The 72,089-nt window shown below is 39.3% G+C and overlaps 3 protein-coding genes and 2 pseudogenes across 3 annotated transcripts; 2 read left to right on the top strand and 3 right to left on the bottom strand.

Moving 5' to 3' along the window:
- Nucleotides 1-14,450: 14,450 nt before the first annotated feature.
- Nucleotides 14,451-48,879, top strand: LOC137404200 (32 kDa beta-galactoside-binding lectin-like; annotated as a pseudogene).
- LOC137404199 (uncharacterized) lies at nucleotides 48,039-69,604 on the top strand (annotated as a pseudogene).
- Nucleotides 50,297-52,495, bottom strand: LOC137404031 (uncharacterized). The gene has a single exon (XM_068090186.1). The coding sequence runs from the start codon at nucleotides 52,493-52,495 to the stop codon at nucleotides 50,297-50,299; it is 2,199 nt and encodes a 732-aa protein (XP_067946287.1).
- LOC137404029 (uncharacterized) lies at nucleotides 52,516-55,320 on the bottom strand. The gene is made up of 2 exons (XM_068090183.1): nucleotides 55,154-55,320; nucleotides 52,516-55,045 (listed from the first exon to the last, which is right to left on the bottom strand). Exons 1-2 carry the CDS (start codon nucleotides 55,318-55,320, stop codon nucleotides 52,516-52,518), a joined length of 2,697 nt encoding a protein of 898 aa, XP_067946284.1.
- LOC137404028 (piggyBac transposable element-derived protein 4-like) lies at nucleotides 63,389-65,238 on the bottom strand. The gene is made up of 2 exons (XM_068090182.1): nucleotides 64,258-65,238; nucleotides 63,389-63,415 (listed from the first exon to the last, which is right to left on the bottom strand). The coding sequence occupies exons 1-2, from the start codon at nucleotides 65,236-65,238 to the stop codon at nucleotides 63,389-63,391; spliced, it is 1,008 nt and encodes a 335-aa protein (XP_067946283.1).
- Nucleotides 69,605-72,089: the final 2,485 nt, after the last annotated feature.

Genomic DNA, 72,089 nt, shown 5'->3' with positions numbered 1-72,089 from the left:
AATACTTAAACAGGTAAGTATTTTTTATTATTTGAAGCTTTTTATAACATTGGCCATGATAAATGTAATATTTAAAGAAACGAATAAATATGGCTTTCAAAAACATCGCGATGCTTCGGAGCCTGTTGATGATAAATATATGTGTGGAGTTATTGGTTTAGTTTTGCATATAGGTATTCTCAAAAAGCATACTCTGTTGTCTTACTGGTCCACAATCCTTCATCATCTATGCGGATTTTTAATAAAATTGAAAATAGAAAGGAAAATAGAAGCAAGTTTACCTTTTACAGACAATTTTGAAGACCCTGCTGGCAATAAATTGTTCAAGTTGAAAAATGTTTTTGCCATGATATGCGACTGGTTATATTCTGTTTTGCTGCCTGATAAATTTCTATCTATAGATGAAAGCTTGCTGGCATGGAAAGGACGGCTCAACTTCAGACAGTGTATTCCATCTAACAGATATGGATCAAAGTTTTTTGCTCTCCGATGCTGTCTCTGGCTATGTGCACAAGTTGTCTGTATACATGGGTGATGAGCAAGTAAAGCTGAAGGTACCGGCAGCAGATTCTCTTGTGGAATATCTCTATGCGAGTCATATTTTGATCCCGACCATGCAAAATAAATTTATTTACAAATTGTATTTTATTTAGTTTCTGCAAATGCTTCCTCGCTTTGTATTGCTAGCTTTTGTACATACGTTCGCTGAAATGTCATTATCTGTTGTATTTGTTGTGTATTGATATGTTGTATTTGATGCCCATTGCCCTTATCACCCACCTTATCAAAAGATTTCAGTTCTCATATTGCTTTGCCATCTAGCAGAATGATTTCTCCATCATTTGCTGTAACTGCTCATAATAAATGTTGCTTCCTGTCTTTTGCTGCTTCACAAAATGTGTGAATACAGGCTCACCACTCAATTCTTGTGCACAACCAGTTAATCCTTGCAGCAGCACACATTGATCTTAACTGCATTACACCTGAATCCGTGCAATGAGTTTATGTGCAAAATTGTTACTTGAATCTATAATTTCAAGAAATGCACATAAATCTGCCAGTAAAAAATCATATCTGTGAATATATTCATCTCAAGTTGCAGTCTCAACAAGCTGCTTGAAGGAAAATGTCTCAGCTTTCAGATGCATATTCATTTGCTGTCTTATGCCAATTTGCACGAGAGTTATAGCAGAGTTTGAGAAGCCATGTCGGGTAACAGTTGCACTGCTTATCGCCATTGCGATATGAGCATTTCGAAGGTCTGCTCCCGCAATGCACAGAACCACCTAACTCAACTTTTGATGCGCTTGAATAATCCAATTTTTTTGCAAACTCTTGTAAACATATGACACCGTGCATATGTTTATCATGAACCAGTTTTGGCAGAGATATTGCTTTTAAAAATATATTTGTAATCGATATTTCATGATAGAGAGGTGACAACTTTGTTAACTCAGAATTTTGACTAAAGTGTGCACAGCCAATTTGCAAGGAATAAATGGCTGCCCGTTGAGAAATTTCTAAGCTTTCAAATGCATATTCATTTATAGCTCCATGCTAATTTGCATGCGAGTTATAGCCAATTTTAGTCGGCCATGTCAAGCCTCGACTTTCGCAGGTCGTTAGGGTCTAGCGGTGAAAATTTGGAAAGGCGCTCCTGCATTGTAACGAAGCTCATATCTACACTTTCAATGCTCTTTGACGTCCAGTTTTTTTGCAAATTGTTGTGAAGATATGAATCTATGCAAGAATTATTTAGACAACACTGTCAATTGCCTTTATCAATTAGAAAAATACAATTAAAAATGACGTACAAAAATAAAAAATCATTGCTTCAGCAAATTGAGACTTCTGTTGGTAAATATTTGCAAGCTATCTACATAGAAGAAGCATCAGCTTGTAGATAAATTTCTCAGCTTTCCTATGCATGTCAATTTATGCAACTGCCACAATTTTGGTGTAAGTTACTGCAGTTTCTATGCGGTCATGTCGAAAGCTCAAATCGCGCCAGTTATTGGCTGGTACGCTAGTGGTTTTCCCATCGTAACCTCGCGGTCGCTAAAGGGTTAAAGCAGTGAATGGAAATGAAGAGAGCACTCAACCAATGTGACCAGCTGGCATTCACCAGATTGTCTGTCACATGATATAGCTTGTAAACAAAATCTCACAGAGCTACTATATAGTAGCTTGCTATATATATATATATATATATATATATATATATATATATATATATATATATATATATATATATATATATATATATATTGCTGACCCTCACCTCTTACTTTTGTGACAATCACCACAGAAATTAGGTTATCTGACACTCCTTGATAAACTAGGTTAAAAAGTGTGTACAGATTTTACCTATGAATTCATTAATTTTGGACACATATCCTTGAGGAGACAACTCCAAGTTCAAAACTACCTCTAACGAATTTAAAAATATATCCTCCATAGGAGGCAAAAATGTTCCGCCTCCTATTATCAATTTGCTATACACATTTTAGATAATTTTTATATATACGAAGGCCTCTTATTAGGGGGCCTCCCATCCTACATATTTTGAGTATATATATATATATATATATATATATATATATATATATATATATATATATATATATATATTGCTGACCCTCACCTCTTCCTTTTGTGACAATCACCACAGAAATTAGGTTATCTGACACTCCTTGATAAACTAGGTTAAAAATCGGCAGTGAAACCTGCGAGTGGTGACAGAAATTTTGGTAATCTATTTAGTAATATATTATAGTACAAATATATTCTTAGATAGCAATATTAATCTTATGTGAACATCCACCCTCTTCCTTTGTGAAACGAACAATAGAAACACTGTAAGCCTCGACAAAAGAGCGTTCCAGCTGGTAAGAAATTTGAGACACGAGATGAATTCTGAGCCAATACATGGCTTGAGATATGAGACAAATTAGAGATACTAGCATACGAGACAGTTTCAATGCTTACGAGAACAGCATCACTCATTCTTTCTCCTCGGATAAAAATGATAAAGAAAGCTAGCTGTGAGTGAAAGTGATAAACTTGTTCCTTCTACTTCTACAAATTAATTCCTTTTTATTAATTACATAAGGAAAATTGTCTTGAGATATAAGAGTTGAAATGGGAGCTAAGTTCCAGAACTCATGAAGCTGGTATGTTGAGGTATGGCTCTATGTCTATTGATGAACCAGAAGATATTAAAAAAGGAGATAAAAATTAGTGAGGTATCATTATGTTAAGCATCAGTCAAAGCATCTCTAGATGCTTTGACTAGCAATACATATAAGTACGTTGATATCCTAAAATAACACTCTCCCTATAACAATTCTAATCTGATATACCGTAAAACCTCTGAACGCTACCTACATTTGAATACCACCTATATTTGACTGTCACTTTGACTTTCTTTGACCTTTATGAACCCATAATATCAAGTGATCAGTAGAAAAAAGGCCAACATAATTCTATTGATAATTAATCGCTAACAACAATAAAAAAATTGTTATTAATGTAAATGATACGATTATGTTTAATAGTCATAATATTTGTTTCGCTTTGCCCGTAATAGGGCTAAATTTATCTTTCGCAAATTCTGACGAGCCATTCAAAAAAATACAATCCCTGCCTCTATTTGAATGCCGCCTCCAATTGACCCCCACTGTAAAAAGGGTAGATAAATAGAGCGCCATGGCGTTCAGTAAGAAGTTTTATAGTAATATACTTTAATACACCAAGTGAAAATTAAAAATAGGAAGAATCTTTAAGGCCGTAAAATCTGGAAGAGTCAGAACATTTCCCACTCTTGTTTTCTATTGGACATGACGCGTACTAAGTCTTCTCTAACGGAAATAATGGGATGCTGAAACTGGAACCAACCACTAACCTATCTGGCACGACACTAGAACTGCCAGAATAAGCGAGTAACTGGTAAGGGAACAGCACACATTGTCACAGGAAGGCTACACAAGAAATACGGTAGCTATATGTAGTTGTGATGATCAGGGTACATGATGAGCTGAGATAAGCAAGTCTTGTGGATGGTGAATAAGGGAATATCTCTTTAAAAATAAATATTAGCAATGACATGAAATCTCTGTAAATAGGTAAGGCTTAAATGCTATGATAATGAAATGCTTGTTGTAGAAGATTCATGGTTGATGAACATGACAAATGCTCTTATTAGAGTTGCTAGTTAATCATTTACCAATCATTAGGGCGATATGCATATGGAGAGTGTAACTCCCAATTTACAGACATGTGCAAGTCTATGTGGTAGATAATCAAATATCCCTAATATATAATAGATATTGCACTATTGTTCTATTCCATCAGTTGGTTAATGAGGCTGAACAATCAGATTATTTGAACATTGAAGAGTACATAACTCCTGAATGTAAAAAAACAACGTATAATAGCAAGACCCTTTTGATGCCAGCTGTCATATTGGAGGTTATAATCAACCAAAGGAACAAATTAGACTTGAACTATGAGAATTTTATAGAAATACACTGTTACAGTGGTAGTCAGCGTAAACTTAGTAATCAGTTCATGGTTGATTCTGATTTTAAAATATGGCTGGCAGCATCAAGCAGCGGCACTGAGAATTTAAACATCGAGTACAGATGTATGTAGATGCTTCAAATGAATGAAAAACTAATAATGAGTGAAGAATGAGACAGCAAAACCACAACTACTAAAGAATATAGAAATACTGTTTGACAAGTGTTTTGACATCGCCCAAAACCTCCAGCTCAACTTGAGGTTTCAACAGAATCATTTTGACATTAAAGCTTGCATACAATTAATGAACATAGCTTGGCTGGTTGTGACTGCGTGTACACTGCAAATAGCTTGAGGAAAGCTTTGGCTCATTGGAATGACGTCATCCCAATAAATAGGGAATAACAAAAGCACTGACTGAAATGGAAACTAGTGTTTGGGTGTTGTGAATGTGTTGGAAACTAACATCACTTACATATTTATAACATATTCAGGAGTATATTAATGAGCTTATAATGGTATATAGAGCTAGGTGAAGGACTTGGATGAAATTTACCTGATCATAGTTCTGTAAGAGTGTATGTCTATATAATATATGTATATGCATATGCATATCTATATCCATATATATAAATCTCAATGTTTGTCGTCAGTCCAGTTATTGCGATTAAAAATTAAGAATCAAAAATCTGCCTCTAATCCTAATCTAATCCACTACATTATGATAGCAAAACTTTCAATGGTTGCTGGCATTTCTATTGCATTGGTTAAAATAATCAAGCTTGAAGCTCATGAGGTCATTAACTAAACAGTTGATTATAGTTACGCAAGACATAACTATTATTTAGCCGTCTGCAAACGCGGTCATTGTTTTAGCAAATATAAGTTTACTTTCGCTAGCTTACCAAGTATGTTACTCAAATTCATTGCGTTGTTGTTTATCCCTCGTACAACTCTGCCAGGTATTTGGCTAAAATACATTAATGTGGGAGTCGGTCTGTCCAGTGATAGAGATCAGATTTTAGTGACAAAAATACACTTCACAGAGGATTGGATCTTGGCACTTCCAGTTCTAGAAGCCACGAGCTTACCCATTAGATTATGCCTTCAACTGAGTACAGCAATCAATAATAGTGAAGATATTCATTACGTTAGTTATATAATATGCATTACGACATTACATCTCATGCTGGGCTCTCAGCCTCACCAGATGAATGCACGGTGTAGCAGGAGTAACAAAGGCAACTTATAAACAGTTGTAGGTAGTATAGTGTAAGGATGGCATTTGTTGTTTGAAAAGGTGTTATTGACTATCATTGGAGTTGTCCCACCGATAGTGATAGTATCGAATTATCAATGAGCAGACAGAGTTCACCGATAGTTATCAAGTGACTTGGCAGCTGGTAAAACTATCGAATTATTGTGCCTGAAGAGATCGAGGACTGTGGGAAGGAATAGGAAAAGGTGATCGAGTTATCAGAGCGTTCAATTTATCAGAACACTGTCACAAGTCCATGTATTTATTGGTCGATAAATGTACAAACTATATATAAATCAAACGCATAGATGGCTTGTTGCAAATTAAAAAGCTTCTAGTGTGAAGTTTAAAAAAAATTTCATCAGAAAGTATCGAGACTTTTCTATCACTTGAGATTGGTTTGTTGTTTGAAGTCTTTTGATTGCCAGGAAGTTTTCAGATGAAAGAAGCCAAACTTGATCGCTGTTGAAATGCTCAGAAAAAAAGACATCTTTTTTTTGAGCGTTTTAACCAATGATATACAGCCCCCAGGAATGATATACAGGGGACTGTATATCACTGTTTTAACCAGGATCAAATTTGCCGATTTTCCTTTACGTTTATTCGAAGGTTAGCTCACTTTTCTTAGCTTTTGGAGGGCCATCGCTAATCAGATGATTGGCAAAATTTGATTTTTGCAAACCTTTAGAAAAGTCGTTATCGAAAATATTTTGCCGATGATGGTAATAACGACGTCTAAGAACTACTAAAAGTTGAGGTTTGTCTCTATGGCTTGAAATAAAGTGATATTCTATAGCGATAACAACCGTCGTAGTGGCCGTTGGGCAAAAAACTGTTCGAGTTAACCAAGTTGAGGTCGAGTTATCTAAAGCAATTTATCATTGCGTGGGAATGGACCAAACAGATCCGTTTGAGTTAATCATGTGTTCGAGCTATACGAGGGCGATAACTATCGAGTTATATTATTTTTTGTTATTCGATAACGAGATATTAGTTTCGGATCTTTCGATAGGCTAAAAATAGGCAACAAATTCATTTCGAGAAAGAAAACAATCGACTATCGAAATCGACTATCGAGCTATCGCGCAACCCTAGTACAGTGTAAAAGTAATGTGTTAGGTAATATAGTGTAGGCATTGCAATTGTAATGTAAGGTAATGGTAATGTAAAGGGCAGTCACTTAGTATTATATGAGTTTAATACGTTACACAAAGGCTACAGTTTAGACACCCAAAAAAGTTCTCACATGTCAGGCAATGTCTCAGCGTCATGCTTTTCCTTTTGGCCATTTTTAAGGAAGACTAAGAACTGACCAAAGTATTGCCTATATGATTAGATCACACTTTTACAAAAAATACCAGGAGTACAATGACCGATGATGAGAGTGGAATGAAAAAGTGAAAGGTCTTGGCAGTTTAGAATATTTTTAATCTTTCATTTATTTTTTATAACTTAAATGTTTGTTGGTTACAATTAGTCTGTTTCTGCCTACAGATACAACATGTGTGACAATTAAAATTGGAACTCGGCCATCGAATTAAGGAACTTTGCATTATTCTATCCTATTATGTCTCCTACATTATTGCAGAAGAGAAAGCACAAAAAACTGTTTTTAAATACCCAATATTTGTAGCTACAGCGGGTTCATGATGGCGGCAATTAACTGTTGGTTTTTGGGCTTTTAAGAGCTTGTAATCACATCTCGACATATTTTGTACCTACAACGCAGCATTGTAAGAAGTGGTGAATCTTTTGATACCAAATAACTGTAATGTAAATTTTGTTGCAAGTATGCCTTTAACACTAACACCTCAATCAGCAGTTCAGGTTTTTGCATTAATTCAGTTTGATTAATCATAATGTTTTTCTGTTTAGTTCACAAAAACAATACAATAATTTTTTATAACTTATTATTGCCTCTAAACTAGTAAAACTGAAATTAAGCTATTAAATTAAGGCACTTTGCTCACATCTTATTGCAGAAGAAAAAGCACAAGGAAGCTGCTATGAAAAAACCCAGTATTTTATAACAGGAGGCAGTGAGAAGAAAGAGAGAAAGGAATATTACAAAAACATCGCACTATCATATTGACGTTTCCAACTGTACACATATTTTTGACAAGTGATAGCGGGTCTAAACTAAAGCCTACTGTAGCCTGTAATATATCAAAATTCGACTTATAGCAGCTACTGTAAAATATTATGTTAAGAAATCTTAACCTCTCTACTGGGCTGGTTACAAACACATAAAGCATCAATGCCTTAATGATTGCAGTTGCCTAAACACATTTGCACCCATACCACAGCAAGGTTAAATGGGTAAAATAATATGTTCATCGTGAACATATTTTTTCAATGCAGCCGCTACATATACATGTATATATTAAATTTTGGTATATGAAGATCTGCTATGGACTTACATTTCTGCCAGACGTCAATTTTTACAAGTTCTGTATGATTGGATGTTTTGAGTGCTAAACCTTCCTGTTTCTAGGTTATGTGATGTCTAATTTCTGTTGAGTGTAATCGAAGAGTAAATGAGATGTTGTGATGTTTGAACTACAGACTTCTCTGTTGCTTCTCACCACCACCGTACACAATGCATGTATTGCTAGCGATATGAGCCCGTTTTTAATTTCTTTTTTCTCATGTACCACCTATGCTCATGAAACGATAGCCAATACTTGTGAAACTACCATATACACTTTCATATTATAAAAACTTGGAAGCACCAAGTAGCCTACTCGTGCAAACAGGTAAAACGTTTGCACTACTTCAACAATTTCAGACGTAGATATTTATGCAAAACATAAGTTATTTAGTGGAACTAGGCTGGCTTTACTCTAAATGTTGTCTTCCTTGCTTATATTGTGCTACGTATTTTTGTCCATGACATCGGCTGTCATTGTTGGCGCAAGTTAACACTAATAAACTTTGAGTGAAACTGCTTATCTTCAAGTATACATTTAGCCACTGAATTGCCAAACGCAATAGAACTACAGTGAAGATATCAAAACAACCTCTTAGTAAAAACAGCTCTTTTTAATTACCAATATAATATGTTCTCCCACACTTACGCGCTGGCCAAGTGGTGGAAAATCCAATTATAATGATGACGATAATAAGAGATCTGACCAACCAATACCGCCAAAATAGTATAAAACAGCAGGTAAAATACATTGTTGAACATTCATAATTATTGAAAATCGGTTACATAATTTATCAAACACATACATGTACAGTCTCACAGACAACATGTGTAGATTCATCTTGAGACATATTTGGCTAGCGCGTAGCCAGAGCGTGAAACGCAATAATAAAACATAATGCGCTCGCGGTAATATAACCTTAGATCGATAGGTTAGCCTAACGCGACGTGTCATACCACCGCAAAATCAAATTTGCTACTTTGGAAACTTTTAGAAGAAACTTCCGTTATAATTGCTTGCAGCTGCGTTTAAAGATGTAGTTGCGTCAAAAATGAAATTAGGACCCATAAAAGGCTAAAACATCAGCTACAATTTGATGCCATTTTTGTCTTTGTAGACCAACCCTGTCCAGAGATATATGCGTTTGAATGAGGCCCTCTTTTAAAAAGCTCACGTTCCAGCGGGTGCCCATTTCGTGACGTCACAAGCTTGTTATCTGAAACGAAACCACGAGCGATAAATATGAGGTCGATCCGTTAGCCAATCATGCGTGCGAACTTTTTATATAGGCCGTAATAAATGTTATCACTCGTAAAATGCGTTGTCTGTGATCTCGAAGATTCTCATCATAGAGAATTCATTCTCCTCGTTACTGATTCAACGCGTTTCAACAATTACTAAGTTATACATAGTTTTAAAATGGCTTCAAGTTCGAGCGACCGCTACTCAGAGTTTTCTGAGCAACTTTAAGTAAAATATTAGAGTAGACAGCCTATGGCCAAAGCTGACAGGCGTCAGCAGCGTTTTGCTGCAGAAGAAGACAGAATAGAGGTAAATTAACTTAGAGTCTTCTATACTTTAGTAAATGTAATATTTTTTTATAGTCATAAATACATATACTAATTAATAAAATGATAATTTTTTGCTATCTCCAATCATCGTTTCATAGCTTATCTGCCGTTTTACCTAGCTATAATATTTTTTTCGAATTTTCTTTGGTAAATTAGAGTCATGATTACAAATTATTTTCACTCGTAGGAAGTGGGTAAAATCGATTGATCATTGCAAATCTTTAATTTCCAGAACCAAAGCTTCGAATCGTTGGCTTGGCGTACTTGTGCCTTTATTAAATGTTTATTCGTTTTTAAAATTACACTCGCAATCTATTCAACTCCCAATTTGGAAGCTGTCAATAGATACGCTTTAGAATGACATATCTATGAATGACATATTTATTGCATCTACTTTGTTTACATTTACTTGTTTTACTGATTACAGAATGTTTATGTCGTCCCACCAGCCGAAGAAGCTTTGTCAGTGTGGAAACTGCCATAAAGGAGAAAGCGAGACTTGAATGCGTGCTGGATGATGTTTTGTTTGAGTTTGTTGCAGTAGATGAATTTGTCTTATTGTATCAGCTAATACTATGTGAGTGGCCACGACTTGATGAATATTTTTAATAAAAGCTTTACGCCGAGATGAAAATATTTTTGCTTGTAAAAATTATATAATAAAATAATATTGTTGAAGATAATGCAAAACATGATTTGCAGAATAGTGTAGTGAATCGGATATGGTATATGGGTGTCCGCAGAACTGGAGAATGTGAGTTCAAATCCAGTTTGCAGCAGACTTCTCATTCTTAAAACTCTATCCCTGTCTACACTCTTTTCAAAGAGGTGGCTTGCTTATTTCACTAATTTAGTATTCGGTAAGAATACTACTAGCAATGATATACAGCAATGTATACAGCTGTATATCATTGCTACTAGTAAGAAACTAGTACGTAGGCAATATGTAATAGGCGACATAATGTGGGCGGGGCTTATGGGAGGCTGTATATCGTTTGTATGGGTAGCTGCAGAACTGCTGATACAAAGACCGCGTTCTACATAAAGTGACTTGACAGAATTACCGTAGACCGGTAGAATTGGTAGTCGGTACCCAAATGTTTACACAACATTTGGAGAAAGTGAGTAGAACAAATTTTCAATTTTCGTTATTTGAGGCCTTTGAAACATTCATAATAATGCATCTGTAGCAGGATTTAAAACTTTATTCTAGCCAACATGAGCAAATACAAAATAAGATATATGCCAATAGAGCCGCGTTAGACTAGACTTTTATCGCAAATAGCCGATGTGAATACGAGAGATAGAGACAGGTTGCCAAACGCGTGACATCATTTTTGGCGAGGCTGGGCACGTTTTTGTGGCCTGAGCGTTTTTACGGCGATCAGATTTTTTCGGTTTTAATCTTCAAACATCTTGGCAATGCGATCGCGTAACACAACAAACAACATATCAACTGATAGAGAAAAAAAATTCTTTCTTTTAAGATCAACTTAAATTTTGACGCAACTACATCTTTAATTATAACATCAGCCGTCATTTATGAATCGTGAATGACAAGTTCCAAGCAGTTAGGTAATAAAATTTCCGATAGGTTTTGAGTCACATTATTCTATCAGTAGCATTGTCTACCGTATACCGATAGGAGGGAGGTGACAGTTCTCTAGTGAGAGTTACGTTTATGTTCTAAAAAAGTACCCAAAGAATATGGTCTATTATAATGATCAGCCAATACATGTGTACGTCCTGTATTATTTTTTCGAACGAGTTCTCAACAAATACACTATTATAAGCGACTCCATTTGAGCTTTTTATAATAAATGCGTTGGCGGCCGCATTGAAACCTCTAAATTTTCGCCACGCGTTTTCCATTCCGAACCAACCATGAATAACACTATCACAAGTTATGAGGGCAGGTAGTTAAATTGTACGGATATTTTTTTAACTGGCATCTATTTGTATAAATATAACTATGCACAAGTTTAGGCTCAACTGTAAGTAAGCATAAGTTTAATTGTACGATGACAGCTCAAGCTAAATTGATTGGAATTGGAGAATCCCAAGTACCATAAAAAAGAAACATTGCTTCATCATTGTAAGCCTAGTGGGTTGCTCTAGGTCTCAAATAATTTTGTTTGAATACCACTTTTGAACAGTCTAAAAAGAGCAAATTGCACAACTTAGTGAATAGAGTAAACCTAATAAAATAGTTTGTAGGGATTGGCTAAGGATTTAAATTAACTGATTATTTTAACAGCTTTAGTTAAGGCAAGAATAATTTGTATTCATATTTTGTTATAATTAAAAAAAATTAATTTATATACTATAGATTCCCCGGCATGCAGCACACTACCAAAGTGATAATTGAAAAAGAAAGGGTACTGCCGGTTGAGAAATGCAATATTAGCAGTCGAATGGCACTGCAGTGCAATAGGAGAACTGCAATGGTAGCTGTAATGTACTGGGTGTTATTATGTACAACAAACAGCAATAATGAACGGAAAAGGTTATGTTTATATCTCTCCCCTGCAATGGAAGAAATGCAATATTAGAAGTAAAATGGCAAGCCGCTGTGTAATATACACAGGCTGGGGGAGGCTGTATATCATTGCTCATAGCAAGCGATAGTAAGAAGTTGTGATATTCATCCATATTTCTATAAAATTACGCTGAATTCAAAAATCTCAACAGATTTTAGCTGCTTGATCTCTATAGCTGCATGCCTACTTGATCTCGATGGCTGCATGCCTACTTGATCTCTATGTCTGCATGCCTACTTGATCTCTATGGCTGCATGCCTACTTGATCTCTATGGCTGCATGCCTACTTGATCTCTATGGCTGCATGCATACTTGATATCTATGGCTGCATGCCTACTTGATCTCTATGGTTGCATGCCTACTTGATCTCTATGGCTGCATGCTTACTTGATCTTTATGGCTGCATGCCTACTTGTCCTCTGTGGCTGCATGCCTACTTGCTCTCTACAAACTTGATCTCTCTTGAACTATAGAAATAGATGTATATCTATAAAAAAATGTAGGCCTATTACTTAATTTTGCAGATATTAAAAACGGCTTAGAAGTACCGCAATATTGACCACAGCCGCAGTATCATCAACAAAATCTTTAGAGAGGTAATAACAGTAACATCTTGCACACCATCGGTCACTATAGGCCTACTTTGATCTTGTAACTTCGAAAGGATATTCTTATAATTAAATCTTATAATAATCCGATAAAACCGAATAATTATTCTTATAATTAAATATTGTAATAATCTTATAAGAATCGTTAGAAAAATATCATCGTAATATTCTTTACTTTCACTGCTTAGGACATCAATTGGAATTTAGAATTGGCAAAAAAAGCGATTACTTTTCAGTACTTCTACGTTGATTACAGAAACCTTCGGCAATTGGACAATGCCATAGACTGGTGAAATGTGCACGTCTTTTTTTGTGAAATGCGCCCGACTTCATGGTTCTACTCTTTGTTGCACGGCCTTATCAGCGTTTCATCTGCCGGTCTTAATTTTGAGTAAAAACGCTCGTCAAGTTTTTATCGCGAGTTTAAGCCAAATTAATCTGTCTATTTATGTGTAATCCAATCAGATGGGTTAGTTTTAGGATATTGCAGAAACTGTTCAAAGACTTGGTACATATTTAAATATGTTTACATGTGTTTTGTATCATTATTAATTATTATACTTGAGCGACCTTACACAAAAATGGTTAACATTTTTGATGTTATTATGATACAAGGGTTTGATAACGGCCGTGGACGGATAATTTTTTGGGAGTTGTGTGCGCAGATGCATTTATCGTTGAGCTCCCAAACATTCGATTCGCTCGTGTTTGGTTGTGGGATAATTGACAAGGTTTAATGATGGAGAAAAAATAAATGTATTGTATTCATTGAAATTTTTATTATTTTTTTCTTAAGACAAACAAGACAAAACAGGACAATAAATGTCAAAACAAGTGAATTACCTACACAAATACTTTTACAAGAAATATAATGTCCTACAGCGGGTTATAGTAAAACACTAATTGTTGGGAAAGAAACTTTGGGGATAAGTGAATCAAAGGCTATGTTATCATTTTATTATTATTATCAGTTATTATTATGTTACAAGTACAGCTTTAGCCTGTGGTCTGTTACAATGACATCAGGTAGAAGCAGCATTCCAAGCTGCTGTGACTAAAGATGAACACTTGAAGCTAAAGAACAACTTGATCCAAGTGATAGAGTTTACTAATGATATGAGGTCTTGTAATAATTTGAACCAATTGTTTGAGGTTTTACAGTAATACTAACCAATAGTGAAGAGTGGTTCATAGCTGTAACTACTATTAGGTCTTACAAAATTTCCAAGACTTTGTAATGAGGTAGCCGACCGTCAGGAGAGTTTTCATTCAGTAGTCTTTTTACACTGTGGTCACACTATACACTCTATGCTCTAGCTGCAATTGTCTTTCATTTTCCAATCTTGTAATTGTCTTACCTATGATAGGGCTTAGTTTTCTATAAATAAACAGTTGAGGGAGAAAGTGTGGCAGAGAAAGAGAGAGAGAGTGTGGGAGAGAGAGATGAAGAGAGAGAGAGAGTGTGTGGGAGAGAGAGTGTACGGGAGAGAGGAAATGAGAGAAGGACGGAAAGGTAGAGAGAAATGGGAGACAGAGAGTGGAAAGGAGAGGAAGAGAAAGAGGGAGAGAGAACGAGTGGGAGGGAGACCGAGACAGTAAGCGGGAGAGAAGGAGCGGGAAGGGGATGGAGAAAGAGGTAGCTGAAGAGAGAGAGGGAGCGGGAGAGAGGGGGAGCGGGAGAGAGGCGGAGAGGAGGTGATGAAAAAGAAAGTTGAATAAATAATAGTCAAAACAATAATCAAAGAATAAAGATTGGGTTGTGAGAAAAAGTGAACAGACAGACAACAGACAATACTTTTATAGATAAGGTAAAGATGAACTGTATATATTGGTAGGGAGCTAAATATCAGACACAGGTGCTTAGCCAAATACTCTGATGATGACTTATGTTACTATGGTTGACACTCATGGTGACATTTTTCTACAGGTTCTCTATAGCAGACCTGAAAATACGACAAAGGTGGTAAAGAGGCATGATATCATTCCTTCAGATAACCAGTCAGGTGAGTAGTGAAGTGTTTCCAAAAGTATTTAAGTAAACAAGAGAAAAAATAAAGTCTGAGATGGGCACTTAATGACTGGATCACTAGCAATGAGTCAGAGGTATGAGACTAAATAGGCTTGTAATATATCGGAAGGCACGGAGCATATACATACAAAGTTTGGCTGAAATCAGTCAAACTTCATAATCGTATGCTTTGTGCTTTCGCGTGTGGAAAACGAGAAACGCATGGTGTTTGGCTACGTGACCCATGTTACTCCTGCTTTATCATCGGCCCAGCCTCCGGGCAAGAGGGGGAGGCCTGGCCCGGCCTGTCAATTGGCCGTCACGCTGGCACCGGCTCTAGTCGCGATGCGTTTCCCTTGCATAATGCTAATAAAGTACGAGGTGGTGAATGACAAAGTATTTAATTTATCCAAATCTATCAACACCTTTAGTTACGGCAAAAAGTATTCGTATTTATATCTTGCTATAATTTTCCTTACTAATTAATATCTGTCAATTAAGTATAAATTAAATAAACAAAGTTTAATATATTTTATTATTTGAGGTTATTATTATTTTGGTCATAAGACAATCCTAGTAGCACCCTAAACTCCAAAAGAAGTGAATAACATACACCAAAATACTTTCAACATAATTATGATGTTCTAAAGCAGGTTATAGTAGAATCACTAAATGTTGGGTAAGCAACCGCAATGATAAGTGAATCAAAGGCTAAGATATCATTTTATAATTATTATCAGTTATTATTATATTACAAGTACAGCTGTAGCCTGCGGTCTATTACAATGACATCAGGTAGAAGCATCATTCCAAGCTGCTTTGATTAAAGATGAACACTTGAAGCCAAAGAGCAACTTGATCTGAATGATAGAGTTGACTAATGGTATGAGGCCTTGTAATAATTTGAACCAGTTGTATGAGGTTTTACAGTGAAGTTATAGTGAAGATATGTTGTTTATATGTACATATATCCTGTCCGAATATACATACATCCCGTTAGTATGTTCAGATACATTGTTTTAATGATTAGGTAGGCTATTATTGGGTACAAGTATGATTTTTTATGCACATATATGTTGTTCATATGTTCAAATGTATATGTGTGTTGTTCATATGTACAGATAAGTCGTTCATATGTATAGTATGCTGCTCATATGTACAGATATCCTGTCCATAAGTACAAATATGCTGTTCATATTTGCAGATAGGGTGTTCATATTTGCAGGCAGGATGTTCATATGTATGAATTGTCTTTTTATAGGTATGGATTTTGTTGTCCTATGTATAGATATGGACAGTAATCTGTGGAAGATGAGATACAGATGTGTTAGAAATAGCTGAAACAGCCGGTCAATCTAAGCATTGCAAAGACCAAGATTCAGCAGTTGCTACGGTGACTCTATAATACTGATCATGTTTGTTGATGACATTGCATAGAGTTTGTATCATACACTTTTGTAAGCAGATGTTTATGCTTTGCAGCGTCAACATACTCATCTGAACAGACGTGGTTCATGATATTTGTAGACAAGTCAAGCTGATAATCTGCCCCAAAGCATTTCCCAAGCTATTCTTACTGGCCTTTTCTCCAACCATTACCTTAATGCCTAGTACAGTGTCTGCTCCAATCAGAAGTGACGGCTGTAGCTATTTATTCCTTGGATGTCTAATGGCTTACAGCTATCTCAAGAAGGTAAACATTGAAGAGACTTATTCTGCCTGGTCTCCGTGTTGGGGTAGAGTGGGTTGAGGTTTGCTGCATTGTTAGCTGCCTGAAGTTGAGGATACTGTTAGCTAGACAGATGCAGTGAAATCCTTAATACAGTCAAACATCTACATACAAATTTTCGGGCATACAGCGAAAGGATTTAAGCAAATATTTTCTCTTGACATACAAACTTACGAACTAGTTTAACATACGCTGCCGGATGTTTTTTTAACCAATACATTTTCGTGAAGTAAAAGTAAATGTAAAAGTATAAAATTCTAGATGATAGAATAACAAAAAGTAATTAAATTTAGGATTGTTGTAAGTTAGAATAAGTTATGCTGCATATTCTTACTACTGAGTCTGATATGCATAGACTTCAGATACAGGTAGAGTTATTTGTTTCTTGACCATTTTTAAAAACTGCAAACATTTTAATAGTGTACCACCTTTGTCAACATCTTCACCGGAGTCGGTTACATTTCCATAATAGGCAGACTACATGTGAATGCAGAATCAGCAGATAACCTTGACCTTAATTAACTAGTATATTACTCTAAGTTAGTTATAGGTTTAGCCTCTGATATTAATACGAGTACTGCTTATAGCTACTCCAACATCCTATGCATCTACTTTTTGCCTGCCCATAAAACTATTCTTAAAAATTGTAAGCGGGTTCACACCAATTAGTTTTGCTCATGCAAAAACTCAAGGGTTGTCTTCACTTTAGCACACCCATCAAGGTTCTCATGACGTTCTGTACTGAGCCCTGCTCTTTACATCCAACTAAATGCTATTTTTAGGCTAGCTGCGACATTGATGTGTGTAAATCTATGAATTAATTGCCCTGCTTTGCAACTACGATGTCTTCAATGATAGAAGATGACAATTGGCATGATGCGTGTGAATTCTTTGAAACAGAATCTATAGAGGAAGAGGAAGATATGGTTGTTTTATACATTATGCCTAGTTACTTTTTCACTGGGTTTGTACAACTTATTGACATAGAACTGCAATGATAGTCAAAGGATATTATTGGACTGTTGTTTGTCTTGATAAGAATGTATGAATAACAGATGGAAAGGTACCTCAGGTATCACTTCGTGACAAAAATGATCTGAAATGACACGTCTATGGAGTTTAAAACCAGCATTAACAAAAAGTTATCGACCATTGCTTAACGTTTCAATAAAATAATAATGTAGTATTTTTGTGCGAAACAGAAGTATTAACAAGCGATTGTTTTCATTATATCATATAAATTTCTAGACAAATACATTCTTATATCTTCAATGCTTTGTTTGTGTATTTAGCACAATGTGAAAAGGCAAGAAGTCGCTAAGGTTGAATGTTGTTATAATTGGAGGTGTAGAACTGGGGTTTGATGCTCAAGGTTCAGCAGAAGTCTGGTATGCTGCAAGAGGTTACATTCAAGTTTAGTACGATGCTATGAAGACAGAGAACCTATCGTATGACATCTATCGTATATCTATCACTAGTTCTGCTGTATATCTATCACTAGTACTACTGTATATATATATATATATATATATCACTAGTTCCACTGTATATCCATCACTAGATCTACTGTATATTTATCCCTAGTTTTACTGTATATCTATCATTAGTTCTACCGTATATCTTTCACTAGTTTTAGTGTATATAAATATGTATTACTGGTTTTACTGTATATCTCCCACTAGTTCTGCAGTATATTTGTTGCTAGATCTAATGTATTTCGCTCACTAGTTTTCGTGTATATAAATATACTTAACTGGTTCTACAATATATTTATCACTAGTTCTGCTGTATACCTATCACTAGTATTAGTGTATACCTCTCACTAATTCTACTGCATAACTATCACTAGTACCACCGTAAATCTATCCCTAGTTCTACTGTATATCCATCACTGGTTCTACAGTATATCTATCACCAGTTTTACTGTATATCTATCTCTGGTTCTACTGTACATCTATCACTAGTTGTACTGTATATCTACTGCATGATTGTTCTTTAAGACATGTGTTTCTAGCTCATCCCCGTTTATTTCCTGATTTTACTGTCAACATATAACTAAGTCGGCTGTATGATTTTCTCTTTCGAAACTGCATCAAGTGCTCCTCTGTTTAATTAGTAAGAGGTCATGTTTGTCTGTTGATACTATGACATTGTATCGGAGTTGTCTAACTATGGCTTTCCGCATTTAGTAACAGTCCATGATTTTACTAGATATGGAGTCCACGAAAAGAAACGAGCTGCCTTCGAACTTGGATAATAAGCAAATACCAGCAGCTCCCAACTCAAACATGGTCAGAGGTTATAGTAAAACAGCAAGAAGGAAGCATGCTCTGTCTAACAGATTTGCAATACATTCAGATAAAATGTTTGCAAATGGTGACAATAAAAGGCCAACAAGTTGCGGTAAGTGTCTCGTAACTAATCAGACCTGACCATGTTCTATAAGTTGAGGTAAGTGTAGGATATGTAATCAAATTTAACTGAATCGGAGAGGTTGAGGTAACTGTCTTGTAGGTAATCAAGCATAACTGTGTCCAACAAGTTAGTGTAAAGTTGATTTTGTAACCGAACTTGACTGTATCGAGGAAGTATAATGAAACCTGTGACTAGCTACAATCATAAGTGTATCATTAGGTTATGATTATAGCTAAATTCACTGGGACTGTACCTAGTCACCTTTCTTACTAGCTATTGATCTGATGTACAAGTATAGAAAATAGTATCTGATATTCATTGTGTTCAGTAACAAGCCAACGAACTTACCTGTAGCCCTGAACTTTTTAGTTACTAAAAAACCAAAACGATTGAGCGATCCGAGGTCAAAATCTTGTTAAAAATACAAAAAAAATCGATGCAAAAGGTGATGGCCTAAAACATAGTCTCTAGGAAGTATAGATTATGCAGACTTACTTGCAGACGTGGTTTATAATAAAGAAGGCTGTAGGTACTTGTTCTTATAAGTTTTACCATTAACCATAGTTGGTCATCATATTTCGTAACGCTGCACTCTATGAAAAAGTACAGGATAGTTTTTTGTATAAATGCAGATCAACACACTACTGTGGGCTGGTCATCAAGTCTACTGTATCCCGGTTCCAGTCTTTCAGCTCATGTACATGTACATATATGCAGTCCTGACGTACATCTATATATTCTCTCACAATATAATTATTTCTCAATCTACTGTCTATCTCAATCTGAACTGTATATATGTATTTCCCCATCGTAACTGTACACTTACCACCGATTAACATCTCCAGGTCAATTTTATACCATCTCTAGTTTTAGGTGTTTATTGATCTTCATTTTAACAGTTCATCTAATTCTAGAGACAATATTATAATGATCACTGGTTTTTATGGTTATCACTATCTCTCCAGCATACCTAGTGATAGTTCTCTCTATGTATTTATAGCTTAGTGTCTAGCAGTAGTGCGGGGTAAAGTAAAAAAGGGCGCAGCAGACAGGTATAACGCATGGACTCACTCTATATATGCAAGTTGTCAGTGTCTACTGTCATTTTAGCTGCGTATAGCTTGGGTCTGAAGCTCACTTACGAGCAGTACTACTTGCGTCTCAAACTATTAACAGAAAGCTTGGTTGATTAACTGGCACACATGTCAAAAGTATAAAGCTTGATTACTGTTGATTCCTAGTTGCTCCTAATAGCACTGACTTTTCCTGGAAAGCGATTACTTCACTAAATGTGGAGCCAGACCAGCATCCAATAAGACATTTAATATATTTAGACAAGCCATAGACTAGTGCATATCTACTAGCTGTTGCATGTCATCTATCCAAATCAGTAGTTTGATTGTGTAGGAAAGTTGTATGCTGCTAGCCAAGTCTAAAGGTGTTTCAGAGGGCAGTAACGGCCTTATCTTATCCTCTCATTTAGCCCACGACCTGATGTGTTCTGTTATGTATGATAATGAGGCCTTATAGTTGACCCATCGTACCTAATGTAAGCCTGAGTACTTTGCAATGTCAACGTGACCAATGGCTGCGTAGGCAGTAGGCAAACAAGGGTGCATGCTAAAACTACTCATAGATTCATTGACTTTCCAAGTAGCTAAAAATTAGGTCACTTACCTGAGTGCATGTAAAAAGGACTGGTGATCAATTGAACTCGGTGAGGTCGGTTTAGCTGTCAAGCTCAAGTCATCAGTTGGCCAGTAGTTCTATGTTTATGTTCATGGTGGGTAGTGGCATGCCAGCACCAATTTTTTTCTGATTTTCTAAAGTTTCAAAGCATTTGTGGCAGGTGTCTTATGATCATGTTAAGTTTTACCTCAACCTCCAGACGGAGGAGGGAGATGGCGTGAGCACAATCGCTTTCCACTACAATCCTCGCCAGTGTCAGGATGAGGTGGTAAGGAACTCCTTGGTTGACAGTGAATGGGGAGGAGAGAAAGATGGGCCCGACTTCCCATTTCCCTCTAAGGCTAGCTTTGAGATTCAAATAATCTGTACAGTGTGGAACTATGTGGTGAGCAATCACTAGCTACCACAGGCTTTAGTTGGGTTTGCATAGCTTTAGACCTCATCCCCAGACTTCCTGCTCTTGTAGATAGATATGTAGATAAAGGATGATGCATTGAAGGCCTATTAATCCTTTCCACAGTACTATTGCATGTTTTCATTCAGTAGCCAGGGAATCTCTGTCTCTATGGTGTTGATTTGAAGTTGTGCACACGTTGAGTTGCCATGCAATAAGTTATGCAATGGAGATTAGGAATGTTGATGATTTGCCAAAGAGATAAGGATTTCTACCCCATAGCGGTGCATTCGGAACCTCTCAAATCAAAAGAAGAATGACTGAAATTTAGAAAACAATTAAGATAGAATAGCTGGCACAGCATTTTTTTACGCATCATCCACAAGTTCTGTTTTTATCTTTCGGAAGCATGATGGATTTGATCAAAATTTATGCGTAATAAAACTATCTTGACTTGCAGATTTTTACTGTTGTTATTTTGTGAATGACTAAAAATTGTTGATTAATTGCGTCATTGAATCAGTGATGATCAGCTCATAGGGATATTGTGCGTAAACATCCATCTACTGTCCCCTTTAGGTCTATGTTAATGGAGCCCACTTCTGCAATTACGATCATAAAGTGGACATCCCTTCCGTCCCTCACATCTACATAGATGGTGATGCTAAATTTACCGATGTCGAATTCACATCATACTTTGTAAGTATCTATTAGTATTGAGAGTCTGTGAGCCTTGAAGGAACTAAGGCTACAATTTCCCTTAAGCTTTAACTACTGATGTAAGTAGTTCCTTGAACTATCATACTCATTCAGTACTGTGTGACTGACTTGATGAGAATAGAATGTCTGAACTACAGGGAGTTTTCTGCTCGCTTTTTAGGGAGCTCGTTACATTAGCATCATCCCACAGGAGCTGATTCCTGGCAACTGGGGTAATGTGACTGTCGCTGTTCATGACAGCTCTCACAGGTGAGCTGCAGCAGTTTCAACATGACCATATAATCATGACACCCTATGCGGGTGTAGTTTTTTGCTTTTTGACACAAATAGTTAATGACAATTCTTGCGTGTCAGTGTAGTTGGATAAATACGACTGACAGTTGTGACAACCTTCACAGGCGAGACAGTTGAATTAATGCGAACAAAGAAAATATCTATGGAATTCGCCACTCACGACTTGTCATGTATTTCAGTTAACAAAGTAACCTTTAAAGCATAAAAAGGGCATTTTATAAGCAAGATATGAAAATCATCTTTCAAGGCCTACTCAAAATACTACAGAAACCTACCAAGTATTTCCAAGTAGTTAAAATGAACATCGAGGATTTGACTGACTATGTCCAATAAATAAAAAGACAAAACTTTAGTTGTTACCGAAGGTCACTTTATAGCGAAAATGACACGGGATGACACCAACGAATTCTGAGAGAAAATTGGTGCAGTTTCATTCCCTTAATAGTCTGCAGTCCACATAATCACTGTGTTTCCTTGCTTCAAATGTGTTTGGAGTTGCCCGCTGCCGCCGAACTCACACTTGACTGTTTCAATGTTTTGGAGTCTCACTAAATAACTTTCCGAGATCCGTGATGTATACCTCAAAGTGAAACTTGTAAAAGTAGACTCACTTTCAGGTCTTCATGTCACTTTCCAATTTTTGCGTAATTAACTAGTTGTGCTAGAAAATATAATTATTTCATCATCCTTGTGCGAACAACCCATCCTTGACATGTAAATGTTATGTAAAGGTAAAAACTCAAAGAAAAACAGTAGTTAGAAGAGAAGCAGTAGAATGTTTTCATAGCAGTGATCCATACGCTTGAACTAAACAATTTTCGTCTATAATAAGGAGAGCGTAGCCAAGTGTTATCCATTTGCATTCATCAGCAGTGAGCATTTTTATGAGCAAGGTAAAATGAAATTAAACGCATTTGGATTTTACTGCTTCTATGAATCGAAGTGGAAGCAACTCCAAACCAATTTGAAGCATGGAAACACAGAGTATATGTGACTAGCCCATTATTTTAACATACTCCTTGACTGTTTGTTGCAACTAGGGGATATCTATACCCAATGCAAATGAAGAGTAGCCAAAGTGGGTAATATCCCTCTCACATATAGTAGTCAGTTGTACAACCTCTATTAGCCTGTGTCTGTCTTCTATTGACCTATTTAACATATCCAACTTGGGACATGAGCCCCGCTCACAGACCGAAACATCCTATCAATGATCAGGCTGTAAGAAACAAGTATTTAGTCTTCTAGTATGAGTGTTTGTTTAGATTGTCTGTTAATATTTAAGGTTTGATATCAACTTGGTGTGTGACGCTTCTGATGAGGAAAGACAACTCCATCTCAACCTACGTTTCTATGAAAGGGAGACGGCTAGGAATTCAAGACTAGGTGGTGAGTACGCAGATGAGGAGAGAGAAGGCGGCTTCCCATTTGAGGCTTGAAAAGTTTACAAGATCGGCATTCAGGTGCAAGATGACTATTACTCGGTAAGCTGGGCTTTATTGATATTTGTAGCAGCTACTGTGTTGCTGCAGACAGGGGACATGCTTGTCATGTACAACATTTGTAGTTAAGCTAGAATTGTGTAAACATATGTATAGGTACATAAGCTTGCATCTAGCCATGACAGAATACATGTACAAAATATTATAGTCATGCGTTTCAAATTCTCACACTTTCTCTGTTTTGAGCTTTCTACCTGGTAGCATTCAGTGACATCTGTAATGCATGCAGATGACTTGTATTGTACAGTACCGAGCTTCTTGACATCCGTTGTTGGTGTTTGCTAATGATGACTCAAATGTCAGGTTATTGACAGTTGTTGCAGGTATACATGACTAGTGAGTCACGTGTTTGGTATATTGACAACTGTTGCAGGTGTACGTGAATGGTGAGCCATATGTGACATACAATCATCGATGTGATGCTCAGGATACTCATCATCTAACAGTCAATGGAGATGTGTTTGTATTGGAAGTTAGATTCCTTGGCTCTTTAGTGAGTGCTGACTATATCGTCTCTATCCATAAAACCATCAGTAACCTTTTTTTTCTTTGTTTGGATCTGGAAGCTTGACTCATATTCACTGAAGTATGGATGCGGTGTAATAACCTGCTGTAGGTAGACAGCTCCTATCGCAAAGTGCCAGGTCTTAAGTCGGGAGACATTGTTACAGTCATAAGCTCCAGCAATGATGACCAAGGAAGATAAACATACAGGTTAAACAGTAGAAGGTTTCTGACTTTGTAATGAAGAAAGTTTGAACACGCGCAAAATTTTAACAAAACTTTTGGACGTATCGTGAATAATGAAACAGCATGATATCGAAAGTTTCTGTTTCTGAGGCATAACTAAAAGACCAGAAAGGTTTGTTGCGTATTTCTGGGGTGTATGTAATCCAGGATCTAAGTACTGCACAAGAGAAAAACAAGTCATTTGTTTTATTTTCAGAACTGATGTGTTTATTGTTCCTGTAGTTCATTCATCATGACTCTTCATTATTCTCTCTATCCCAGGTAAAGTTTTCAATTGAGGAATATCCTGGAAATTGTGTTTACTATTGCATTTTGGCCAATGCTAACTTGGTTTATAGCAAAATGACAGTTTTTAGACGAAAATGAGCATCAACAAGATTATAAATAGTGTAGTGTTGAAGTTGCCTCATTTTGTGTCATTACCTTGCTGAGACGATAACTCTAAATGAATCAGATAATGAATCAAACTTGAGCACTGTTTTGGTGTATGTATATGATATTCAATAATAATTGTAATAATCATAAGTGAACCAGTAGAAGGTGCTATGAGTGTGGCTGTTCATGTTTGGAAGACTAAAAGTACATTTTATTTAAGATGCTATTAGATACTTGCCTATGTCACAATTCTGTCATAGACATGAATCTGCCAAGACTTTGCCTAAAGTATGTTCTTGGCACAAAATGCCACAAAATGCACCTTCTGCAAAGGCATTTAAAGGATCTTGTGCACATATATGAGAATTACATAAACATAATTTGGGTCACCTATAGGCGCCAACAAGTGTCTAGCACTATGAACATCTAGCATTAGCCAGGTCTGTACATGTACTTACCAGTGCCTACAAGAATCTAAACCATGTAGAGGGTGACAGATAACTAAACAGGTGTTTGAAACCAGCTGTTTGGTTAAAGCTTCATTCGTAACTTTTGCAGAATTTCCATCAAACTTCAAGGTAAAACTCCGGACGGTTCGTCATCAAGTTCTGATGAGGATGAGAAACACACAGACATTCCTCTGCACTTTTATCCAAGATGGGACCAATGTAAGTGCTGTCTTACATAGAGAGGTTTTATTACTTTGTATATGGGTAACCTGATACACAGAGTTCTCGCACCATTAGGAGTTGTGGCATGATATACAGGGTGCTATCACCATTAGGAGGTGTGGCCTGGTATACATGGTCCAATCACCATTAGGAGGTGTGGCCCGGTATACAGGGTACTATCACCATTAGGAGGTTTGGCCTGATATACAGGGTTGTATAACCATTAGGTGGTGTGGCCTGATATACAGGGTTGTATCACCATTAGGAGGTGTGACCCAGTATGCAGGGTCCTATCACTATTAGGAGGTTTGGCCTGATAAGCAGGATTGAATCACCGTTAAGAGGGATGGCCCGGGATACAGGGTCCTATCACCATTAGGAGGTTTGGCCTGATATACAGGGTTGTATCACCATTAGGGGGTAAGGCCTGATATACATGGTGCTATCACTATTAGGAGGTGTGACATGATATACAGGGTTCTATCACCATTAGGAGGTATGACCTGATATACAGGGTCCTATCACCATTAGGAAGTGAGGCCTGATATACAGGGCCCTATCACCATTAGGAGGTGTGGCCTGATTTACAGGGTCCAAGCACCATTACGAGGTGAGACCTGACATACAGGGTCCTATCACCATTAGGGAGTGTGGCCCGGTATACAGGGTCCGATCACCATTAGGAGGTGTGGCCAGATATACAGGGTTGTATCACTATTAGGAGGTATTGCCCGGCATACACAGTCCTATCACCATTAGGAGGCAGGCCTGATATACAGGGTTGTATCACCATTAGGAGGCGTGGCCTGATATACAGGCTTCAATCACCATTAGGACGTGAAGCCTGATATACAGCGTCATATCACCATTAGGAGGTGAGGCCTGATATATAGGGTCCTATCACCATTAGGTGGTGTGGCCTGATATACAGGGTTGTATAACCATTAAGAGGTGAGGTCTGATATACAGCGTCCTATCACCATTAAGTGGTGTGGCCTGATATACTGGGTTGTATCACCATTAGGAGGTGAGGCCTGATATACAGGGTTGTATCACCATTAGGAGGTGTGGCCCGGCATACAGGGCCCTATCACCATGAGGAAGTTGGGCCTGATATACAGGGTTGTATCACCATTAGGAGGTGTGGCCCGGTATACAGGGTCCTATCACCATTAGGAGGTGAAACCCGGTATACAGGGTCCTATCACTATTAGGAGGTGTGGCCTAATATAAAGGGTCCAATCACCATTGGGAGGTGAGGCCTGATATACAGGGACCGGTCACCATTAAACGGTGTGTCCTGATATACAGGGTCGTGTCACCATTTGGGGGTGTGGCCTGATATACAGGGCTCTATCACCTGCAGGAGGTGTGACCTGATATACTGGGTTCTATCACCATTAGGAGGTGTGGCCTGATATACAGTGTCAAATCGGCATCAAGTGGTGTGGCCTGATATGCAGGGTTCTATCACCCTTAGGATGTGTGGCCCGGTTTACGGGGACCCATCACCATTACAAGGTGAGGCCTGATCTACAGGGTTCTATCACCACTAGGAGGTGTGGCCCGGTATACAAGGTAATATAACCATTAGTAGGTGTGGCCTGATATACGGAGTCCAGTCCCCATTACAAGGCGAGGCCAAATATACAGGTTCTTGTCGCCATTAGGAGGTGTAACCTGATGTACAGAGTTCTATCACCATTATCAAGTTTGACCTGATATAAAGGGTTCTATCACCATTAGGTGGTGTGGCCTGATATACAGGGTTGTTTAAGCATTAAGAGGTGTGGCGTGGTATACAGTGTCCAATAACCATTAGGAGGTGTGGCCCGGTATACAGGGTCCTATCACCATTAGGAGGGGTGGACTGATATGCAGGTCATATCACTACAAGAAGGTGTTGTCTGATATACAGGGTCCTATCATCAATATGAGGTGTGGCCCAATATGCAAGGTCATATCACCATTAGGAGGGGAGGCCGGATCTACCGGGTCCTATCATCATTAGGAGGTATGACCTGACATACAGAGTCCTATCATCATTAGGAAATGTGACCTGATATTCAGGGTCCTATCACCATTAGAAGGTGAGGCCTGATATACAGGGTTGTATCACCATTAGGAGGTGTGGCCCGGGATACAGGGTCATATCACCATTAGGAGGTGAAGCCTGGTATACATGGTCCTATCACCCTTACGAGCTATGGCATGATATACAGGGTCCTATCACCATTAGGAGGTGTGGTCTGATATACTGGGCTCTATCACCATTATGAGATGGGACCTGAGAGACAGGGTTCTATCACTATTAGGAGGTGTAGCCTGATATATAGGGTTGTATCACCATTAGGAGGTGTTGCCAAGTTTACAGGGTCTTATCACCATTAGAAGGTGAAGCCCGGTATACAGTGTCCTATCACCATTAGGAAGTGTGGCCTACTATTCAGGGTCCAATTACCATTAGGAGGTGAGGCCTGATTTACAGGGTCCTATCAACATTAGTAGGTGAGGCCTGATATATAGGGTTTTTTCAACATTAGAAGGTGAGACCTGATATACGGGGTCCTATCACCATTAAGAAGTGTGGCCCGGTATACAGGGTCCTATCACCATTAGTAGGTGTGGCCCAATATACAGGGTCGTATCACCATTAGGAGGTGTGACCTGACATACAGAGTCTTATCACCATTAGGAAATGTGACCTGATATTAAGGGTCTTATCACTATTAAGATGTGTGGCCTGATATACAGGGTCTTGTCATCATTAAACGGTTTGTCCTGATATACAGGGTTATATCACCACTAGGAGGTGTGGCCCGGCGTCCAGGGTATAATAATAATTGGTAAGTGTGGCCTGATATACGGAGTCAAATCACCATTACAAGGTGAGGCCTAATATACAGGGTCTTGTCGCCATTAGGAGGTGTGACCTGATATACAGAGTTCTATCACCATTATCAAGTGTGACCTGATATACAGCGTTCTATCACCATTAGGTGGTGTGGCCTGATATACAGGGTCGTATCACCATTAAGAGGTGTGGCCTGGTATACAGGGTCCAATTACCATAAGGAGGTGTGGCGTGGTATACAGGGTCCTATCACCATTAGGTGCTGTGGCCTGACATACAGAGTTGTATCAACATTAGGAGGTGAGGCCTGATATACAGGGTCCTATCACCATTAGGTGGTGTGGCCTGATATACAGTGTTGTATTACCATTAGGAGGTTTGGCCTGATATACAGGGTTTTATCACCATTAGGAGGTTTGGCCCGGTATACACGGTCATATCACCATTAGGAGGCAGGCCTGATATACAGGGTTGTATCACCACTAATAAGTCAGTCCTGAAATACAGGGTCCTATCACCATTAAGAGGTGAAGCCATGAATACCGGGTCAAATCACCATTAGAAGGTGTGGCCTGATATACAGGGTCTAATCACCATTAGGAGGTAAAGCCTGATATACAGGGTCTTATCACCATTAGGAGGTGAGGCCTGGTAGACAGGGTCCTATAACCATTAGGTGGTACGGCCCGATATACAGAGTTTTATCACCATTAGGAAGTGAGGCCTGATATACAGCGTCCTATCACCATTGGGTGGTGTGGCCTGATATACTGGGTTGTATCACCGTTAGGAGGGGAGGCCAGATATACAGCGTTCTATCACCATTAGGAGGTGTGGCCTGATATCCAAGGTTCAATCGGTATTAAGTGGTATGGCCTGATATACAGGGTTCTATCACCATTAGGAGGTGAAGCCTGATATCAGGGTCCTATCACCAATAGGTGGTGTGGCCTGATATACAGATTTGTATCACCATTAGGAGGTGAGGCCCGATATACAGGGTTATATAACCATTAGGAGGTGTGGCCTGGTATACAGGGTCCTATCACCATTAGGAGGTGAAGCCTGATATACAGGGTCTTGTCACCATTAGAAGGTGATGCCTGATATACAGGGTACTATAACCATTAGGTCGTATGGCCAAATATATAGGGTTGTATCACCATTAGGGGGTGAGGCCTGATATATGGCCTCCTATCACCATTGGGTGGTGTGGCCTGATATACTGGGTTGTATCACCATTAGGAGGTGAGACCAGATACACAGCGTTCTATCACCATTAGGAGGTGTAGCCTGATATCCAAGGTTCAATCGGTATTAGGTGGTATGGCCTGATATACAGGGTTCCATCACCATTAGGAGGTGAAGCCTGATATACAGGGTCATATCACCATTAGGAGGTGTGGCCTGATATACAGGGTCTAATCACCATTAGGAGGTGAAGCCTGATATACAGGGTCTTATCACCATTAGGAGGTGTGGCCTGATATACAGGGTCTAATCACCATTAGGAGGTGAAGCCTGATATACAGGGTCTTATCACCATTAGGAGGTGAGGCCTGATATACAGGGTCATATAACCATTAGGTGGTATGGCCCGATATACAGAGTTGTATCATCATTAGGAGGTGAGGCCTGATATGCAGCGTCCTTTCACCAATGGGTGGTGTGGCCTGATATACTAGGTTGTATCACCATTAGGAGGTGAGGCCGGATATACAGTAATGAATCACCATTAGGAAGTGATGCCCGGTATACAGGGTCCTATCATCATTAGGAGGTATAACCTGACATACAGAGTCCTATCACCATTAGGAAATGTGACCTGATATTCAAGGTCCTATCACCATTAGAAGGTGAGGCCTGATATACAGGGTTGTATCGCCATTAGGAGGTGTGGCCCGGTATACAGGGTCATATCACCATTAGGAGGTGTGGCCTGATATACAGGGTCTAATCACCATTAAGAGGTGAAGCCTGATATACAGGGTCTTATCACCATTAGGAGGTGAGGCCTGTTATACAGGGTCATATAACCATTAGGTGGTATGGCCCGATATACAGAGTTGTATCATCATTAGGAGGTGAGGCCTGATATGCAGCGTCCTTTCACCAATGGGTGGTGTGGCCTGATATACTAAGTTGTATCACCATTAGGAGGTGAGGCCGGATATACAGGAATGAATCACCATTAGGAAGTGAGGCCCGGTATACAGTGCCCTACCATTATGAGGAGGTTGGGCCTGATATACAGGGTTGTTTCACCGTTAGGAGGTGTGGCCTGGTATACAGGGTCATATCACCATTAGGAGGTGTAGCCTGATATACAGGGTCCAATCACCATTAGGAGGTGAGGCCTGATATACAGGGTTCTATCACCATTAGGAGGTGAGGTTTGATATACAGGGTCCTATCACCATTAGGAGGCATGGTCTGATATACGGGGCTTTATGACCATTATGAGATGGGACCTGATATACAGGTTTCTGTCACTATTAGGAGGTGAGGTTTGATGTATAGGGTTGTATCAACATTAAGAGGTGTGGTCCGGTATACAGGGTCCTATCACCATGAGTAGGTGAAGCCTGGTATACAGGGTCCTATCACCATTTGGAGGTGTATCCTGATATGCAGGGTGCAATGACCATTAGGAGGTGAGGTCTGATATACAGGGTCCTATCAACATTAGGAGGTAAGGTATGATATACAGGGTCGTGTCACCATTAAACAGTGTTCCCTGATATACAGGGTCATTTCACCGTTAGGAGGTGTGATCTGATATACAGGGTTGTATCACCATTAGGGGGTGAGGCCTGATATATAGGGTTGTATCACCATTAGGAGATGTGACCTGATATTCAGGGTCCTATCACCATGAGAAGGTGTAGCCTGATATACAGGGTCCTATCACTATTATGAGGTGTGACCTGATATACAGCGTTCTATCACTATTAGGTGGTGAGGCCGGATATACAGCGTTGTATCACCATTAGGAGGTCTGGCCCGGTATACAGGTTCCTACCACCAATAGGAGGTGTGAGCTGATATACAAGGTCATATAACCATTAGGAGGTTTGACCTGATGTACAGGGTTCTATCACCATTAGTAGGTGCTGCCTGATATACAGAGTCCTATCACCATTAGGAGGTGTTGCCTGATATACAGGGTTGTATCACCATTAGGTAGGGGTGGCCCGGTATACAGGGTTCAAGCACCATCAGGAGGTGAGACCTGATATACAGGGTCCTATCACCATTAGGAGGTGTGGCCCGGTATACAGGGTCCTTTCACCAATAGGAGGTGCGGACTGATATGCAGGGTAATATCACTATTAGAAGGTGTTGTTTGATATACAGGGTCCTATCACCATTATGAGGTGTGGCCCAATATGCAGGGTCCTATCACCATTAAGTTGGGAGGCCGGATCTACATAGTCCTATCATCATTAGGAGGTATAACCTGACATACAGAGTCCTATCACCATTAGGAAATGTGACCTGATATTCAAGGTCCCATCACCATTAGAAGGTGAAGCCTGATATACAGGGTCCTATCACCATTATGTGGTGTTGCCTGATATACAGTGTTGTATCACCATTAGGAGGTGAGGCCTGATATACAGCGTTCTATCACCATTAGGAGGTGTGGCCTGATTTCCAAGGTTCAATCGGTATTAAGTGGTGTAACCTGATATACAGGGTTCTATCACCATTAGGAGGGGAAGCCTGATATACAGGGTTCTATAACGATTAAGAGGTGTGACCTGATATACATTGTTCTATCACCATTAGGAGGTGTTACCGAATGTACATTGATCTATCACCATTAGCAGGTGAGACCTGATATACAGGTTCCTACCACCATTAAGAGGTGTGACCTGATATACTAGGTCCTATCACCATTAGGAGGTATGACCTGATATACAGGGTTCTATCAACATTCTATAGGAGGTGAGGGCTGATATACAGGGTTCTATCACCATTAGAAGGTGTGACTTGATATACAGGGTTCTATCACCATTAGGTGGTGTGGCCTGATATACAGGGTCGTATCACCATTAAGAGGTGTGGCCTGGTATACAGGGTCCAATTACCATAAGGAGGTGTGGCGTGGTATACAGGGTCCTATCACCATTAGGTGCTGTGGCCTGACATACAGGGTTGTATCAACATTAGGAGGTGAGGCCCGGTATACAGGGTCCTATCACCATTAGTAGGTGAGGCCTGATATAAAGGTTTCTATCACCATTAGTAGATGAGGTTTGATATACAGGGTTTTATCACCATCAGGACGCGATTACTGATATACAGGGTCCTATCATCATTAGGAGGTGAAGACTGATATACAGGGTCCTATCATCATTAGGAGGTGAGACGTGATATACAAGTTTCTATCACCATTAGGAGGTGTGACCTGATATAATGGGTCCTATCATCATTAGGAGGTATGAAGTGATATACAGGATTCTATGACCTATAGGAGGTGGGGACTGATATACAGGGTCCAATCACCATTAGGAGGTGTGACCTGATATACAGGGTTCTATCATCATTAGGATGTGTGGCCTGATATATAGGGTCCTGTCAGCATTAAACGATGTGTTCTGATACACAGGGTCTTTTCACTGTTAGGAGGTGTGACCTAATATACAGTTTTCTATAACCATTAGGAGGTGTGGCCCGATATACAGGGCTCTATCACCTTCAGGAAGTGTGACCTGATATACTACGTTCTATCACCATTAAGAGGTGTGGTATGATATACAGTGTAAAATAGGTATTAAGTGGTGTGGCTTGATATATAGAGTTGTATCACCATTATGAGGTGAAGCCTGATATAAAGGGTTGTATCAACAATAGAAGGTGAGGCCCGGTATACATGGTCCTATAACCATTTGTATGTGTGGCCAGATATACGGAGTCCAATCACCATTACAAGGTGAGGCCTCATATATATGGTCTTGTCGCCATTAAAAGGTGTGACCTGATGTACAGAGTTCTATCACCATTATTAAGTGTGACCTGACATCCAGGGTTCTATCACCAATAGTGGGTGTGGCCTGATATACAGGGTCGTATCACCATTAGGAGGTGTGGCCTGGTATACAGGGTCCTATCACCATTAGGTGCTGTGGCCTGATATACAGTGTTGTCTCACCATTAGGAGGTGAGGCCTGATATACAGCGTTCTATCACCATTAGGAGGTGTGGCCTGATTTCCAAGGTTCAATCGGTATTAAGTAGTGTAACCTGATATACAGGGTTCTATCACCATTAGGAGGGGAAGCCTGATATACAGGGTTCTATCACCATTAGGAGGTGTGGCCTGATTTCCAAGGTTCAATCGGTATTAAGTGGTGTAACCTGATATACAGGGTTCTATCACCATTAGGAAGGGAAGCCTGATATACAGGGTTCTATAACGATTAAGAGGTGTGACCTGATATACATTGTTCTATCACCATTAGGAGGTGTGGCCCGGTATACAGGGTCCTATCACCATTTGGAAGTGAAGCCTGATATAAAAGGTCCCATCACCATTAGGATGGGTGACTTGATATACAGGGTTCTATCACCATTAGGAGGTGTTACCGAATGTACATTGATCTATCACCATTAGCAGGTGAGACCTGATATACAGGTTCCTACCACCATTAAGAGGTGTGACCTGATATACTAGGTCCTATCACCATTAGGAGGTATGACTTGATATACAGGGTTCTATGAACATTCTATAGGAGGTGAGGGCTGATATACAGGGTTCTATCACCATTAGAAGGTGTGACTTGATATACAGGGTTCTATCACCATTAGGATGTGTGGCCTAATATACGGGGTCCTGTCAATATTAAACGGTGTGTCCTGATATACAGGGTCATTTCACCGTTAGGAGGTATGACCTGATATACAGGGTTCTATGACCATTAGGAGGTGTGGCCCGATATAGAGGGCTCTATCACCTTCAGGATGTGTGACCTGATATACTGGGTTCTATCAGCATTAGGAGGAGAGGCCCAAAATACAGGGTTCTATCCCCCTTAGGAGGTGTGGCCCGGTTTACGGGGTCCCATCACCATTAGAAGGTGAGGCCTGATATACTGAGTCCAATCACCATTACAAGGTGAGGCCTAATATACAGGGTCTTGTCGCCATTAGGAGGTGTGACTTGATGTACAGGGTTCTATCACCACTATTAAGTGTGACTTGATATACAGGGTTCTATCACCATTAGCAGGTGTGACCCGGTATACAGGGTCCAGTCACCATTAATATGTGTGGCCTGATATACAGGGTTGTATCACCATTAGGAGGTGAGGACTGATATACAAAGGGTGCATCACCGTTAGGACATGTGACCTGATTTTCAGGGTCCTATCACTGTGAGAAGGTGTAGCCTGATATACAGGGTTCTATCACTAACAGGAGGTGTGACCTGATATACAGCGTTCTATCACTATTAGGTTGTGAGGCCTAATATACAGCGTTGTAGCACCATTAGGAGGTCTTGCCCGGTATACAGGTTCCTACCACCATTAGGAGGTGTGACCTGATATACAGGGTCATATCACCATTAGGAGGTTTGACCTGATGTACAGAGTCCCATCACCATTAGAAGGTGTTGCCTGATATACAGGGTTGTATCACAATTAGGTGGGGGGTGGCCCGGTATACAGGGTTCAAGCACCATTTGGAGGTGAGACCTGATATACAGGGTCCTATCACCATTGGGAGGTTTGGCCCGGTATACAGGGTCCTATCACCATTAGGAGGGGTGGACTGATATGCAGGTCATATCACTATAAGAAGGTGTTGTCTGATATACAGGGTCCTATCACCAATATGAGGTGTGGCCCAATATGCAAGGTCATATCACCATTAGGAGGGGAGGCCGGATCTACCGGGTCCTATCATCATTAGGAGGTATGACCTGACATACAGAGTCCTATCACCATTAGGAAATGTGACCTGATATTCAGGGTCCTATCACCATTAGAAGGTGAGGCCTGATATACAGGGTTGTATCACCATTAGGAGGTGTGGCCCGGGATACAGGGTCATATCACCATTAGGAGGTGAAGCCTGGTATACATGGTCCTATCACCCTTACGAGCTATGGCATGATATACAGGGTCCTATCACCATTAGGACGTGTGGTCTGATATACTGGGCTCTATCACCATTATGAGATGGGACCTGATAGACAGGGTTCTATCACTATTAGGAGGTGTTGCCTGATATATAGGGTTGTATCACCATTAGGAGGTGTTGCCCGGTTTACAGGGTCTTATCACCATTAGAAGGTGAAGCCCGGTATACAGTGTCCTATCACCATTAGGAAGCGTGGCCTACTATTCAGGGTCCAATTACCATTAGGAGGTGAGGCCTGATTTACAGGGTCCTATCGACATTAGTAGGTGAGGCCTGATATATAGGGTTTTTTCAACATTAGAAGGTGAGACCTGATATACGGGGTCCTATCACCATTAAGAAGTGTGGCCCGGTATACAGGGTCCTATCACCATTAGTAGGTGTGGCCCAATATACAGGGTCGTATCACCATTAGGAGGTGTGACCTGACATACAGAGTCTTATCACCATTAGGAAATGTGACCTGATATTAAGGGTCTTATCACTATTAAGATGTGTGGCCTGATATACAGGGTCTTGTCATCATTGAACGGTTTGTCCTGATATACAGGGTTATATCACCACTAGGAAGTGTGGCCCGGCGTCCAGGGTATAATAATAATTGGTAAGTGTGGCCTGATATACGGAGTCAAATCACCATTACAAGGTGAGGCCTAATATACAGGGTCTTGTCGCCATTAGGAGGTGTGACCTGATATACAGAGTTCTATCACCATTATCAAGTGTGACCTGATATACAGCGTTCTATCACCATTAGGTGGTGTGGCCTGATATACAGGGTCGTATCACCATTAAGAGGTGTGGCCTGGTATACAGGGTCCAATTACCATAAGGAGGTTTGGCGTGGTATACAGGGTCCTACCACCATTAGGTGCTGTGGCCTGACATACAGAGTTGTATCAACATTAGGAGGTGAGGCCTGATATACAGGGTGTTATCACCATTAGGTGGTGTGGCCTGATATACAGTGTTGTATTACCATTAGGAGGTTTGGCCTGATATACAGGGTTTTATCACCATTAGGAGGTTTGGCCCGGTATACACGGTCATATCACCATTAGGAGGCAGGCCTGATATACAGGGTTGTATCACCACTAATAAGTCAGTCCTGAAATACAGGGTCCTATCACCATTAGGAGGTGAAGCCATGAATACCGGGTCAAATCACCATTAGAAGGTGTGGCCTGATATACAGGGTCTAATCACCCTTAGGAGGTAAAGCCTGATATACAGGGTCTTATCACCATTAGGATGGGAGGGCTGATATACAGGGTCCTATAACCATTAGGTGGTACGGCCCGATATACAGGGTTTTATCACCATTAGGAAGTGAGGCCTGATATACAGCGTCCTATCACCATTGGGTGGTGTGGCCTGATATACTGGGTTGTATCACCGTTAGGAGGGGAGGCCAGATATACAGCGTTCTATCACCATTAGGAGGTGTGGCCTGATATACAGATTTGTATCACCATTAGGAGGTGAGGCCCGATATACAGGGTTATATAACCATTAGGAGGTGTGGCCTGGTATACAGGGTCCTATCACCATTAGGAGGTGAAGCCTGATATACAGGGTCTTATCACCATTAGAAGGTGATGCCTGATATACAGGGTACTATAACCATTAGGTCGTATGGCCCGATATATAGGGTTGTAACACCATTAGGAGGTGAGGCCTGATATACGGCGTCCTATCACCATTGGGTGGTGTGGCCTGGTATACTGGGTTGTATCACCATTAGGAGGTGAGACCAGATACACAGCGTTCTATCACCATTAGGAGGTGTAGCCTGATATCCAAGGTTCAATCGGTATTAGGTGGTATGGCCTGATATACAGGGTTCCATCACCATTAATAGGTGAAGCCTGATATACAGGGTCATATCACCATTAGGAGGTGTGGCCTGATATACAGGGTCTAATCACCATTAGGAGGTGAAGCCTGTTATACAGGGTCTTATCACCATTAGGAGGTGTGGCCTGATATACAGGGTCTAATCACCATTAGGAGGTGAAGCCTGATATACAGGGTCTTATCACCATTAGGAGGTGAGGCCTGATATACAGGGTCATATAACCATTAGGTGGTATGGCCCGATATACAGAGTTGTATCATCATTAGGAGGTGAGGCCTGATATGCAGCGTCCTTTCACCAATGGGTGGTGTGGCCTGATATACTGGGTTGTATCACCATTAGGAGGTGAGGCTGGACATACAGGAATGAATCACCATTAGGAAGTGTGGCCCGGTATACAGGGCCCTACCACCATGAGGAGGTTGGGCCTGATATACAGGGTTGTTTCACCATTAGGAGGCGTGGCCTGGTATATAGGGTCCTATCACCATTAGAAGGTGAGACCTGATATACAGCGTTGTATCACCGTTAGGAGGTGTGGCCCGGTATACAGGGTCATATCACCATTAGGAGGTGTGGCCTGATATACAGGGTCTAATCACCATTAGGAGGTGAAGCCTGATATACAGGGTCTTATCACCATTAGGAGGTGAGGCCTGATATACAGGGTCATATAACCATTAGGTGGTATGGCGCGATATACAGAGTTGTATCATAATTAGGAGGTGAGGCCTGATATGCAGCGTCCTTTCACCAATGGGTGGTGTGGCCTGATATACTAAGTTGTATCACCATTAGGAGGTGAGGCCGGATATACAGGAATGAATCACCATTAGGAAGTGATGCCAGGTATACAGGGTCCTATCATCATTAGGAGGTATAACCTGACATACAGAGTCCTATCACCATTAGGAAATGTGACCTGATATTCAAGGTCCTATCACCATTAGAAGGTGAGGCCTGATATACAGGGTTGTATCGCCATTAGGAGGTGTGGCCCGGTATACAGGGTCATATCACCATTAGAAGGTGTGGCCTGATATACAGGGTCTAATCACCATTAAGAGGTGAAGCCTGATATACAGGGTCTTATCACCATTAGGAGGTGAGGCCTGTTATACTGGGTCATATAACCATTAGGTGGTATGGCCCGATATACAGAGTTGTATCATCATTAGGAGGTGAGGCCTGATATGCAGCGTCCTTTCACCAATGGGTGGTGTGGCCTGATATACTAGGTTGTATCACCATTAGGAGGTGAGGCCGGATATACAGGAATGAATCACCATTAGGAAGTGAGGCCCGGTATACAGGGCCCTACCATTATGAGGAGGTTGGGCCTGATATACAGGGTTGTTTCACCGTTAGGAGGTGTGGCCTGGTATACAGGGTCATATCACCATTAGGAGGTGTAGCCTGATATACAGGGTCCAATCACCATTAGGAGGTGAGGCCTGATATACAGGGTTCTATCACCATTAGGAGGTGAGTTTTGATATGCAGGGTCCTATCACCATTAGGAGGCATGGTCTGATATACGGGGCATTATGACCATTATGAGATGGGACCTGATATACAGGTTTCTGTCACTATTAGGAGGTGAGGTTTGATGTATAGGGTTGTATCACCATTAAGAGGTGTGGTCCGGTATACAGGGTCCTATCACCATGAGTAGGTGAAGCCCGGTATACAGGGTCCTATCACCATTTGGAGGTGTATCCTGATATGCAGGGTGCAATGACCATTAGGAGGTGAGGTCTGATATACAGGGTCCTATCAACATTAGGAGGTAAGGTATGATATACAAGGTCGTGTTACCATTAAACAGTGTTCCCTGATATACAGGGTCATTTCACCGTTAGGAGGTGTGATCTGATATACAGGGTTGTATCACCATTAGGGGGTGAGGCCTGATATATAGGGTTGTATCACCATTAGGAGATGTGACCTGATATTCAGGGTTCTATCACCATGAGAAGGTGTAGCCTGATATACAGGGTCCTATCACTATTATGAGGTGTGACCTGATATACAGCGTTCTATCACTATTAGGTGGTGAGGCCCGATATACAGCGTTGTATCACCATTAGGAGGTCTTGCCCGGTATACAGGTTCCTACCACCAATAGGAGGTGTGAGCTGATATGCAAGGTCATATAACCATTAGGAGGTTTGACCTGATGTACAGGGTTCTATCACCATTAGTAGGTGTTGCCTGATATACAGGGTTGTATCACCATTAGGTAGGGGTGGCCCGGTATACAGGGTTCAAGCACCATCAGGAGGTGAGACCTGATATACAGGGTCCTATCACCATTAGGAGGTGTGGCCCGGTATACAGGGTCCTTTCACCAATAGGAGGTGCGGACTGATATGCAGGGTCATATCACTATTAGAAGGTGTTGTTTGATATACAGGGTCCTATCACCATTATGAGGTGTGGCCCAATATGCAGGGTCCTATCACCATTAAGTTGGGAGGCCGGATCTACAGGGTCCTATCATCATTAGGAGGTATAACCTGACATACAGAGTCCTATCACCATTAGGAAATGTGACCTGATATTCAAGGTCCCATCACCATTAGAAGGTGAAGCCTGATATACAGGGTTGTATCGCCATTAGGAGGTGTGGCCCGGTATACAGGGTCATATCACCATTAGGAGGTGTGGCCTGATATACAGGGTCCAATAACCATTAGGAGGTGAAGCCTGATATACAGGGTCTTATCACCATTAGGAGGTGAGGCCTGATATACAGGGTCATATAACCATTAGGTGGCATGGCCCGATATACAGAGTTGTATCATCATTAGGAGGTGAGGCCTGATATGCAGCGTCCTTTCACCAATGGGTGGTGTGGCCTGATATACTGGGTTGTATCACCATTAGGAGGTGAGGCCGGATATACAGGAATGAATCACCATTAGGAAGTGGGGCCCGGTATACAGGGCCCTACCACCATGAGGAGGTTGGGCCTGATATACAGGGTTGTTTCACCATTAGGAGGTGTGGCCCGGTATATAGGGTCCTATCACCATTAGAAGGTGAGGCCTGATATACAGCGTTGTATCACCGTTAGGAGGTGTGGCCTGGTATACAGGGTCATATCACCATTAGGAGGTGTAGCCTGATATACAGGGTCCAATCACCATTAAGAGGTGAGGCCTGATATACAGGGTTCTATCACCATTAGGAGGTGAGGTTTGATATACAGGGTCCTATCACCATTAGGAGGCATGGTCTGATATACAGGGCTTCATGACCATTATGAGATGGGACCTGATATACAGGTTTCTATCAATATTAGGAGGTGAGGTTTGATGTATAGGGTCGTATCACCATTAAGAGGTGTTGTACGGTATACAGGGTCCTATCACCATTAGTAGGTGAAGCCCGGTATACAGGGTCCTATCACCATTTGGAGGTGTATCCTGATATGCAGGGTGCAATGACCATTAGGAGGTGTGGCCTGATATACAGGGTCCTATCACCATTAGTAGGTGAGGCCTGATATAAAGATATCTATCACCATTAGTAAATGAGGTTTGATATACAGGGTTTTATCACCATTAGGAGGTGAGGCCTGATCTACAGGGTCCTATGACTATTAAAATATGTGGCCTGATATAGAGGTTCCTATCACCATTAGGAGGTGAGGCCTGATCTACAGGGTTCAATAACTATTGTGAGGTGAGGGCTGATATACAGGGTCCTATTACTATTAATAGGTGAGGTCTGATATACAGGGTCCTATCACCATCAGTAGGTTTGGCCCGGTATACTGGGTCCTATCACCATTAGGAGGTGAAGCCTGGTATACAGGGTCCTATCACCATTACGAGCTATGGCATGATATACAGGGTCCAATCACAATTAGGAGGTGATGCCTGATATACAGTGTCCTATCACCATCAGTAGGTTTGGCCCGGTATACAGGGTCCTATCACCATTAGGAGGTGACGCCTAGTATACAGGGTCCTATCACCATTACGAGCTATGGCATGATATACAGGATCCAATCACAATTAGGAGGTGAGGCCTGATATACAGGGTCCTATCACCATTAGGAGGTGAGGCCTGATATACAGGATCCCATCACCATTAGGAGGTTAGGCCTGATATACAGGGTTGTATCACCATTAGTAGGTGTGGCCCGGTATGCCCGGTTCTATCACCATTTGTATGTGTGGCCTGATATACAGGGTCCTATCACCATCAGTAGGTTTGGCCCGGTATACAGGCTCCTATCACCATTAGGAGCCGAAGCCTGGTATACAGGGTCCTATCACCATTACGAGCTATGGCATGATATACATGGTCCAATCACAATTAGGAGGTGAGCCCTGATATCCAGGGTCCTATCACCAATAGTAGGTTTGTCCCGGTATACAGGGTCCTATCACCATTAGGAGGTGAAGCCTGGTATACAGGGTCCTATCACCATTACGAGCTATGGCATGATATACAGGGTCCAATCACAATTAGGAGGTGAGGCCTGATATTCAGGGTCCTATCACCATTAGGTGGTGAAGCCTGATATATAGGGTCCAATCACTATTAGGAGGTGAAGTTTGATATACCGGGTATTATTACCATTAGTAGGTGAGGCCTGATATACAAAGTTCTATCAACATTAGTAGGTGAGGGCTTATATACAAGGTTCTACCACTATTAGGAGCTGAGGCCTGATATATAGGCTCCTATCACCATTAGGAGGCGAGGCCTGATATACAGCGTTCTATCACCATTAGGAAGTGAGACCTGATATACAGGTTCCTATCACCATTAGGAGGTGTAGTCTGATATACAGTGCTTTATCACCATTTTGAGATAGTACATGATATACAGAGTCCTATCAAAATTAGGAGGTGAAGCCCGGAACACAGGGTCATATCACCATTAGGAGGCGTGGCCTGATATACAGGGTCAAATGACTATTAGGAGGTGCAGTTTGATATACAGGGTCCTATAAGCATTAGGAGGTGAGGCCCGGTATACAGGGTCCTATAACGATTATGAGGTGAAGCTCGGTATACAGGGTCCTATCACCATTAGGAGGTGTGGCCCCATATACAGGATCCAAGCACCCTTTGGAGGTGAGGCCTGATATACAGGTTTCTATCACCATTAGGAGGTGAAGCCTGATATGCAGCGGCCAATCGGCATCAGGAGTTTTGGCATGATGTACAGGGTTATAACACCATCAGTAAGCATTGCCTGATATACAGGATTATGTAACATTTAGGAGGTGTGGCCTGATAAACAAGGTTCTACCACCCTTAGGAGGCGCAGCCCGCTTCATGATGTTTCTTAATGATATTATAGCAAAGCTTGCTGTGTGTGAAATTGTACTCAACACTCTGAAGAATGGAGATTTGGGTGATGAGCAGATTTTTCCCCTCCCAGAGGCTTTTTACCCTGGCAGACAGTTATACGTTCAGTTCAATGTGGGGGATGATGGTTATGAGTTGAGAGTACATTCAAATTTTAATATGTGAATTGGTTGCTTGATATTGTCTTAAATGTATATAAACAAGCATAATTGATTATATCCGCTGTTATAGCCTTAGAAACATAAATATCTACCTTAAATCATGTTACAGAAATGCGTAAACGGGGAGTACCTGGCCAACCATGAACACAATAAAATCTAAGAAAGTTTGATTCATCAACCTAGCAGGCACAGCAATCTTCAGCTCAGTCAAACAGGTTCAAGGGGCCTACTATGTCAGCGATAACAGCTTCTTCTACAGGTAACTTAAGGATTTATTTACTCTTGCAACAAACATTTCGTTTTCCATTTTACCTGCTGTATAACAATTATGTAGAATGAATATTGATAATACAGCTTGACTAGTTCTATTCTAAGGTATATGTATGGCTGTTATGTGATCCTTTTTAATGTAAGATAATGAAATACCACTCAAAATTTAGGCATTTCTTTCTAAAGATTCTTTAGTTGTTACACAGTTTTGACAGAGTTTTCACACAATCCACACAGAGGTTAATAGACAGAAAGTAATAGCTAACAAAGATTAATAACTTTAAGCTTGTTTAGTATACAGTGAAAGGAGTTCTTTTACTTGTGACCTCACTCTAATTTATTAACACTTCCTTTTCTGTGACATAGAAAGATCTAGTGGTAGAAGGTCTAGGTCAATGTAAAGACCACCCAATCATGTTGTATTGTCTCTGGCGCAACTCAAAATTAACCTTTACATCATTATCAACAATTTAAAAATTTTTGTTGAAACTAAGACAGCTATAAAGTACCTGCAACCATTGTCAGTCTAAATATAACCTGTTTAACTCATCTAACTAACAGTCAATATAGACTACCATAACAATAAGGAATTGATAGAATATAGTACTTAGAAGTTGCTGGCAACAGTAATCTAAATTTTAGTAATTCTAAGACAGTTAAAAATATAGAAATCTTGTGGATACTAACATGTGACCACAGGCTCACGCATTAACTAGAAATTCACCAGTATGTGAGATGAGAATGTTTTTTGAAGTCATCCCACTTTTAATCCTTTATCCTAAATAACCATGGAAGGCTATCAAAAATATTGATTTAATAAAACACCTCGTCACTTTTTATATCATATTTTCAGTTCATCTTGTCAGTTTCATTTTGTCTTCCCAGTTTTAATTTGCTGTTTCAGTTTACGATTTCAGCGTCCTGTTCTGAGTTTACTGTTTGTGTGCGCTGTGCGTGGTTCAACTTGTCTTGCCGGTTTCAATGTGCTGCTTCTTGAGATGTATCAGTTACAGTTTGCTGTTTCAGTTTGTTGTTTCAGTTTATGTTGTCAATTTCAATTTGCTGTTTCAGTTTATCCTGTCAGTTTCAGTTTGCTGTTTCAGTTTATCCTGTCAGTTTCAGTTTGCTGTTTCAGTTTATCTCGTCAGTTTCAGTTTTCTGTTTCAACTTATTTGTAAGTTTCAATTTCTGTTTCAGTTTATCTTGTCAGTTTCAGTTTGCTGTTTCAGTTTATCTTGTCAATTTCAATTTGCTGTTTCAGTATATCTTGTCGGTTTCAGTTTGCGGTTTCAGTTCATCTTGTCAGTTTCAATTTACTGTTTCAATTTATTTTCTCAGTTTCAGTTTCCTGTTTCATTTTATCCTGTCAGTTTCAGTTTGCTGTTTCAGTTTATCTTGTCAGTTTCAATTTACTGTTTGAATTTATTTTCTCAGTTCAGTTTGCTGTTTCAGTTTATCTTGTCACTTTTAATTTCCTATTTTACTTTATCTTATCAGTTTAAATTTACTGTTTCAGTTTATATTGTCAGTTTCAGTTTGCTGTTTCAGTTTATCTTGTCAGTTTCAGTTTGTCGTTTCAGTTTTTCTTGTCAGTTTCAGTTTGCTGTTTCAGTTTATCTTGTCAGTTTCTGTTTGCTGTTCCAGTTTATCTTGTCAGTTTCAATTTGCTGTTTTAGTTTATCTTGTCAGTTTCAGTTTGCTGTTCCAGTTTATCTTGTCAGTTTCAGTTTGTCGTTCCAGTTTTTCTTGTCAGTTTCAGTTTGCTGTTTCAGTTTATCTTGTCAGTTTCTGTTTGCTGTTCCAGTTTATCTTGTCAGTTTCAATTTGCTGTTTTAGTTTATCTTGTCAGTTTCAGTTTGCTGTTTCAGTTTATCTTGTCAGTTTCAGTTTACTTTTTCAATTTATCTTGTCAATTTCAGTTTGTCGTTTCAGTTTATCTTGTCAGTTTCAGTTTGCTGTTTCAGTTCATCTCGTCAGTTTCAGTTTGCTGTTTCAGTTTATCTGGTCAGTTTCAATTTTTGTTTCAGTTAATGTTGTCAGTTTCAGTTTGCTGTTTCAGTTTATCTTGTCAGTTTCAGTTTACTTTTTCAATTTATCTTGTCAATTTCAGTTTGTCGTTTCAGTTTATCTTGTCAGTTTCAGTTTGTTGTTTCAGTTCATCTCGTCATTTTCCGTTTGCTGTTTCAGTTTATCTGGTCAGTTTCAATTTTTGTTTCAGTTAATCTTGTCAGTTTCAGTTTGCTGTTTCAGTTTATCTTGTCAGTTTCAATTTCCTGTTTCAGTTTATCTTGTCAGTTTCAGTTTGTCGTTTCAGTTTTTCTTGTCAGTTTCAGTTTGCTGTTTCAGTTTATCTTGTCAGTTTCAGTTTGCTGTTTCAGTTTATCTTGTCAGTTTCAATTTGCTGTTTTAGTTTATCTTGTCAGTTTCAGTTTGCTGTTTCAGTTTATCTTGTCAGTTTCAGTTTACTTTTTCAATTTATCTTGTCAATTTCAGTTATTCGTTTCAGTTTATCTTGTCAGTTTCAGTTTGCTGTTTCAGTTTATCTTGTCACTTTCAATTTCCTGTTTGTTTCTCTTGTCAGTTTCAGTTTGCTGTTTGAGTGTTCTGTGCCTAAATCAGTTTGAAGAATCATGTTCAATGTATCTTGCGCATTAGCTCAAGTTTGGTTTGGCAAGTAAAAAATGTTAATGCTTGTTTTAACCAAATCAATTTTTATGTTTAATCTATGGCTGTGCTTATGTTTTTAACTTCCTGACTTTTATTCTTAATCACTTCTTTTAGTGTAGAACAGGGTGGCCTTTTAGTTGGTCTCAGGGTCTTTTCCGAACAGTCTTTTGTCACAGGGTCTTTTGCAAGCTATTCTTACCAGTCTTTTCTTCAACCATTCGTTTTATGCCTAGTACAGTGTCTGCTCTAATCAGCAGTGACACATCTAGCTATCTATTCCTTGAATGTCTGATGGTCTGACAAGTTTCTGAAAGAGGTAAACATTAAACAGACTTCTTCTGCCTGGGCTCGGTGTTGGGGTAGAGTAGGTTGAGGTTTGGTGCAATGTGGATGAACAATTTGTCTATTCATTTTCTGCAGCATCAGCCTGAACTCGAGGGTGCGGTTAGCGGGACAGATACAGTGAAATCCTTAATACAGTCCTTTAGATACTAATTTTTTGACATACAACAGAAGGATTTGAGCAAACATTGTTCTCCACAAATGAAACAGTTTATAACATGCAACGCGCAACAGTTTTTGATCTATAATAACATCTTCGTAAAGTAAAAGTGAGAAAGAAAGTTAAAGCTATCAAATAACAGAAATACAAAATACAGTAAAACATGGATAACTCGTCTACAGAGAGCTCGAACACATGGTTAATTCGAACGGTTTCTTTGGTCCGTTCCCACGTAATGATAAATTGCTATAGATAACTCGAACTCAACACTGTTAATTCGAACTGTTTTTTTGCCCGACGGCTACCGAAACGGTTGCTATCGCTTTAGAAAATCACTTTATTCAAAGCCATAGAGGTAAACTTCATCTTTTCGTAATTCATAAGCGTCGTTACTACCTCCATCGGCAAAATATTTTTGTCAACGACTGTTCGAAAGGTTTGGTGAAATTTGATTTATACTGTTATACGATGAATAGCACGGGCTAGCCGGGTCACGGGCGCAAGGATTTTCGCCACGCACATACAAAACAAAAACAGCATGTTGTTTTTGTTTTGTATTTGCGTGGCGAAAATCCTTGAGTGCGTGATGAATAGTTTTCCGACGTGGATTCCGTGTTGAATCAACGTCGGAATGTTGAATGTTTAAAACGTTTTAAAAATTGTGGTAATTAAACATATACTTTTTCTTAGCTAAAAAAAACTATTCATCGTTTGACCTAAACACAGAATACGTGTGTACATTCAATAAGTATCCATTCAAAAAACGTTAGTGATATACAATGTACTGTAATTCCTCGTAAAACTTTTAATTGAACTGCCTCGGAGTGTTGCTCTTAACGAATGCCAGGTAAAGTAAGTTAATCTTTGCATAAACTTCAAGAAAAATCGGCAAAATTGATCGTGGGTAAAACACTCAAAAGAAAAAGATGTCTTTTCTTTTGAGCATTTCAGCAACGATCAAGTTTTGCCAATGTCAATCTAAAAAAACGTCCTGGCAATAACATCACCTCAAACAACAAACCAATCTCAAGTGATAGAAAAATCTCTATACTTTTTGATAAAAACGTTTTAAACTTTACATTAGAAGCATTTAATTTGAAACAAGCCATTTGTGCTTTTGATTTATATTATAGTTTGTATATGTTCATGTATCTACTAATAAATAAGTAAATACATGGACTTGTGACAGTGCTCTGATATTTTGAACGCTCTGATAATTCGAACACTTTTGCTCGGTCCCTTGAAGTTTGAGTTATCCGAGTTTCACTGTACTTCAAAAACAGGTAGAGTTATTTGTTCCTTAACCATTTTTAAAAACTGCAAATGCTTTTATAGGGTCTCACCTCCAGTAACACCTTAGCCACACTTTCATAATAGACAGACTAGATTTGAATGCAGAATCACTAGTTAACCTTGAGATTAGTTTGCTGGTATATGATAATTGTTTTGTCGTAATATTCAGCCACTGATATTAAAATGGAAAGACCTATGGCTACTCCAACATCTTAGGCATATATTTATTTTTTCATTTCTATTTCCTGCCTGCCCTGAAACTATTCATAATAGTTGTGAGCAGCTTCACATGAAGTAGTTTTGCTCATGCCAAAGCTTCAGAGTTGTCTTCACTTTATTACAACTACCTAGCTTTTTCTCATGACGTTCTGTACTGAGCCCTGCTCTTTACATCTAACAATGCTAGATGCTATTATTATGCTAGCAACATTGATGTTTGTAAATCGGTGAATAAATAGCCCTGCTTTGCTGATTACAATGTCTTCAATGTTAGAAGATGGCAATTGGCTTGATTCGTGTAAATTCTTTGAAACAGAATTTATAGAGGAGGAGGAAGGTATGGTTGTTCTGTACATTATGTCTAGTTACATTTTTACAGGTTCACTACAAATTATTGACATATATATTGTATATCTATCTCTAGCTCAGCTGTATATCCATGTCTAGCTTAGTTGTATATCCATGTCTAGCTCAGCTGTATACCCATCTCTAGCTCAGCTGTATCTCCATATTTAGCTTAGCTGTATATCCATCTCTAGCTCAGCTGTATATCTATCTCTAGCTCAGCTGTATATCCATCTCTAGCTCAGCTGTATATCCATCTCTAGCTCAGCTGTATATCCATCTCTAGCTCAGCTGTATATCCATCTCTAGCTCAGCTCTATATCCATCCCTAGCTCAGCTGTATATCCATCTCTAGCTCAGCTGTATATCCATCTCTAGCTCGGCTGTATATCCATGTCTAACTCAGCTGATATCCATCTCTAGCTCAGCTGTATATCCATCTCTAGCTCAGCTGTATATCCATTTCTAGCTCAGCTGTATATCCATCGCTAGCTCAGCTGTATATCCATCCCTAGCTCAGCTGTATATCCATCTCTAGCTCTGGTGTATATCCATCTCTAGCTCTGCTTTATAACCATCTCTAGCTCAGCTTTATAACCATCTCTAGCTCTGCTGTATAACCAGCTATAGCTCGAGATGTTTTAATAAAATGGATACACAATGCGTGGTCTAATTATTTTAGCCTTTAGATTGCACAACCACAATCGCTTTCCACTACAATCCTTGCCAGTGTCAGGATGAGGTGGAAAGGAACTCCTTGGTTGATGGTGAATGCGGAGAAGAAGAGAAAGATGGGCCCGACTTCCCATTTCCCTCTAAGGCTAGCTTTGAGATTCGAATAATCTGTACAGCGTGGAACTATGTGGTGAGCAATCACTAGCTACACATGCTTTAGTTGGGTTTGCATAGCTTTAAACCTCATCCCAAGACTTCCTGCTCTTGTAGATAAAGCATGATACATTGAAGGCCTATTAATCCTTTCCACTATACTATTGCATGTTGTCATTTTGTAGCCAGGGAATCACTGTTTCTATGGTGTTGATTTGGAGTTGTGCGCTCGTTGAGTTGCCATGCAATAAGTGATTCAATGGAGATTGGGGATGTGGATGATTTACCAAAAATATAAAGATTTCTACGCTATAGCGGTGCATTCGGGACTGCTCAAATCAAAAGAAGAATGACTGAAATTTGGAAAACAATTAAAATAGAATAGCCCGCACAGCATTTTTTGACGCATCATCCGCAAGTTCTGTTTTCATCTTTCGAAGCATGATGGATTCGATTCAAATTTCTGCGTAATAAAACCCTCTTGACTTGCGGATTTTTACTGCTGTTATCTGGTCGATGACTCAAAATTGTTGATTAACTGTGTCATTGAATCAGTGATGATCAGCTCATAGGGATATTGTACATAAACTTTGATCTACTGTCCCATTTAGGTCTATGTTAATGGAGCCCACTTCTGCAAATACAACCATAGAGTGGACATCCGTTCCGTCTTTCACATCTACATAGATGGTGATGCAGAATTTACTGATGTCGAATTCACAGCATATTTTGTAAGTATCTACTAGTATTGACAGTCTGTGAGCATTGAAGGAACTAAGGCTACAATGTTCCTTCAGCCATAACTACTGATGTAAGTAGTTCCTTGAACTATCATACTTATTCAGTACTGTGTGTAGTGGCCATAGGCTTGTAAGTTATACTGAATATATTTTCGTAGAACTGCAATAAAAAAAAAGTAGACATGAAAATGGAACGAGTATTAAAACTCAAAGTACAGATACACAGAACAAATAACAAACAACAAGTACACAAAAACTCACTATTCATGAATTATTAACTAACAAAAATAATAAACAAATTACTAACCTTATTGGACTGGTAGCCTACTTCCACTAATACAACTGCTAATCAGACACTGAGGATTTGAACTGACCATTTGGTCCCGTCCTGGATGCAACACCGGGCAAGCTGACGGCTAATCCCGAAGCCCACAAGCGTTAGTCCAGCCCTAAGCTGTTGGCTATCCAAGCCGCAACACTCCCCCCCAAACTGCCAGTCAAGGGCTACTACCAGAACAAGACCGCAGACAAAAAAAACATGAAAACCCAGACAAGACCTAAGACCTATCAAAAAAAAGGAGACAACCCAAGTTAACTGTTGCATTAATTTTCTAACAATAACACCATCTTATGGATTGGTCTCTCCACGATTATACCCCCTTGAGAACTGGATTTGGAAACTTGCACCTTAGCTTTCCGTACTAGACCATCTTTACCCGGTAGGAGTTCGACTATTTTGGCCATACTCCAGTCAGATCGACAGACTGACTCGTCTTTGAGCAAGACAATATCTCCAACCCTCAGGTTTCGTTTTGTCCCTTGCCATTTAGACCGGTTCTGCAGAGCCTGCAAATACTCAGATTTCCAGCGAGACCAAAACAGGTCGACCAGGTGTTGCACACGTCTCCAACGTTTTCGAGCATACATGTCAGCACTAGTGAACACTCCTGGTGGGGGTTGCACCATTTCCGGTTTAATCATAAGTAGATGGTTTGGTGTGAGAGGTTCAACATCATCTTCAATGTTAGAAATAGGACGACTGTTCACAATGGACATGGTCTCATAAAATAGGGTCCTAATTGATGCACTATCTAGCTTGTCGTGACTCTGCAGAAGAATTCCGTTGATTACGTTTCTAAACACCCTGATCAGTCTTTCCCAGACTCCACCCATATGACTTGCACTAGGAGAATTGAAGACAAAGTCACAGTTTCTGTCAAGAAGAAAGCTCTTAATATGATCTTGGCTCATTTCCTTGAAAGCTTTGGCTAGCTCATTTGCCGCCCCAACAAAGTTTGAGCCTCTATCACATTGTATATGAGATACATTGCCACGTAAGGCAATAAAGCATCTTAAAGAGTTAATAAAGGCATCTGTCGACATATCATCTACTAATTCCACGTGCACTGCACGACTCTGGAGACAAACAAAGATGACACCATACTTCTTCAGAGACTTCCTGCCTTCCTTCACAAGAAAGGGACCAAAGCAGTCCAGTCCTACCTGCATGAAAGGTGAAGATGGGTCTGTTCTGTCAGAGGGCAAATCTGCCATCTTTTGCACTTCAGTATTTCGTCTAAGACGGCGACATGCGACACAATTGTGAATGACTGCCGAGACTACCGATCTGCTGGAGACTACCCAGTATCCAGCAGACCGGATAGCTGCCATTGTTGTAGTCCTACCTTGATGTGCAGCCTTTCTGTGGTAGTGTTCAGTAATTAGTTTGGTGATATGTCCTTCTCTTGGTAGAACAATAGGATGTTTCTCTCCATAGAGCATAGAAGAGAATTTCATTCTACCACCAACACGAATGACTCCATTCTCATCAATGAAAGGATCTAATCTCCACATTGAGCCTGATCGTTCAACCATCTTATCCCTCGTTAGTTTGTCATAGTCTTTTTGCATGGTAGCTCGTTGCACTGAACTTATCAGCCATATTTTGGTACGTTCCAGCAACTCAACATTGAGATGAACATGATATTTAAATCTACTTTTAATGGTACCATAAACCAAGGCAGCAAAGCGAACCGCAGAAGTCCATCGTGAGAATTTTTCAACAGTGTTGAGTATAGCAGATTGAGTATCAGAGTTGATCACATGAAGGTATGCTGGATTTTTTAACTTTACTTCTGGATCATCATCATGAACCAAGAACTCTGCAGGATTCTTCGCTGAAAAATCTTTTTGCAATAGGAATTCAGGCCCCGACAACCAGAAAGATCTTAGAAATGAAGAGGCTTCAAGACCTCGAGAAGCAAAATCAGCAGGGTTTGATTGGCTTTCAACCCAGTTCCATTGAGTGGTAGGGGTAAGTTGTCGGATTTGGGCAACTCTGTTTGCAACAAAAACATGGAAGTGCTTTGACTCATTTGCTAGGTAACCTAATACAATCTTAGAGTCAGTCCACAAAAAACCCTCACAGTGCAAAACATCAAGCTCTGCCTGAAGATATGCATGTTGCTTGGCAGCAAGCACTCCTGCTTGTAGTTCAAGGCGTGGTATGGTGGTTACTTTGAGAGGTGCTACTCTAGATTTGCCCATGAGAAAGGAACAGCAGACGTTTCCAAACCTGTCTTTCTGCCTCAAATAGGAACAAGCACCATACCCAATGGAACTAGCATCTGCAAATGTGTGTATTTGAGATAAGATGACACTCCCGCTGAGACTGGCTGATTTGAGACACCTGGGAATTGAAATTCCGGATACAGAGTTGAACTGACCTCTCCATTTCTTCCAGTTATCTTCAAGAGTTTTAGGTAATTCTTGATCCCATCCCAGCTTTTCCTTGCAAGCCATCTGGAGAATGTACCTTCCTTCTAACAATAGTGGGGAGAGAACACCAATGGGGTCAAAGATAGTCGCGATTCCCGATAGGACATTCCGTCTAGTGCAAGAACAGCAGTCGATTTTGAAGTCAAATTGAAATGTGGAATGTACCTTCCTTCTAACAATAGTGGGGAGAGAACACCAATGGGGTCAAAGATAGTCGCGATTCCCGATAGGACATTCCGTCTAGTGCAAGAACAGCAGTCGATTTTGAAGTCAAATTGAAATGTGTCTGTGTCTAGACACCATTGAATACCCAAGGTTCTCTCTATTGCAGGAAGCAGTGAGTACGATGAATTGGGTTCACTGGCCCAATCTTCCTTGGGAAAGGCTTGCATCACCTGTCTCTCATTTGAAAGAAGTTTATGAACTCGAACATTTCCCTTCATGCAAATAGACTGAGTTGCCTTGACTAGGTTGATGGCTTCAGAAATAGTGGGTACACTTATCAGGCCATCGTCTACATAAAAGTTTCTATGAATGAAAGATCCAGCAGAAGAATCTTTTTTTGCATAGTCAGAAGCTAGTTGCTTAAGAGCAAATTTGGCTACTGCAGGGGAGGAACGTGCTCCAAATAGGTGCACACACATTCTGTAGACTACTATCTTGGTAGGATCAGTGGGACTAAACCACAGGAATCTCAAGTAGTCCCGATACTTGGGCAGCACCTTGAAGCGATGATACATTTTTTCTATATCACAAGCTACCGCTACGTGTTCTAGCCTAAATCTTGTTAGTACTCCGAGTAAATCATTGTTCAAGTCAGGGCCCTGCAAAAGGTACTCGTTCAAGCTGATACCTTGATATTCCGCACTACAGTCAAATACTACACGTAGTTTGTTTTTCTTTTTGTGATATACACCATGATGTGGTATATACCAGCATGGACCAGCTGCAGAACTCGGAGCGATTTCGGCTTCCCCACGAGAAATTATGCCGTTCATGAACTGCTTGTAATCTCTTTCAAAGGACGCTGATTTGGCAAATTTGGACTGAAGACAGTGAAGTCTGCGCAGAACGACCTTGTAGTTATGGGCACTCAAATTAACCCCTTGTTTTAAGGGAAGAGGTAGGTAGTAGTAGCAATCGTTAAGCTGCACCACTTCTTTATTCATTATCGACAGAAAAGCCATATCTTCCTGTGAAACAAAATTATCTTTGACAGGCACACTGAAATCACCTTCTAATTTCTTCAGAAGTTCAGAAGAAGTTAATTCCTCCGAGCTTATTCGGTGTGAGAGGGTTGAGTGAATGGACTTTGGTTGTTTCTGAGTGCTGGGTGCAAAGGAACCTACTAAGCACCAACCTAGGGCTGTCTTTACTGCATATGGTAAATTTCCTTTGGCTGGTATGAATTCAACTGGAGATAGAGCTCTGCTACAATTATAGCCTATCAGTAGACCAACACCCCAATCTAGAAGTGGTGGTATTTGATCGGCAATGCGATGTAGGTGTGGTATTCTTTGAGCTAATTTGTTAGTTGGTATGTGATCAATGTTATGTGGAATTGAATCCCTAGTGTAACATGTAGAGATATCAATGCTTTCTTTAGAGGTATACCCTCTGATAATTATATCAGTAAGTTTGTCACATTTTACATTTGAGCCTTGGCTTGTCATAGTTGATATTTTTAAAGTCGTAGGAAGAATACTGTTTGATTTGAGCTGCCTAGCGACTTCATTGGTTATAAATGTAACATCAGATTGAGTGTCTAACAATGCATATGTCAGATGTTTTTTGCTGGGGTTTGAGCGTGTGGAAACCCACACTGGAATTATCATGGTACAGAGTCCTGTGTTTTGCATGCTGCTTGCAGCTGAATTGCAGTGTGCATTATTAGCATGCTGATTGTTGTTCACAATTTCCTGAGTTTTTGTTTTGCTTCTATGTAGTATGGTGGCATGCCTTCCACCACATTGGTCGCATAACTTATTCACTCTGCACTGGTTAGCGAAGTGATTCTGTGCCAAACACACAAAGCATAATCTTTTACTAGTCACTAAAGAATACTTGTCATCTATGGGCAGTTGCTCAAACTTGGGACACTGTGCCAGTTTGTGAGATATTGAGTTGCACATTGCACATGGTTCGGCATCTGACAGACTGTTATCCCGATGAGTCACTGCAGATGCAAGAGCATGGTGACGCCTTTGATCGGTATTGTGGCCTCTTGGCTGTGGGGTTGGCCTAAGAGACTGTAGTGAGGTAACAGGATTGCAGGCTATATCTGCTTCTAACCTAATGAAATTTTCAAACTCCGAAAATGGAGGAAAACAATTGTGAGTAATCTGGTATTTTGAGGCGTTGCGATTCCACAAATTAACAAGCCAATCTGGCAGTAGACACAACATCTTTCGGTTTTCTCGGTTGTCATCTAGAAGTTTTAGCTCAGGTATCTCAAACATAGCAGCTTTACACTGCCCAAGGAAGTCAGAAAATCTGCGAAGTGCTGCACCATCTCGTGCGGAAATCTTTGGCCAGTTTTCCAGCCTTGTACGGAAAGCCTCCGATATAACAAAACTGTTTCAATAGCGCCTATCTAGCACTGCCTGGGCATCTGAGTATGCACTTCTTGAATCTAAGGTAAAATAACCGCTGATAGCCTCAGCAGCTTCACCTGAGACATACCTTTGAAGGTAGAATAGGTTTTCCCTGTCTGACAAACCTCTATCCACAATCATAGCATTAAAAGCCTTTTTCCAGTCCTTGTATTTAATGGTTTCTCCTGTGAATACAGGTGGTTCTGGGGTGGGCAATTTTGACATTGCGAGCGACTGAGTAAAGGCTTTAATCATATCACTAAGCTGTATATTAGTGGCTTCTGTACCACTATTATTGTTGCAATTAGAAGAATAACAACTTATTGCTTGACTGTTCTGATCATTATCTGGTACATTTCTGTTGTTTGAAAGGTCATGACCTAATTGACTGCTAAATTTAGTTAATGACTTTCTAGGAGCAGGTTTTGGTGCCACATTAGGTGAACTGGACTTATGAGAGTTGTCAGAACTAGTTATAGGCATATACACACTTTTCTAGGGACAGGCGTTGGTTTGTTTATCCTGCCATGGTCACCAAGAGTAAGTTCCATTGGAATGTTTGTCATGCTGCTTTCACTTTCCCTTATGAGATCGCTATCAGTAGTAGACTGTGGTAAAAATCTGACTGATGGTTGTTCGATTTTTCTAATAAATATATCACCAGGTGTCTTATTTGGCTGCGCACCACGTTGTGGTGTTGATGTCATATTTTTTGTGGGTTTAATAATGCTGTGTAGTCTAGTCATCTCAAGTTCAATTTTTGATATTTCAATTTTAGCAGTTTTAATTTGGTTATCAATTTCACATTTGGTATTATAAAGAGCTATCCTTTGAATTAGCTCAGCCTTGGTGCCATGCACAGGTAATTTTAGTTTAGATAACATTGATTGAAGCTCAAATTTCCGTAGGCCTCTAAGCCCATCTAGACTTGCATTCGATGCCATAATCCCACTCCAGCAGCAGCCCTACAATGGAGCTCGGCCAGGACCGCGGCAAGCAAGCACAGCCAACCAAAACTCAAGGCAAGAAGAAACGCAAGCGAACACCAAGGACAGCACGCCAGCAGTGCCAACTCGCTACAGACGAGGCCAAGACCAGCAATCATGAACCAAATCAAGTCAGTGTCTGACCAACAGTGGAGTACATAAGTGAACATGGAAAAGTGTTAAGCACTCAAAATTATAGTAAATAAATGTTATGTTGTATGTATCAAGTTGATATAACGACCGGAGACCTGAATTTTAATCCAACAGTACGATAAATTTGTGAGTTTTGTTGAAAGAAAATAATATATCAGTATTAAACTGGTTAAAAAGTCATTGACGCTTATGCATGATACGCGTCAATGATTAGTCAAGGATTAATAGTGATTAGAAGTAGAGTTCATCAAGGCCTTCAAGTAAAAGTGCGTTGCAAGGTTCATCAATGATGAGTGATTGCCTCTAATAATGATGGACGAGACCCAAGATTGATTATGTCCCTGATCTTCTGATGGAATAGATTATACATGTACATACGTACAGTTTAGTATTGAGGCAGTGAAGGCTTCAGCCCTGGGTAGTTCATTAGCAGCTCTCTTATCTTGGCGGAGTTGCAGGCTTGCAGCAACATAGGAAGAACTAATTCAACCTTTTATAGATTTTCTATTTCATCTGACTTGGCAGTGGGTTGATGGCAATGATTATCCGTAAGTTCTACTGTAGTGGCCATAGGCTTGTAAGTTATACTGAATATATTTTCGTAGAACTGCAATAAAAAAAAAAGTAGACATGAAAATGGAACGAGTATTAAAACTCAAAGTACAGATACACAGAACAAATAACAAACAACAAGTACACAAAAACTCACTATTCATGAATTATTAACTAACAAAAATAATAAACAAATTACTAACCTTATTGGACTGGTAGCCTACTTCCACTAATACAACTGCTAATCAGACACTGAGGATTTGAACTGACCATTTGGTCCCGTCCTGGATGCAACACCGGGCAAGCTGACGGCTAATCCCGAAGCCCACAAGCGTTAGTCCAGCCCTAAGCTGTTGGCTATCCAAGCCGCAACACTGTGTGACTGACTTGATGAGAATAGAATGTCTGAACTACGGGGAGTTTTCTGTCCGCTTTCTAGGGAGCTCGTTACAATAGTATCATCCAACAGGAGCTGATTCCAGGCAGCTGGGTTAATGTGACTGTCGCTGTTCATGACAACCCTCACAGGTGAGCTGCAGCAGTTTCAACATGACCATAAAATCATGACACCCTATGCGGCTGTAGTTTTTTTGCTTTTTGACACAAATAGTTAATGACAATTATTGTATGTCAGTGTAGTTGGATAAATACGACTGACAGTTGTGACAACCTTCACAGGTGAGCCGTAGTTGGAATAATGCGAACAAAGAAAATCTCTATGGAACTCGCCACTCACGACTTGTCATGTATTTCTGTTAACAGAGTAATCTTTAAAGCATAAAAAGTGCATTAAAAGTATGGTGCCATTTTATAGGCAAGATATGAAAATCATTTCTTTCAAGGCCTACTCGAAATACTACAGAAACCTATCAAGTATTTCCAGGTAGTTAAACTAATATCTAGTATTCTTGCTTTTAAATATAAATAAATGTTATTGTTCATATTTTCACAGTGACGGCAGAAATGAGATTATTTTTATTGTAAACATGGTTTTAACATCTCAAAAATACGGAGAAGAATAGAACCAAAAGAGAATAAAACCAATGAATTCGGAGAGAAAGTTGGAGCAGTTTTATTCCCATAATAGTCTGCAGTCCACATAATCACTGTGCTTCCTTGCTCCAAATAATTTTGGAGTTGCCCGCTGCCGGCGAACTTGCGCCCGACTGTTTCAATGATTCGGAGTTGCAATATATATCCCTCAAAGCGAAACTTGTTGATTTAGACTCACTTTTAGGTCGCTGTCATTTTCCAATTCTTGCGTAGTTAAAGATGTAGTTGCGTCAAAAATGAAATTAGGACCCATAAAAGGCTAAAACATCAGCTACAATTTGATGCCATTTTTGTTTTTGTAGACCAACCCTGTCCAGAGATATATGCGTTTGAATGAGGCCCTCTTTTAAAAAGCTCACGTTCCAGCGGGTGCCTATTTCGTGACGTCACAAGCTTGTTATCGGAAACGAAACCACGAGCGATAAATATGAGGTCGATTCGTTAGCCAATCATGCGTGCGAAATTTTTATATAGGCCGTAATAAATGTTATCACTCGTAAAACGCGTTGTCTGTGATCTCGAAGATTCTCATCATAGAGAATTCATTCTAATCGTTACTGATTCAACGCGTTTCAACAATTACTAAGTTATACATAGTTTTAAAATGGCTTCAAGTTCGAGCGACCGCTACTCAGAGTTTTCTGAGCAACTTTAAGTAAAATATTAGAGGAGACAGCCTATGGCCAAAGCTGACAGGCGTCAGCAGCGTTTTGCTGCAGAAGAAGACAGAATAGAGGTAAATTAACTTAGAGTCTTCTATACTTTAGTAAATGTAATATTTTTTATAGTCATAAATACATATACTAATTAATAAAATGATAATTCTTTGCTATCTCCAATCATCGTTTCATAGCTTATCTGCCGTTTTACCTAGCTATAATATTTTTTTCGAATTTTCTTTGGTAAATTAGAGTCATGATTACAAATTATTTTCACTCGTAGGAAGTGGGTAAAATCAATTGATCATTGCAAATCTTTAATTTCCAGAACCAAAGCTTCGAATCGTTGGCTTGGCGTATTCGTTTTTAAAATTACACTCGCAATCTATTTAACTCCCAATTTGGAAGCTGTCAATAGATACGCTTTAGAATGACATATCTATGAATGACATATTTATTGCATCTACTTTGTTTACATTTACTTGTTTTACTGATTACAGAATGTTTATGTCGTCCCACCAGCCGAAGAAGCTTTGTCAGTGCGGAAACTGCCATAAAGGAGAAAGCGAGACTTGAATGCGTGCTGGATGATGTTTTGTTTGAGTTTGTTGCAGTAGATGAATTTGTCTTATTGTATCAGCTAATGCTATGTGAGTGGCCACGACTTGATGAATATTTTTAATAAAAGCTTTATGCCCAGATGAAAATATTTTTGCTTGTAAAAATTATATAATAAAATAATATTGTTGAAGATAATGCAAAACATGATTTGCAGAATATTGTAGTGAATCGGATATGGTATATGGGTGTCCGCAGAACTGGAGAATGTGAGTTCAAATCCAGTTTGCAGCAGACTTCTCATCCTTAAAACTCTATCCCTGTCTATATTTTTTTCAAAGAGGTGGCTTGCTTATTTCACCTATTTAGTATTCGGTAAGAATACTACTAGCAATGATATACAGCAATGTATACAGCTGTATATCATTGCTACTAGTAAGAAACTAGTACGTAGGCAATATGTAATAGGCGACATAATGTGGGCGGGGCTTATGGGAGGCTGTATATCGTTTGTATGGGTAGCTGCAGAACTGCTGATACAAAGACCGCGTTCTACATAAAGTGACTTGACAGAATTACCGTAGACCGGTAGAATTGGTAGTCGGTACCCAAATGTTTACACAACATTTGGAGAAAGTGAGTAAAACAAATTTTCAATTTTCGTTATTTGAGGCCTTTGAAACATTCATAATAATGCATCTGTAGCAGGATTTAAAATTTTATTCTAGCCAACATGAGCAAATACAAAATAAGATATATGCCAATAGAGCCGCTTTAGACTAGACTTTTATCAAAAATAGCCGATGTGAATACGAGAGATAGAGACAGGTTGCCAAACGCGTGACATCATTTTTGGCGAGGCTGGGCACGTTTTTGTGGCCTGAGCGTTTTTACGGCGATCAGATTTTTTCAGTTTTAATCTTCAAATATCTTGGCAATGCGATTGCGTAACACAACAAACAACATATCAACTGATAGAGAAAAAAAAAATGCTTTCTTTTAAGATCATCTTAAATTTTGACGCAACTACATCTTTAACTAATTGTGCTAGACAATAATTATTTCATCATCCTCGTACGAACAACCCATCTTTGACATGTAAATGTTATGTAAAGGTAAAAACTCAAGCAAAAACAGTAGTGAGAAGAGAAGCAATAGAATGTTTTCATAGCAGTGATCCATATGCTTGAGCTAAAAGATTTTCGCTTATAATAAGGAGAGCTTAGCCAAGTGTTATCCATTTGGATTCATCAGCAGTGAACGTTTTTATGAGCAAGAAACGAAATTAAATGCATTTGGATTTTACCGCTTCTATGAATCAGAGTGGAAGCAGCTCCAAACCAATTCGAAGCACGGAAACAGTAAATGTGGGACTAACCAATTACTTACCACACTTCTTAACTGTTGCCACTGGGTGATTTCAATATCCAATGCAGAGTAGCCTAGGTGGGTTATAGCCCCCTTGTATCTAGTAGCCAGTCGTACCTCCTCTATAAACATGTCTCTGTCTTCTATTGACCTATGTCACATATCCAACTTGGGACATGAACCCCGCTCACAGGCTGACATCCTATCAATGATCAGGCTATAAGAAACAAGTATTTAGTCTTCTAGTATGAGTGTTTGTTTAGATTGTCTGTTAATATCTAAGGTTTGATATCAACTTGGTGTGTGACGCTTCTGATGAGAAAAGACAACTCCATCTCAACCCATGTTTCTATGAAAGGGAGACGGTTAGGAATTTACATCTAGCCGTGACAGAATACATGTACAAAATATTATAGTCATGCGTTTAAAATTCTCACACTTTCTCTGTTTTGAGCTTTTCATCTGGTAGCATCCAGTGATGTCTGTCATGCATATTGATGACAATTATTGTAGAGATTTAGCTTCTTGACAGCCGTCGCTGGTGTTTGCTAATGATGACTCAAATGTCAGTCTATTGACAGTTATTACCGGTATACATGACTAGCTAGTTCTGTGCTTGATATATTGACAACTGTTGCAGGTGTACGTGAATGGCGAGCCATATGTGACATACAATCATTGCGGTGATGCTCAGGATGCTCATCATCTAACAGTCAATGGAGATGTGTCTGTATTGGAGGTTAGATTCCTTGGCTCTTTGGTAAGTGCTGACCTTATTGTCTCTATCCGTAAAACCATCAGTAAACTTGTCTCTCTTTGTTTGGATCTGGAAGCTTGGCTTATATTCACTGAAGTTCTTATGCAGTGTAATTACCTGCTGTAGGAAGACAACTCCTATCGCAAAGTGCCAGGTCTGAAGTCGGGAGACATTGTTACAGTCATAGGCTCCATCAAGGATGATCCAGAAAGGTAAACATAAAGGTTAAACATTGGCAGGTCTCCGACTTTGTGAAGAGAAAAGTTTAAACAAGTGCAAAATTTTAACAAAACTTATCAAAGTATCGTGAGTAATGAAACACCATAATATCAAAAGTTCCTGTTTGATTATTTATTAAAGGCACAATTAACGGACCATAAATGTTTGTTGTGTATTTCTGGAGTGTATGTAATCCATGATCTAAGTACTGCATAAGAGAAAAACAAGTTGTTTGTTTTATTTTCAGAACTGATGTGTTTATTGTTCCTATAGTTCATCCATCATGACTCTTTACTTTTCTCTCTATCTCAGGTAAAGTTTTCAATTGAGGAATATCCTGAAAATTGTGTTTACTATTGCATTTTGGCCAATGCTCGTTTGGTTTACAGCAAAATGACTGTTTTTAGACGAAAATGTACATCAACACGATTCTAAATAATGCGGTGTTGGAGTTGTCTCATTTTGTGTCATTACCTTTCTGAGATGATAACTCTAAATGAATCAAATTTGAGCACTGTTTTGGCGTATGTATGTGATATTCAATAATAACTGTAATAATCAGAAGTGAACCAGTAAAAGGTGTTATGAGTGTGGCTGTGCATGTTTTGAAGACTAAAAGTACATTTTATTTAAGATACTATTAGATACTTACCTATGTCACAATTCTGTCATAGACGAATCTGCCCAGACTTTGCCTGAAGTATATTCTTGGCACAAATTGCTAAAACTTTTTGCAAAGACATTTAACCCTTTAGCGACCGGGCGCTTACGGCTGGGAATTCCCCAGCGTACCAGAGCATTTACTACGGCGATCTGAGCCTTCGACTCGACTGCGTAAAAACTGAATATACGTCCAGTAAACTTGAGGTAGATACATAAATTAACATGCATAGGAATGCTGAGAAATTTCTCTACAAACTGATACAATTTTTATGTAAATAGCTTGCAATTGCTATCCTGCAGAAGTCTCAACTTGTTGAAGCTCTCAATATTTTATTTTCGTACGTCATTTTCAATTGTGTTTTCTAAATGATAGAAGTAATTGAAAATTTTGTACAAACAGTAGTTCTATGGATTCACATGTCCACAACAATTTGCAAAAGAAATTGGTCGCCCAAGAGCAATGAAAGTGGAGTTATGATCGTTGATGCAATGCGGGAGCGCCGCTCAAAATGCTCAGCGCGTGGCCCTAATGACAAGCGAAAAATGGAGCCTTGACATGGCCGCCTAAAATTAGTTATAACTTTCATGCTAACTGGCATACAGCCACAAATAAATATGCATTAGAAAGCTTAGAAATTTCTCAAGAGACTGCCGTTTATTTCCTGCAAATTAGCTGTAAAAATTTTGGTCAGTGTCCTGATTCGACGAAGCTGTCAGCTTTTTACCGTAAAATATCGATAATAAATATTTCTTTACAAGCAATAGCTCTAAGAAAATAGTTTATGATAAGCATCTGCACGGCGGCAAATATGTTTGCTACACGCAGCAAAAAAAATTGGTTGTCCAAGTGCATCAAAAGCAGAGTTATGCGCTCACATGCATTGCGCGTGCAGCTCTTAGAAATGCTCATGACGCCATGTCTGTAAGCAGAGCACGAGAGGGCTGACAAGACCTGACAGGCTGTGCCATCAATGCTATAACTTTCGTGCAAATTGGCATTTAGCTGCAACTGAATATGCATTTGAAAGCTGAGATTATTTTCTAGACTGATTTCTTCTTCCAGACAGCTTGCAAAGCTTTACAACTTGAGATCTATATATTGATAGTTATGATTTTTTGCTGATTTTAGTTATGATCTTATGCATTTCTCAAAACTATATTTATTTATTTTGCATATAAACACATTGCACAAATTCATGTGTGCTGCAGCAAAATTTATTGTGCATAAAATGAATTGAGTTGTGAGCCTGCATTGGCACATTTGGTGAAGCAGCACAAGACAGAAGGCAACATTTATTACGAGCACAAACAGCAAATCATGGACTGCTAGAAAGCATGTGAACTGAACTCTTTGATTATATGGGTGCCCTAAAAAGGGCAGTCTGTAACAAATAAAACCTGTGAATGCACAACAAGTACAACCTGTAAATGTACAACAAATACAATACATAGACAATGACATTTTAGCAAGTGTATGTACAAAAGCAAGTGATACAAAGCAATGAAGAATTTGCACACGCTAAATAAGTTTTAAAATGAATTTATTTAGCATGGTAAGCATCAAAACACGACTCGCACAAAGGTACTCCGCATGCTAGACATTTAAATTTAGTTTCGCTTCGCTTAGGTTTGTTGTCATCACCGCGCTTTTTGCAGTGCCTACAAATTCTGTATTTTGCCGGTCTACCTTTCCCTGGACTATTTGTCACTATTCGATGAGTAGAAGAAGTTGAAGCGCGGGGAGTACTGTTTTTGCGGCAAGAACCGGTATATTCAAATATCTGATGAATTAATTTCTGTCGAACTGCAAGTCAGTTATTTTACAGCTGCTATGAATTCTATAAACTATGGCCGCATTGTATACACAAATATCTAATAAATGAAAAAATAGTTTTTTATACCATTTCATGGTTTTACGCGCAGCATTATAATAATGCAAATTTTGATCCGATTTGTCAACTCCCCCCATGTATTTGTTGTAATCCAAAACAACAGCTGGTTTGCAAACTTTATCCCCTTTATAATTTACTTTGCCTGTATCTGCGACATCCATGTTTTTATGCATAGTTGAAATTACAGAAATATATTTTTTATCTCTCTAACAGCCAACCATACTTTCCCCATTAGAAAAGCTTGTTGTCTGACCTTTTTTAATTAATTTTCCATTATACATTTTCAAATCTTTGGGGACACCTTTTCTGTTTGGACGCAAAGTTCCACAAACATGAGTATTATTTTTTACAAGTTCAGCTGCTAACTCTGGCGAATTATAAAAATTATCCATAAATAAACAATGACCTAAATTTAGTAAACCACTCATTAATTTCATGACTATGTTGTGAGTGACTCCTCTACCAGTTCCTTCGGCTTGCTCCTTCTCATCACCAATGTACACAGACAGCTTGTGCACATAGCCAGAGACAGCATCGCAGAGAGCAAACAGCTTTATTCCAAATCTAGATCTTTTAGATGGAATATACTGTCTGAAGCTGAGTCGCCCTTTCCAAGCCAGCAAGCTTTCATCTATAGATATAAATTTACCAGGCAGCAAAACAGAAGATAACCGGTCACATATCATGGCAAAAACACTTCCTAATTTGAACAATTTATTGCCAGCAGGGTTTTCCGAATTGTCAGTGAAATGCAAACTGCTTAAAACCATTAGAAACCTGTTTCTTGAAATCATTTTACTAAACACTGGCGTAGATAACAAAGGATCAGTAGACCAGTAAGATGACAGAGTAGGTTTTTTAACAATACCCATAAGCAAAATTAAACCAAAAATTCGCCAAATATCTTTTTCATCGACAAGCTGCCAGGCATCGCCATGTTTTTGAAGGCCATATCTATTTGTTTCATTAACTATAATATTCATGATGGCCGATGTAATAAACAGCTTTAAATAGCCAAAAATACTTATCTGACCAGGAATTCGGCTTCTTACACCTGCCAAGCTGTCATCAAAATGAAATTCTTTGGGTTTTAAATCGGCTCCTCTCTGAAATCCGTCATGACTCCCTCCTTCAACGCCGGCCGTTTCACTCTCACTTTCGTACTCCGATTCACTCTGTCGAATTTCTTTTTCACTTTCATCTTCTTCTTCATATTCTTCTGCACTGAAATCCTCTGCTTCACTTTCATACCAGTCGATATCTTCCTGTAAACGAATCTTTTTAGCAGCGCTTGAAATATCGCGTCCGTTCATGATGATAAGCTTTCCAAAAAGAACGATCAACTTTTAGCAACGTGTTCTTTTTGCACATGCGTATAATGGACTCATTATTGCCTCAAAATAGTAGTGTGATATCTTTTAAAACTCCTAAAAATATTAATTAAAAATTTTAGTGCCGTTTTTAAAATAAATAAATGAATTTAAAAAATACGTATCGAAGACTCAGATCTGACGGGCAATTACGGGTTTGGTACTCTGAGACTGCGCTCTCAGCCCGTAAGATTACGGGAACGGGAGTCAAAAGGTTAAGACATTTTGTGTAAATATGCAAATTTCACCTGAACATATTTTGGACTGCCTATAGGCGCCAACAATCGTCTAGCCATATGAAAATCTAGCATTAGCCAGGACTGTACATGTGCTTACAGGTGCCTACAAGCATCTACACCTTGTAGAAGGTAACAGATGACTAAACAGGTGTTTTGAGACCAGATATTTGGTATAAGCTCTGTTTGTCCTTTTTCAGAATTTGCATCAACCTTCAAGGTAAGACTCCGGACGAGTCGTCGTCAAGTTCTGATGAGGAAGAGAAACACACAGACATTCCTCTGCACTTTAATCCAAGATGGGACCAAGGTGAAAGTGTCATCTCGCATACTTGTAGATGGTCCTATCACCTTCAGGAGGTGTGGCCTGATATACAGGGTCCTATCACTATTAGGGAGTGTGGCCTGATATGCCTGATTCTATCACCATTAAAATGTGTGACCTGATATACACGGTTCTATCACCATCTGGAGGTGTGGCCTGATATACAGGGTCTAATCGCTATTAGGAGGTGTGGCTTGATATACAGGGTCCAATCGCTATTAGGAGGTGTGGCCTGATATGCCTGATTCTATCATCATTAAAAGGTGTGACCTGATATACAGGGTTCTATCACCATCTGGAGGTGTGGCCTGATATACAGGGTCCAATCGCTATTAGGAGGTGTGGCCTGAGATCAGGGTTCAATCGCTATTAGGAGGTGTGGCCTGATATACAGGGTCCTATCACTTTTAGGAGGTTTGGCCTGATATGCCTGATTCCATCACCATTAAAAGGTGTGACCTGATATACAGGGTCCTATAACCATCGGGAGGTGTGGCCTGATATACAGGGTATAATCGACATCAGAAGGTGTGGCCTGATATACAGGGTCCAATCGGCATCAGGAGGTGTGGCCTGATATACAGCGTCCAATCGGCACCAGGAGGTTTGGCCTGATATACAGGGTCCAGTTTAAGTATAAATATTAAGTTTTTATATAAAGTTTATATATAAAGTTTTTATTAAACCATCCATCCAGCTTGTGGCCATTCACTTAGTTTCATCTCATATAATAGGACAAATTAATCTACTGCTGCAAACTCAAACAAAACATATTATGGTTTGTGCAGCACACATTTGTTTCTCTCTTTCCCATTTATGGCAGTTTCCAGACCGACACAACTGCTCCCCTAGTGTACCACATGAACATCCTGTAACAATAAAACAAATGTCATTCATATATACGTCGTTCTAGCGAGTATCTACTGAAAGCTTTCAATTTGAGAGCAAGAAGATTTGCGAGTGTAATTTTCAAAATGAATAAATGTTTAACAAAAAAATAAAGACGCAAAGCCAACAATTTGAAGCTTTGTTTCTGAGAGTTGAAAATGAGCATTGATCAATCGATGTTCCTCCCTTTCTACAAGTGAGAAATGAACATAAATTCTAATCATAAATCTAATTTACTAGCTAAAAATACCAAAGAAAATTTTAAGCAAATGTTATAGCTAGATGAAACGATAAAAATGTGTAAAAGAATGATTCATGATAGCAAAAAGTAATAGCCTGATATACAGGGTTCTATCACCATCTGGAGGTGTAGCCTGATATACAGGGTCCAATTACCATTAGGTGTGGCCTGACATACAGGGTTCTATCACCTTCTTTAAGAGGCGCAGCTTGCTGCATGTTCGTGTCCTAATAATGCAAAGCTTTCTGCAGGTGAAATTGTACTCAACACTCCCAAGAATGGAGATTGGGGAGATGAGGAGATTTATCCCCTCCCAGAGGCCTTTTACCCTGGCAGACAGTTCTATGTTCAGTTCAATGTGGGGGATGATGGTTATGAGGTGAGAGTAGAATCAAGTTTTAATATGTGAATTCGTAGGTCAATAGTGTCTTAAATGTATGTAAAAATACATAATTGGTTATATCCGCTGCCATAGCCTTAGAAACATAAACATCTACCTTAAATCATGTTACAGATATACGTAAACGGGGAGTACCTGGCCAACTATGAACACAGAATAAAATCTAAGAAAGTTCGCTTCATCAACCTAGCAGGAACAGCATTCTTCAGCTTGGTCAAACATGTTCAAGTGGCCTACTATGTCAGAGATAACAGCTTCCTCTTTAAATAACTTAAGGATTTGTCTGCTCCTGCATCAGACCTTTCGCTTTCCATTTTACCTGCTGTATAACAATTACTTAGAATGAGTATTGATAGTACAGCTTGACTAGTTCTATTCTAAGGTATATGTATGGCTGTTATGTAATCGTTTTTAATGTAAGATAATGAAATACCACTCAGAGGTTTACTTGCAACAAAATTCATATTACAGTTATTTAGTATCAAAAGGTTCACCATGTCTTACTCTGCTGTGTTGTAGATGCAAAAATTGTCAAAATATGATCACAAACTCTTAAAAGCTTGAAAACGAACAGTTAATTGCAGTCATCACGAAAACGCAGTAGTTTGAAACCTCTTTATTTGGCTTGCGTACTCCTACATATTGGTTATTGTTTTGACATGTGATGTTATCAAATGAAATTAAAAGCCAATAAAAGGCTCAATATGAAACTCTCGTAGCACTAGTATATGACAAATACTTGAGGTTCTACCGAAGAGCCCGTATCAAATATAAATGCTCGCTACTTTACAGTATCTTTTTAGCCTGGTCCAATCATCTAGTCGTAATCTGATCATGTGACCCATACTTTCTGTCAAATAGCGCGAACAGTTTCTGCAGCAATTTTTGCTATCACAGGTGACCAACAGGCTTCTCATGTTCATCAGAGAATGATATGCACTCCTTCGAGCTAAGGTAGAAAAATTAAATGATTTTTTTACGGTAGGTTTTGAGATTCTTACGATTACGATAACGGCGTAAAAGACGCGTAAGGACAACAGACATGGTTTTATTGAATGCGTGAAGTATATTTGTGAAAATATTTCAACGAATGAGGTTGCATGAAAGTGTAAACAGAAGACATAATGTTCAGTTACGCCCTATTTGAAATGGAAACCAATCTACAGCGTTTTCGTGATGGCTGCAATTACTGTTCATTGTGTAGCTTTTAAGAGCTTGTAATCACATTTCAGCATATTTGCCACTTTCAACGCAGCAGAGTAAGACATGGTCAATCTTTTGATACTAAATCACTGTAATGTGAATTTTGTTGCAAGTCAACCTTTAAAAGTTAGTTCCTGATTGCTAAAAATCCTTCAGGTAGTTTTTACACGATCCATTAAGCTGACCGAAGGTAATAGCTTGAGGCTTGTTTAGTATACAGTGAAAGGAATTCCTGTATTTGTGACCTCACTCTAATTTATTAACGCTGCCTTTTTTTCAGACATAGAGAGAGCTAGGTCAATGTAAAGACCACCCAAGCATGTTCTCTTGTTTCTGGCAGAGCTCTAAATTCACCTCTGTAAGATTGTTAGCAATTGAAAGTCTCTTGCTGAAACTAAGGCAGCTATAGAGTACCTGCAACTATTGTCAGTCTGAATATAGCATGTTTCGCTCATCTAACAGGTAATTTGGACTACCATAACAATAAGGAATTGACAGAATATAGTACATAGATGTTGCTGCAACAGTAACATACATTTTAGTAACTCCTAGACAGCTAGAAACATAGCTACCTTGTGGACGCCAAAATATCAACACAGGCTTACCACGTAACTAGAAATTCACCAGTATGAGAGATCAGGATGCTTTTGGAGTCATCCCACTTTCTTTCCATCATCCTAAATAACCATGAAAGGCCATCAAAGATATTAATTGAATAAAACATCTCATCGTTTTTTAAATTGTAATTTCAGTTTATCTTGTTAGTTTCATTTTGTCTTCCCAGTTTTAATTTGCTGTTTCAGTGTGCTATTTCAGTGCACTGTGCATGTTTCAGTTTGTTTTGCCAGTTTCAATGTGTTGTTCTATGCGCTAGATCCGCTACAGTTTGCTGTGCCAGTTTCTACCAAGTAAAAAAAGACAGGAATAACAAGAAAAAAGGCTTGAAATTTGTGGCCTCATTTTCCACCAAAATAATGATAATTCACAATGAGGTCATAGCTTCTGTGAGCAAATGATTACAAAGGCAATTTACAAAATTTTATGCTGAAGGAATAAAAAAACTAGTACAAATATGGCAAAATGTGTGTTGTCTTGTCTGGCAATTATGTTGATAAAAACTAACTATCTAACTCGAGTATGTGTAATGATCTGGTGCAATTACTTTCAAAGTTGCTCCTGGTTCATAACCACCTGTTTCTATTGATTCTGGTAAGTACCGCGTCAACTTGTGTCAAACTGGCAAAGACCTTGCTAAGCTGACATAAACTTTGTTTTCTTGGGACAGATAATGGCGTCTGCGAGACATTGGGCAATCTTGATAAAGAAACATGTCTAATAGTTATACAAGGCTACAAACACAACTGCCCAATATACAGCTTGTGCTGTTTATATATGCATTTATTTATGGGTAAAACCCCAGTAAACTTTGCCTCTAACACTTATAACACTAATTCGAGGCTGTGTTGACTATGGTCTTGCCAACATCTTTTTATCCTGTTGTAGTTTTAAATGAAAGCTCCCATTCCGTGACCTGTCTATGAGAAAAATTTTCGTGAGATAGAATAGGGTCTATTACAACTTCTTGTCCGTAGCTGTTTCGGGACTCATGGTAGAGATTAATTTTCCCGGAGTGAATTCCTGCTTCGGCTCTGAAATGCGCCAGCTGTCCAAGTGAGTAAATATGCCGGTTAGTAACTGTTTCTTGTGCACCTTGTCCTCGGATTGTCCCTCTTGTTTTTGGGTGATAGGGTCGTTCGTGACCAACTGAGTTTTAGGAGCATCCTAGTGGAGCATCTTAGTTGTGCTGGCAAGCTCAACGTGTGATACCCTCCTCCTGGCCTTTATATTTTTATTGTGTTTGGATGTAGCTATTTCAGCTAGCTCACTCTGCCCATGTATGCTGTAGTTACTTGCTTTTAGGCACACATACCGCTTCAGTTCTGTTTTTTTGTGCTAGGGCCCTTTTTCTGACCTGTTTTTGTGCTTCTGGCGTGTTCTCTTCTAGTAAAACAGTGTGATTATCTTAGTGTGACCAGTCAAGTTAGGACAGGCACTTTTCTGATGACCTTTTCCTACAATAGTTTTCCTTTTGCTTTCAGAAAAAGAAGCTTCTCTTTCACTTTTGAGAACCCATCGCTCAGGTCTTGCCCTAAATCGAACACAACTGGGTCCTCCCTAGTCTTTTTGTGTTATCCAGGTCCTGTCCTTTTTTAGGCACCCCTGTTGCTTTCAAAAGGGGTTCTCCAAGATGAGAGATCCTGGTAAGGCAATCTCAACATCTTAACCACATCTTCATGAGGGGTCTGGGTCTTTGGTGGTGGAGGATTGTACTGGATTAGAATTACTGTCTCAGACTAATAGTAGTTCCTTGTTTAACACTGTCATGATACTTCAAAGTACAATACGCTCTTCTACACAGAAAATAATCAGTAGGGATTTTATTTTGCCTGCAATTTGGGGTTGTCTCCTCTCCTTGTTTTATTTAGAAGTTAAACTCGGTCTCCCGGTGCATATAGGGGGAGGTTTCTTTTGGTCCTTTTGTCAGATGGCCTTCTGCTTCTCTTGTTGGGCCGTGGGTGCTTCCTCCAGCCCTTTCAATAATAGAATATCAATTTTTTTTCTCAAGTCAACTTTTGCTAGTGTGAAAGCATGTAAACCAATGTTAGACTACTGCAGAGTCCATTGTGGTAGATGTGATGAATTTTTACTAATTATTTATATACATTCATTGTATTTCTCTTTTCATTTACCATTTGTATTTACCATAGGTCTTCTGTCAAAATGTTATCACTTCTCAATTTTTACAATATTAAACACGAGGTCGTAACTCCAAACTATTGTAAAACAAGCCTATCAAGGGAGGACAACTTGTATCTACTGACTAGACATGTCAATCATTTATGCTAACCTTTGTGATGTTTTATACATTGTTTGTTGTGCTTATTAACAGATAAATGACACAATTTTAGCAAATATCGTTCTATGACTGAAGGTAATTGAGTTTATTAAGGTGCAACATGCGTAAACATCGTGTTGAGCGAGTGCACTTTACCTGTTGCAGAATATGGTTTACAATTATATTCATAACAAACCAATACCAGTTTGGGACTTCTTTCTTTTTGTAACAAACATCTTGAAGCAAATGCTTCAAAATTACAAAGCCAAAATCGCAGATTGTTTTTTCTCCCTTCTATGACTGAAGGTAATATAATTTATGTTTTAATATCTTTGCTATAGGAATGTTTGTTCCTCATCTGGTATCATACAAAGTGACAATCATAACAGGTAGCTGAAGTATGTGAACCAGACAGGTGGCCACAGGTGGACTAGTCATGACTGGCATCAAAGCTCTGATAAACTAGATCACATTCTAACTACAACTACAACTACAATGCCCCCTGATGTCTTATCGCTTAATAAGTAAAACTGTCGACATTTAGACTCCTTATGTATACAATCCACGTCAATGACTGTCTTATCAGAGCATTGCAACATCCATAA

Source organism: Watersipora subatra, chromosome 9 (genome assembly GCF_963576615.1).
Source record: "Watersipora subatra chromosome 9, tzWatSuba1.1, whole genome shotgun sequence".
Taxonomy (NCBI): Eukaryota; Metazoa; Bryozoa; class Gymnolaemata; order Cheilostomatida; family Watersiporidae; genus Watersipora; species Watersipora subatra.
This window is presented reverse-complemented; position numbering and strand designations above follow the sequence as displayed.

Bases quoted from the DNA above. Each gene is read 5' to 3' on its own strand.
- LOC137404029 (XM_068090183.1), bottom strand. From the start codon at position 55,320: ATGATTAAAGCCTTTACTCAGTCGCTCGCAATGTCAAAATTGCCCACC. The intron at 55,046-55,153 runs GTATGTCTCAGG...CTATTGAAACAG, and splicing joins AACCTATTCTACCTTCAAAG to TTTTGTTATATCGGAGGCTT.
- LOC137404031 (XM_068090186.1), bottom strand. From the start codon at position 52,495: ATGGCTTGCAAGGAAAAGCTGGGATGGGATCAAGAATTACCTAAAACT.
- LOC137404028 (XM_068090182.1), bottom strand. From the start codon at position 65,238: ATGAACGGACGCGATATTTCAAGCGCTGCTAAAAAGATTCGTTTACAG. The intron at 63,416-64,257 runs GTTTGTGGAACT...TATTTGTTACAG, and splicing joins TTGTAAAAAATAATACTCAT to ACTGCCCTTTTTAGGGCACC.